At 38.5% G+C, this 72,089-nt stretch overlaps 3 protein-coding genes across 4 annotated transcripts; all 3 read left to right on the top strand.

Annotated features, from left to right (window-relative positions):
* The first annotated feature begins 10,326 nt into the window (after positions 1-10,326).
* rbbp8l (retinoblastoma binding protein 8-like) lies at positions 10,327-23,637 on the top strand. Its single transcript, XM_077617710.1, has 14 exons — positions 10,327-10,437; positions 13,133-13,228; positions 13,325-13,367; positions 14,602-14,697; positions 14,760-14,872; positions 16,533-16,608; positions 16,679-16,836; positions 16,915-16,964; positions 17,740-17,801; positions 18,248-18,974; positions 20,527-20,626; positions 20,802-20,866; positions 21,851-22,040; positions 23,462-23,637. Exons 2-14 carry the CDS (start codon positions 13,168-13,170, stop codon positions 23,521-23,523), a joined length of 1,803 nt encoding a protein of 600 aa, XP_077473836.1. The 5' UTR covers positions 10,327-10,437; positions 13,133-13,167; the 3' UTR covers positions 23,524-23,637.
* Positions 23,638-28,190: 4,553 nt separating this feature from the next.
* On the top strand, positions 28,191-49,599 carry hck (HCK proto-oncogene, Src family tyrosine kinase). 2 transcript variants are annotated; one of them, XM_077614288.1, is made up of 13 exons: positions 28,191-28,557; positions 29,718-29,846; positions 40,580-40,613; positions 42,828-42,921; positions 43,017-43,112; positions 43,871-43,974; positions 44,134-44,283; positions 45,049-45,201; positions 45,274-45,456; positions 46,130-46,206; positions 46,563-46,716; positions 46,825-46,956; positions 48,887-49,599. In XM_077614288.1, exons 2-13 carry the CDS (start codon positions 29,727-29,729, stop codon positions 49,087-49,089), a joined length of 1,500 nt encoding a protein of 499 aa, XP_077470414.1. In that variant the 5' UTR covers positions 28,191-28,557; positions 29,718-29,726; the 3' UTR covers positions 49,090-49,599. The 2 variants fall into 2 exon arrangements, with proteins under 2 accessions (XP_077470414.1, XP_077470424.1); XM_077614298.1 differs by having other exon boundaries at positions 29,715-29,846.
* A 425-nt stretch (positions 49,600-50,024) lies between these two features.
* Positions 50,025-64,550, top strand: tm9sf4 (transmembrane 9 superfamily protein member 4). The gene is made up of 18 exons (XM_077614273.1): positions 50,025-50,101; positions 51,394-51,504; positions 53,201-53,300; positions 53,372-53,528; positions 54,019-54,163; positions 55,767-55,890; positions 55,952-56,073; positions 56,962-57,073; positions 58,012-58,082; positions 58,801-58,933; positions 59,045-59,126; positions 59,210-59,285; positions 59,873-59,956; positions 61,069-61,244; positions 61,340-61,403; positions 61,482-61,601; positions 62,428-62,517; positions 63,548-64,550. The coding sequence occupies exons 1-18, from the start codon at positions 50,084-50,086 to the stop codon at positions 63,695-63,697; spliced, it is 1,935 nt and encodes a 644-aa protein (XP_077470399.1). The 5' UTR covers positions 50,025-50,083; the 3' UTR covers positions 63,698-64,550.
* Positions 64,551-72,089: the final 7,539 nt, after the last annotated feature.

Here is a 72,089-nt window from a genome sequence, read left to right as displayed (position 1 = left end):
TACGAGCAGACAGCGGACATGAGACGCTGCTCATTTTTTCTCGTTAGTCAATGCGAATGGCGGAGCGATCGCTAATACGAGAGGAGTATATACTACTTCTCGTTGGCAAGTGGTCGTGCGTTATCCTATTGTGAGGACATTTGTGAGCATCATTTTGGGAATATTTTGAAGGGAAGACAAAAGCAAACAACCCTCGATAGCTTGCATCTGAAAGTCAGGGTGGAGGCGGAGCCAATAGAGCCAACCCGGGAGAAGAAAGGGATAAAAATGTAAAACAAAATTAGAATTAAGTTTAGTGTAAGGTTAGATTAAATTTATTTTTGAGTGTGTCTGCATCATAATCCAAGTTCATTTCAATTTGTTTATGTTATGTTACAAGCGTGTTGCCATGCAAAAAGTTTCTCCCTCCCCTCCACGAAATCCGTCTAATTTTAGTACTATTAAACACATTTCAGTACTATTAAACCACTAGTTATTTGTTACTTTGTTAATAGATGGCGAATTAGAACAAATAAAACATTTTTTCCAATCCAACGTCCTGTTTGGGTGTTTTTTTCAGAGGGTTGGAACGAATTAATTTGTTTTTAGTTCATCTCTATGGGAGACGTTCATTTGAGTTACGAGTAAATCGACATACGAGCTCAGTCCCGGAACGAATTAAGCTCTTATCTCGAGGTACCACTGTACAGGAAAAATGTATAAGTTGCCAGATATGAGACAGAAACATGACGGGGATGCGGCGAACTCTCGAAAAAGTACCTAACATTGACCATCATAAAGTCATTTATTAGGAGCTAGCCTTTAGCTCATCAGTTAGGATAGCCAGAAAGCAGCGTACTCCTCCCAGGGGTCATCCTTCCATCTCTATTACCTGAAATGAAGATGGATGCCGACATTCTATACCCCCACCGGCCATCCATTTCACAGGGTTTCCTCACTGAAAGGGTGTAACTTAAAAAAAAGATCAAGTAAGGGGGGAAAAAAAAGCAACATAGTATGCCCCAAAACACATTGGTTTTTATCAGCAGTTGCACATTACAGTAGTCCCAAGCAGGACGTCCTGGTGGCGGAGGCACGCAGGAAACAGACTGAAATAGGCAGGAAGCCAACGGGACTCGCGCAACGACGTAGGCAACTTATTCATGATCGCGGACTGCTGATAAACAAACAAATCACCCCAAAGGGTGACGGTGTGTCTGGACTGTGTGCGTACATGAGGAAAAATAGGGACTGACTGGTTAAGGTATTGTGAAAATACAGTGGCACCTCCACTTACAAAAATGGCCTCATTTGGAAGAAAAATTACTCCGGATACAAAAGCGAATCAACTTACAAATCGCAAGATCTAAATAAAAAAATCAAACTTCTGCCAAAACGTCATTACACTTCTGGTATTTCAGTGGTGTGCCGTTAGGGCCTTCAAGGCCTTCACTGCTGGCCTAAGAAATATCTGAATCACAGACTGCTGTTAATTATATTTTGTCCATGAATACTTATTAAATAATTCCAAATTGTCTGTTAGCTTCCTTTCATTGCCTTTCCCACTGGTTGCACTGCTTCCAGATGTGTGTTTTCATATTGAAGCATTTAACCAATCACATTTCAGCCATTATTTGTTGCCAGGGTCAGAAATCTGCCTCAAGGCCTTCACAATCAGTTCTGCAGGCTTTGCTGCATTAAACAAGCGTCCATAAGACTGTTGCATTAACCAATCAGAATTCGATTTGGTGACACCAAGGCCTTTTCGCAGGCGTAGGGATACGTCATTGCCTTCTCGCAGGCGTAGGGATACGTCATTGCCTTCTCGCAGGCGAAGGGATACGTCTTTGCCTTCTCGCAGGCGTAGGGATACGTCATCGCTTTCACCAACTATGATTGGCTAGTGATAGAGTGGACTAGCCAGAGCTAGCAAGCTGTATCTGTAGCAAGCTGCACAAGCAAATATATTGTTGTGTTGATTTAATAGTGGTTTTGTCAACCCGTAATGGCTGAAGGAGGAGAAAAAATGGATTTGTTTGCAGATTTACTGTCAAAGCCATTTTCAAGACGGACTTTCCAAGAAAAAAAAGATGGACACCATTAAGAAGGGTCGGACAACTCCAAAGGAAGCAAGCCTGTCACAACCGGGAACGAACATTTTTAGCACTAAATTGAATAAAAACGTATGCCAGAAATACGACAGGGCAGGCTCGACTTTTAGCATTAGCTTCGATGGCGATAGAAAAGAAGGAGGAAAGAAAGGAGGATGGATATTGTGTACTGGCAAAAATGATTTTTGGTGAGTAAAATATGGCTATATTCCTAAATAATATTTCAATTGTATGAGGTTATTATTGATTATTTTTTATGTGTCGCAGTTGTAGCTGCAGTAGAGGTTTTATAGCCATAAAATAATTTTGCTGAAGGCGTTACCAGAAAATGCATGGACCACCACTGTGGTATTTTATATTGAAATTGGCATAATTGAGTTGCTCTCCCGTTGGCTGGCTGTTGTATATTTGTCTGGCCTAATATATAATTGTATTACCTTTTGTCTCCTGGAACAGATTTAGGCTTTTATATATAAAACACGTCTCTACTTACGAAAAATTCAAGTTACGAAACCAGTTCTAAAACCAATTAATTTCGCAAATAGAGGCACCACAGTATAACTATTTTACCAGTTTTGGTAGATGCGGGGATGCTTAGATGATCATTGTTCTTTTACAGTAAAATACCTCAATTCACATCCACAGCTGTGCACACAGAAACTGCAGCCAAGTTGACTTTCTTCCGCTTTTTGAATAACCCTCCTCACCAAACCAAGCAGCGTAAGAGGAACAAAACAAATGGAATCAGATATCCCCTAATCCAAATGTAGATTTTAGAGATTTTTCAGATACCTGCCACCAATGTTCCCTCTAAACTGCGCGCGTGCGCAATTGCGCACTACTCTCGTCTTCTCCGCGCACAGCAAATCATATGGAGCGCACAAAATAAAATCCAACTTTTTTTGTTTTTTTTTAAGATAAAAAACGTAGAAGTTGACATGCATGCAAAGAGCCAAAAATTTTAAACCAAAATTTAAAATGATCAAAAACGTACAATTTATGGGGTGAAAAAAAACGTATAAGTTGATATGCATGCAAAGAGCCAACAATTTTAAACTGAAATTTTAAACCAAAATTTAAAATGATCAAAAACGTATAATTTATGGGGCAAAAAACGTAGAAGTTGACATGCATGCAAAGAGCCAAAAAAAAATTAATCAAAAAATTAAAAATGATCAAAAACGTATAATTTATGGGGAAAAAACGTAGACGTTGACATGCATGCAAAGAGCCAAAAATTTTAAACCAAAATTTAAAATGATCAAAAACGTACAATTTATGGGGTGAAAAAAAACGTATAAGTTGATATGCATGCAAAGAGCCAACAATTTTAAACTGAAATTTTAAACCAAAATTTAAAATGATCAAAAACGTATAATTTATGGGGCAAAAAACGTAGAAGTTGACATGCATGCAAAGAGCCAAAAAAAAATTAATCAAAAAATTAAAAATGATCAAAAACGTATAATTTATGGGGAAAAAACGTAGACGTTGACATGCATGCAAAAAGCCAAAAAATTTAAAACAAATAATTTAAAACGATCAAAAATGTATAATTTATGTGGCAAAAACTGAGAAGTTGACATGCATGCAAACAGCCACAAAAAATTTAATCAAAAAAATAAAAATGATCAAAAACGTATAATTTATGGGGCAAAAATGTAGACGTTGACATGCATGCAAAGACACAAAAAATGTAAAACAAAATAATTTAAAACGATCAAAAACGTATAATTTATGGGTAAAAAAATGAAGTTGACATGCATGCAAAGAGCTAAAAATTTTAAAACAAAAATATTAAAATGATCCAAAACTTATAATTTATGGGGCAAAAAAATTAGAAGTTGACATGCATGCAAAGAGCTAAACAAATTTAAACAAAACATTTAAAATGATCAAAAATGTATAATTTATGGGGCGAAAAAGAACATATAAGTTGACATACATGCAAAGAGCCAAAAATTTTAAACTGAATTTTTAAACCTTATGTCAGAAGCAATCAAAAACATCCAATCTGCCAAATCTTTGAAATATAATTTATTATTAGTTTTTAATGGGCCCGGATGAATTTGAGTGTGTTATAAGACAGACTAAAAATAAGAGAAACTTGAAACGAGGTAAAAAGCCACAGTAGATACAAAATATGATCAGTATTAAGTGAATTCATTTTGCTTGCGAGCCGCGTGTGGCTCGAGAGCAATGTTTTCGCCACCCCTGTACTAGAGCATCACCTAATTTGGGTAAAATGGGTCATTTACCATGAAGAAAAATGAATTCCCCTTTGGTTGGTTACCTTGCCGTCAAGGCTAAATGTGTTAGTTGTCATGATATTTAAACCTAGTTTAGACATAGTGCTTTATAACAGAAACAATGGAATCTCATTGGCTGCTTTTTCCATACCCAAAACGTATTGCTTGACTTAGTGGCTCTCACGTCTCGTTTGTCCAACGTGGCATTGGCGTCCAAGCCGGCAGGCCTTTCTAAGCAGAAGAGATTTAAAGCCACGACGGCGGCCCCCCGAGCCCAAACGCAAACGTCCGATTGGGGGCCGTTAATTTGCCAAGTGTGTGTTTTTTTCATGCTCTCCTCCCTCGAGTGCCTGACATGCTTAAAGCTACATAAACATTTACGCAGCAGTAATTTTTAAAGGCCCTCAGTGGTGTCTTGTAAATCTGCACCACGCTTTGATGCCTTATCTGGTGTGTGCTCGTGTAGGTGTGTGTGTGTGTGTGTGTGTGTGTGTGTGTGTGTGTGTGTGTGTGTTTGTGTGTGTGTGTTGTCATTCTTACAATTGGCATTTATTAAAAAATGTAATTTAAATTAAAAAACGGGAGAGCAACTCAATTATGCCAGGTCAATAGTATAGTACTTTTTCCGTCCTTTTTTGCATTTGATGCCACTTTATTGATTTTATTTCCTTCATTTTCTGAACTGGTTACCCTCACAAGGGTCGCGGGGGTGCTGGAGCTATCCCAGCTAACTACTGAATCCGAGGCCAAGAGACGGACAAGCATTTACACTCAGAGCTATGGACAATTTAGCATACAATTATTGAATTTATTTCATTCATTTTCTGAACAGGTTGCCCTCACAAGGGTCGCGGGGGTGCTGGAGCTATCCCAGCTAACTACTGAATCCGAGGCCAAGAGACGGACTAGCATTTAGACTCAAAGCTATGGACAATTTGGCATACAATTATTGATTTTATTTCCTTCATTTTCTTAACTGGTTACTATCACAAGGGTCGCGGGGGGTGCTGGAGCCTATCCCAGCTAACTACTGAATCCGAGGCCAAGAGACGGACTAGCATTTAGACTCAAAGCTATGGGCAATTTAGCAAACAATTATTGCTTTTATTTCATTCATTTTCTTAACAGGTTGCCCTCACAAGGGTCGCGGGGGGTGCTGGAGCTATCCCAGCGAACTACTGAATCCGTGGCTAGGAGACGGAAAAGCATTTAGACTCAAACCTAAGGACAATTTAGCATACAATTAGCCTAGCGTGCATCTTTTTGGCATATGGGAGGCAACCGGAGTACCCGGGACAAACCCACGCAAGCCCGGGAAGAACATGCAAACAGCACACTGTAACGACCGACCTGGGTTCGAACCCTCGCTCCAGAAGTGTCCGTCCGACACGCTAACCACTTAACCACCGAGCCGACACGATAACCACTCATCCACCGGGCCGACACACTTTATTGTAATATTGAAATTGTGTTCATAAGACACATCGTATCTCGCGTATCGAACCAGAAATCAGCGAATACTTTGGAAAAGACGTTATTTTGGTATTTCCAGAAAATGAAATGCTAATGTCTTTTTGATGAGAGCCCTCACACAAGCGTGCAGGCCGCTCAATAGATGTGTTAAATGTTGTTTGTGTAAGCACGAGGGCGAGAGGGAAGGACGGCAGCTGATTTACGAGCATGTGCGGCCGCTGCGGGTCAAGGTAATGATCATAAATAAGAGGCGCAAAAGAGGAGGGGGGCAAAGAGAGGCTGCGCCAACATCATAACAAGTGTACAAGTTCAAATTCCTTCGGCCATTCCGTGTCGTAACTTACAAGCGGTTGTGTGCGGCCATTGCGTGTCTCACTGATCTCTCGCTCATCATTTTTTTTCTTGACGTAGTTTATGACATATAAACTCCCATCTAAATAATACATCTTAAAATTTAAGACCGGTTGAGGCCCATTGATTGATTACACTTGAACAAACTTTCTAATAGCACATTTGCCATTAGTTAGTGTGAATAGAATAGCTTTCATTTCATCCATTCATTCCAGAGATGCCATTTTATCTATATTACAATGTTGTTGTTGTTTTTTTCAAAATCCTTTAGAGATCAATATTATCATATAAGTAGAAAAATAATATTGACAACTGCAATAGTAAAATGAAAAACAGCATCAAACATGTAATGTATGGTAAATAATGAAAAGGCTGAAACTAAACAGACTAACTAATGATAACAACACAAAATGAAGTCTTCCATTTTTACGTAGCACGTTAACCTTTGACACAGTAGTAGTAGTAGTAGTAGTGGTGGTAGTAGTAGTGGTGGTAGTAGTAGTAGTGGTGGTAGTAGTAGTAGTAGTAGTAGTAGTAGTAGTAGTGGTAGTAGTAGTAGTAGTAGTAGCAGTAGTGGTAGTAGTAGCAGTAGTAGCAGTAGTAGCGGTAGTGGTAGTAGTAGCAGTAGTATTAGTAGTAGTAGTGTTTGTAGTTGTAGTAGTAGTGTTTGTAGTTGTAGTAGTAGTGGTGGTGGTAGCAGTAGTATTAGTAGTGTTTGTAGTTGTAGTAGTAGTAGTAGTAGTAGTGGTGGTAGTAGTAGCAGTAGTATTAGTAGTAGTAGTGGTGGTAGTAGCAGTAGTAGTAGTATTAGTAGTATTAGTGTTTGTAGTTGTAGTAGTAGTGGTGGTAGTAGCAGTACTATTAGTAGTAGTGTTTGTAGTTGTAGTAGTAGTAGTGGTGGTAGTAGCAGTACTATTAGTAGTAGTGTTTGTAGTTGTAGTAGTAGTAGTGGTGGTAGTAGTAGCAGTAGTAGTAGTAGTAGTAGCAGTAGTATTAGTAGTAGTAGTGTTTGTAGTTTTAGTAGTAGTAGTAGTGGTGGTAGTAGTAGCAGTAGTAGCAGTATTAGCAGTAGTAGCAGTAGTAGCAGTAGTAGTACTAGTAGTAGTAGTAGTAGTAGTGTTTGTAGTTGTAGTAGTAGTAGTAGTGGTGGTAGTAGTAGTAGTAGCAGTAGTAGCAGTAGGAGCAGTAGTAGCAGTAGTAGTAGCAATAGTAGTAGCAATAGTAGTACTAGTAGTAGTAGGGTATTGGGTTATACATCCACTAGATGGAGCTGTAGTAGTAGTAACTGTTGTTGTTGTATTGGTTAGAATGATATATATATATATGAACTAGATAGGAATTTCATACAATGATTAACCAATATTGATCAATATATAGGGCACAATGCCGTTTTTTTAGTTGCGCCTTATTGTGCGGCAAATACCCTAATAACAAAAAATGTCCTACACATAGAGAAGCAAAATAAAAGCAAAATCTCAGTTTAGGCGGCAGGAAGGAAGTTTGGGAATCATTGTGGAAAAGTTCACAACCTAATCGCTTGGGCGTCAGCCTGCACATGCCCAAGTCGGTGTTTTCACCCACACTTTCACCAAAACAAAAGATTAACAAGGAGAGAAAAAAAAAGAAATATTCAGTTTACCTTTAAAGATGGAGCCTCCCACATTTGCAATGTATTTGAGCTCTCTAGTGGAAAGAATGGGTCATCACAAAATAGGATCCAGAAATGCTTGCCATTGGAGACACTGACATCTCGAGGTAGATTACGGTAATTAAATTCACTGTGAAGTGAAAACTCCATTTTCTGTACTGAGCTCGTATGTCAATTTACTCGTAACCCAAATGAACGTTTCCCATAGGAATGAACTAAAAACTAATTAATTCGTTCCAACCCTCTGAAAAAAAACACCAAAAACAGGATATTGGAAAGGAAAAACATTTTTATTTGTTCTAATTCGCCATCTATTGACAAAGTAACAAATAACTAGTGGTTTATTAGTACTAAAATGTGTTTAATAGTATTAAAATTAGACAGATTTCGCAGAGGGGAGAGAGAACGTTTTTGCACGGTAACACGCTCGTAACATAACATAATTAAATTTAATTGGACTTCGATTACGATGCAGACACACTCAAAAATCAGTTTAATCTAACCTTACACTAAACTTAATTCAATTTTTTTTGACATTTTGATACCTTTCTTCTCCCGGGTTGGCTCTATTGGCCCCGCCTCCACCCTGACTTTCAGATGCAACCTATCGAGGGTTGTTAGCTTTTGTTTTCCCTTCAAAATATTCCCAAAATGATGCACACAAATGTCCCGACAATAGGATAACGCACGACTACTTGCCAACTGTTGATCTGAGTTTGCAATGAAGATCTGTGAGGGACTCTTAAATTGCTTTGACTTGGATTCCGGCAGATGGCGATAATCGAATCAACTTCCGTAAAATACTTGCATATTTTATAAAAATACTGTCGCTCGGTTTACCTTATATGGAATTATTATGCTTACTTGTGCAAATTCTTACGCAATTGTTTTGGTTTCCGATCCGCTCAGGTCACCTTGTATGCTTACTTGTGCAAATTCTTACGCAGGTGTTTTTGGGTTCCGATCTGATATGCGATTGTTGTGGCAGTTGTTTTTTTGACCTTAATGGTGTTATTCGGTTAGCTTATGCAATTGTTTGAATCAGATTACCTTAAGTGTTTTGATTACGCGCGACTAAATGGACAGTTTCTTCAGAATGTCACGGGGACGAGGACGAGCCAGGACTGATTCTGGCTTGCAAGTTTCAACGCTGGAATATGTCAACGATGTCTCTCTGTTTTTATTAAAGTATATCTATTAATAAACCTATCAGAAAACGAGCAAAGCTCCGCCCAGTGCTCGTAAAGACATTACACATATCAAAATGGGTCTCGTATCTCAAGATAAATATTTACCCGAAATTTTACTCATATCTCAAATTGCTCGTATGTCGGGGCACTCGTATGTCGAGGTACCACTGTATAACATTTTAAGAGTCTTTTTGTTTCTTCTTATTAGGTAAAAAATAAATAAAAGTGTCCTAAAAATGTAATTCTTGTTAAATATCAACGTTTATCTCATCCAACAAAAGGAATCTATGTCACTTTGTCAACTGGTTCCGTCAAAATGTATCTCGTATCTCAAGAAAATTTATACCCGAAATTTTACTTGTATCTCAAATTGCTCATATGTCGGGGCACTCGTATGTCAAGGTACCACTGTATAACATTTTAATTATTATTAGTAGTGTTTGTAGTTGTAGTAGTGGTGGTGGTAGTAGCAGTAGTATTAGTATTAGTAGTAGTAGTAGTAGTAGCAGTAGTATTAGTAGCAGTAGTAGTAGTAGTAGTAGTAGTAGCAGTAGTATTAGTAGTAGTAGTGTTTGTAGTTGTAGTAGTAGTGGTGGTAGTAGCAGCAGCAGTAGCAGTAGTATTAGTAGTAGTATTAGTGTTTGTAGTTGTAGTAGTAGTGGTGGTAGTAGCAGTAGTAGCAGTAGTAGTAGTAGTGTTTGTAGTTGTAGTAGTGGTGGTGGTAGTAGCAGTAGTAGTAGTAGTATTAGTGTTTGTAGTTGTAGTAGTAGTGGTGGTAGTAGCAGTAGTAGCAGTAGTAGTAGTATTAGTAGTATTAGTGTTTGTGTTTGTAGTAGTAGTGGTGGTAATAGCAGTAGTATTAGTAGTAGTGTTTGTAGTTGTAGTAGTAGTGGTGGTAGTAGCAGTAATATTAGTAGTAGTGTTTGTAGTAGTAGTAGTGGTGGTAGTAGTAGCAGCAGTAGTAGTAGTAGTAGTAATAGTAGCAGTGGTATTAGTAGTAGTAGTAGTGTTTGTAGTTGTAGTAGTGGTGGGGTTTTAAGAGTCTTTTTGCTTCTTCTTATTAGGTAAAAAAAAATAAAAGTGTATCTTAAAAATGCCTTTTCTTGTTAAATATCAACATTTATCTCATCCAACAAAAGGGATCGACGTCACTTTGTCAACTGGTTCCGTCCCACCATCCCCAGCAGGCTTTTATGAGACCGGTTTAGCCCGTTATGTGAGATTTCAGCAGAACTGGAATATCAAGGGAGAACTTGCCCAGGCCTCCGTGTTTGTGTTCCTCAACACAAACCACTCGGACCGGTTTTCTAGGGTGGGGAGGCGAAGGATGGGAGGGTGTAAGACAATCTCATTCGCCATAATTTCTCAATGTGACCGTATAATTCGGCGCCGGGGGAAATCCGAGGGGAGCCCAGAGATTGGTCCCGCTGAACCAGGTGAGTTTTTTTTAGAGGGCTCGGGTCTTTGACTTTACTGGAAGACCTGGCCAAAAGGTTTTTAGGACTTGAGACTAGATCTGTTCCACTACAACGTGGGATTGAAAAACTCTCACGGGCTTTAAAGAATGCTTGATTTTTTTGGGTGTGAAGTTGCGTCTTCTTGGGTTTTGGCCAAGGTTGTCGTTGATGGGTCGTTTGGGTGATTTCCGTGACATCGTTTGTTAGGTGGATTGTGGTTTTTATTTTGCTTTGAGAATTGATCATCAAAGTTTTTGTTGACATGGGATTATATTAATTTGGAGGGTGTAATGCTATATGCTATATGCTAATGCTTTGGTTGTAGGGTGGTTATAGTGAGGGTGTGCAAGTTGGTGTGCGTCAGTTGATCGGAAAGGGACAGGTCTTTTCTTGCAATTGGCCTTTGCTTGACGTATCCCGACTTGTCGGGAAGGCATCGTGACGTGGGATGAACTGACTACAAAGTCATATTTATTTATTGTATGCGAACAGTACTTTGTAGCGTATTTAACGGCATGTTTTTGGAGCAAAAATTCCTTGCTCGATGGCATTTTGACGCTGGGTGGCTGGAGATAGGAATCAAACCGCGGACAATTCAGTCGCCGGGCAACTCGGATTTGGAGATTTATGGCTTGTAAATGATTATGATTTGTTGGTGTGTGATTGTTTGACTCGGTCAACATGTTCTTCCTCATAAAAACTGGACATGGACGTAATCTGGCAGTCAAAATCGTCATGCAAATTTAATATGGTGGGAAAAAAAATTACAAAATTTAAAGGAGACAGAGAATGACTTACTTGAAATATTTTTTCAATATTTTTCTTCCATCAGAATTCATGTGGAATTTGACACCATATTTGGATACTCAAAATTGCTCATAGGTGAGCATCTGGTTGTGATTTTTTTAATTGAATCAAATGCTTTTATTGTCAATATAAAAGTACAATGAGATGTAAAGCCTCAACGCAAAGTGCACAATAACAACAACAAACAGACAAATAAATTATCCCAAAAATAATAGCAATAACTAATAAATAAATAATCCCCAAAATAATAGCAATAACTAATAAATAAATAATCCAAAAAATAATAGCAATAACTAATTAATAAATAATCCAAAAAAATAATAGCAATAACTAAAAAATAAATAATCCAAAAAATAATAACAATAACTAATAAATAAATAATCCAAAAAATAATAGCAATAACTAATAAATAAATAATCCCCAAAATAATAGCAATAACTAATAAATAAATAATCCAAAAAATAATAGCAATAACTAATTAATAAATAATCCAAAAAAATAATAGCAATAACTAATAAATACATAATTCAAAAAATAATAGCAATAACTAATAGATAAATAATCCACAAAATAATAGCAATAACTAATAAATAAATAATCCCAAAAATAATAGCAATAACTAATAAATAAATAATCCAAAAAATAATAGCAATAACTAATTAATAAATAATCCAAAAAATAATAGCAATAACTAATAAATAATCCAAAAAATAATAGCAATAACTAATAAATAAATATCCCAAAAATAATTAATTAATTAATTAATAGTCCACATAATAGGTTGTCAGCAATATAAATAAGTAGGAAAGTGCACAAATAACAACAGCAGACAAACAAATGAATAGATAAATAATCAATAAATAAATATGCATAGCTATATACAAAAAATGTTGGTTGAATGGATGTTTTAATTGGGATTTGTCCATGTTAATAGCTGTTAGGAATATACAGTAGATTTATTGACTTGGACTTTTCTGCACTATTTTGACCAAACTGTCATTCAATAATTCATTTTATATATATATATATATATATATATATATATATATATATATATATATATATAATTTATTTATATATGTATTTTATTATTTATTATTTTTGTAATTATTTTTTATTTATTTATTTATTACCTATTTATTTATGTCTAAAATATATTTTCCTGTGTCGGTATTCTCACCCTCATGCTACTGTGACAATGAAATTTCCCAAATACAGGATGAATAACGTTATCTAATCTAATCTAATCTAATTTTCTGAACCTCTTATCCTCACATTGAGGGTGCTGGACCTAATTCCAGCTAACTACAGCCACCAGGTGCGAGACACCCTGGTGGCCAACCAATCGTAGGGCACAAGTAGACAAACAACCAATCGCTCGTAGCTCAGGGCAATTAGCCAACAATTATCTTAAAATGCATGTAGTACCTGGAGAAAACCCACACAAGCCTGGGGAGAACATGCAAACTCCACGCAGTGGGATCGAACCCTCGACATAAATTAAGATCTTACAAAAAATGAAAAAAAAATTCTACTGGCACATTCACGGGTGGAAAAATATGAGTTTTGTGTATTTGACACCGAGTAGACGCTCACTGGTAAAACCGGCCCTGCTAGTTGTCATCGTCGTCAATATGACAACCAAAATTGGCAACGAAAACGGGTTGCATAAATACATGCTTGCATGAAAAGTGCCATTCAATCATTTCACTTTAAAGCACAAAGTACGTTTTGACGGCTGAGGGCGAATAAACGAATGGGATTGCGGTTAGAAAATTGAGCAAAGCAAAAATATGGAAGAAAAACAAATAATGCAGCATATAGGTAGCAGTTTTTTTTTTAAATATTGATGTATTTGTGCCTCCAGACTCCTGTTGAATGTCCAATCTGTGAAGATAGACGATGGAGAGCTTCAACGAGCTGCTTCTGAAACTCAAGGAAGTCCACGAGCGAGAGCTTGAGGGTGACAAATTCACCTATTAAGACTTTATTGGTCATTTCATTTCTTTAAATCCTACATTTTTTAATCAGTTGATGGTGCCATGTGTTTTTGTTTCAGCTTGGCAGATGAAGGTGCAAGAATTATCCAACAAGAAGGGCTGGTGAGTGGAGGCAAAATGTTGTTTTGGGGGTGGTTAGTTAGTTGGCTTCACAGTCCTGGGGATTTGGGTTCGATCCCAGGTGTGGAGTTTGCATGTTGGCACCGGGGTTGCGTGGGTTTTCTCTGGGTACTCCGGTTTCGTCCTAAATCCTAAAAATGATAAGCTAGCTGGTTAAACACTCTAAATTGGCCCTAGCTACAAGTGATTGGTAGTGGGTTTTCTCCGGGTACTCCGGTTTCATCCTAAATCTTAAAAATTACAAGCTAGCTGGTTAAACACTCTAAATTGGCCCTAGCTACAAGTTATTGGTAGTGGGTTTTCTCCAGGTACTCCGGTTTCGTCCTAAAACCTAACAATGCTAAACTAGATGGCTAAACACTCAAAATTGGCCCTAGCTACAAGTGATTGGTAGTGGGTTTTCTCCGGGTACTCCGGTTTCGTCCTAAATCCTAAAAATGCTAAGCTAGCTGGCTAAACACTCAAAATTGGCCCTACGACATGTGATTGGTTGTGGGTTTTCTCTGCGTACTCCGGTTTCCTCCAACATGCCAAAAACATTCATGCTAAGCTAGCTGGTTAAACACCCTAAATTGGCTCTAGCTCCAAGTCATTGGTTGTGGGTTTTCTCCGGGTACTCTGGTTTCCTCCGACATCCCAAAAAATACATGCTAAGCTAGCTAGTTGAACACTCTAAATTGGCCCTACTACATGTGATTATTTGTGGGTTTTCTCTGGGTGCTCTGATTTCCTCCCACCCCAAAAAAGCATGCATGCTAAGCTAGCTGGTTAAACACCCTAATTTGGCTCTATTTACAAGTCATTGGTTGTGGGTTTTCTTCGGGTACTCCGGTTTCCTTCCCCATCCCAACAACATGCATGCTAAGCTAGCTAGTTGAACACTCTAAATTGCCCCTAGCTACAAGTCATTGGTTGTCCTATGTCTCCTTGTGCCTTGCGATTGCCTTGCCCTCGATTCGGGGTTTCAGAGATATCCTAAGGTAGGCTCCAGCACCCCCTGGGTTCCTTGTGAACCACTCAAAATGATCAATAAATGAGTCGGGCCACTGCAAGTGATATTTGTCCTCCACCTGTTACATCTTGTCATGCTCAACTCTTACGGTGACTCATGTTTGAACACGTCCCAAAACATGTTTTGTTTTTCTTAGAAGTTATGAAAGAAAGCTTAGATGCAGCTTTGTTTTGATTTTGCACGTGTGTGTGTGTGTGTGCTCAGTGATACCAAACGAATGGAGGAGCTGTTCACAAGGAACCAGCAGATGAAGGAGCAGCAGCGGTTGCTCACTGAAAACATCAAGACACTTGAAAACAGGTACACACAGTTGAATTTTTAATATAAAAAGCATGCAAAAATTGCTCCTCTATGCTTGTCAGGTTGAGAGCAGGCCTCTGTGACAGATGTACAGTCACTCAGGAGGTGGCCAAAAGAAGACAACAGGAATTTGAAGTCTCCCAGATGCAGACCATCCAACATATGACGCTTCTAGGTAGTCCCGTTCGCATACCTGGCAACCTCGGCCAATCGCTCGCCTGATTAATGATTGCAATTCCCCTTAATAAGTGATAATAAACCGTACAAATGCAACGCAGCACGTATTTACTCACATAGGGCGCACTTAAAAGTCAACAAAAAAAAATTAGAAGAAAAAAAACGTACTTTTTTAAAAGTTTTTTTTCCTGTACAAAAGTTGTTATACGGCGTACACCAGTGGTGTCAGACTCGGGTTGGTTCGCGGGCCGATTTCTCGATTTCATGTGGGCCAGACCATTTTAGATATAATATTTAGATTATTTTAGATAAATGGATTAAAAGAGCTTTTTTTAAAATATATTTTTAGATTTTACAAAATGATTTTTGAACTAAAAACACAGAAAAAATGGATTAAAAAATTAGAATTATTGATTTAAAAGGGGGAAAATCAGGAAATTTAATATCCATCTATACTCTTCATTTTAATTTGATCCTAAAACAGAAAGTCGGCACTCCTGATTTACTTTCCCGGGCCACACAAAATTATGCGGCGGGCCAGATTTGGCCCCCGGGCCGCCACTTTGACACATGCGGCGTAGACAATTTGAAATTCGGAGTGGTTAGCGCGTCGGATTCACGGTTGTCCGTCTCCTTCTGCCCTGCGATTGGCTGGCCTCGTGCTCGAAGTCAGCTGGGATGGGCTTCAGCACCCCCTGCGACCCTTGTTAGGATAACCGGTCAAAAAAATGAATTAATAATTGAAATATTATATTTTTGCGCATATAAGCCCCATTTGTAACAACAAAAAAATGATGACAGAATCGAGGGTACGGCTTATATGCGCACAAAACTTGCTATACTCTTTTTCACCAGTAGATATGGGCAAAGCAACATTTACTATTTTTTGGTTATTTTCTGTTTTGCAGTAAGAAATCAACCATTACTGGATGAATTAATTCCTTATGATATTGACCCTAATAATGTGCTTTTGATTCATGCAGTATCTCAGAAATACCACGTGCAATGATTTTTCTCAAGATTTTCCCTTCAAAGTAACACATTTGTACTCCCTATTAAAACCATGAATATGGAGGCGAATTTATGAATCATGGAGCGGCTTATACGCGAGAAATTGTACAGTTCAAAGATTTTAAGGTCATTTTAAGAGTGTAGCTTATGCGCGATGGCGGCCTTTATTGGATTGGATTGGATAACTTTATTCACCCCGTATTCGGGAAATTTCATTGTGGCAGTAGCAAGAGGATGATTAGACAGAACAACAAAGCAAAAGCACAAAGTACAAAGCAAAGTAAAGTAAAATGGCATCATTGAGAATCACCAAATCAAATCATTAAGACAGAAAAGCAGCAAAAACACAAAACGAGCAAGAGTGGACGGAGCTACCGCCACCGGCTGCCACTTGAACGGCGCCATCTTGGTTGCGGTAGCTAAAACGGATACAGACTCAAAAAGACATTGTAAAGTTGGACAAAAACTGGAACCACACACATGAAGTCTTCCACATGCGAGTAACTATGATAGTTTTAAGGCAGCCCACCAACAGTGTGGTAAGTGAATGGTTTGCCAGCCAATCACAGACCAGCGGAACACCCCGTGCATTTGACATATTGACACACGGTCAAAAGTGTCCCTTACCAAATGTTGTTGTGCCGCAGTTGGAGAGACCAACACCCTGAAAAAAGAAAACAAGAAACTGCGAGACGAACTGGACAATTTAAGAGAAGCGCTAAAGTGAGTATACAACAATGGCTCTTATTTTGGAGGGGTGCAACAGACGTTCTCGTCATCCCTTGCCTCGCAGGAGCTCAGCTTTGGAGGCCAATCCAAAGACTTCCCCGGAAATTTCACCTTCCCCGGGATCGGTGTCTCTTATTGCCATGGCAACCGGCAGGACCGCCTCTAACCAGTCTGAAGATGGAAATGTTGGAGTAAAGCAAGAGACAAAACAAAGAGTTGAGGGTAAGATTGTAAATGACAGTTTTTCTGTTTTATTAAAGGCTTTTTTTAAATTTTCACCGATTTTTCTTCAACCAACAGAATCTCATTCTGAATTTAAACGTTTGCAACCAGCGAGCAAGAGCCACTTTGTGAGTTTGATTTTAATGTTTTCCTTAAACATTGGGCACACATTCCATATTTTTGTCATTGATTATACATCCATTCAGCTTAATTGTTGATCAAATATATAAGCTAATAGACACCCTGTCTTCAGCATTTCAAAAATATGTCTTTATTATCCCAAATCGTGGAATTTTTATAACTATCATTTAACTAAAAACAATAAATAATATTTAATCAGATATGTATTCATTATTAAACATGCCAAATATGTGTTTATCAATAGAAATTAATGTCATATTTTCCAGAGACAATTCATAGTGCATTCTGGGAAAATAAATTATATGGAGATTTCTGTCAAAAGCAGAGCAAATCCATCAAAAAATATTCATAACACCTGAATTGAGAAAAAATCATGACATTGCATTGTATTTGTATTCCAATGTTAATAAAATAATAATAATAATCACAATTTGCATGTAGTTCACTTCTCATGCGTCAGGAGGCGCTAAAATCCCAGGTATTATTCTCCAAAATGTTATTATTAAAGTAAAGATGCCGATTTATGAATAAACAAATAACTCAAGTTACACAAAATGCAATAGAATACATTATATTAAAAATGAAGCAAAAACAATACTAGCTTCATTGTGGACAAAGGCCGACATATACTAAATATATCATGAAATATATACATTACCATCATTAATAATAATAATAATAATAGCAGGGCTATGTAACATTACTTAGACAAACACACATATTATGCGGTATTGTGAATGTGGATTTTATTTTATTTTGAAGGCTGTATCAAATTTTACTTCACCACCCTGGAAGACGGAGAACGTGTCACATGGAGAGCGGAGGTAAATCCAATTCCAGAGTTCATTCATCTATTTTTTTTTTTTTTTTTTTTTTATATTGGGCGGCACGGTGTCTGAGTGGTTAGCATGTCTGCCTCGCAGTTCTGGTATCAAGGTTTCAATCCTGCGCTCCCACCTTTTTGTTTAACTGCCATTGACCGTAGGTATAAAAGAAAATCTTAAGAAATATTACAAATGTCATAAAAAAAAGATAGAAAAGCTGTAAAAACAAAGACACGCGTAAGAGCCGACGGAGCTACTGCCATTCGAGCGGCGCCATTTTGGCTCCAGTAGAACAGATACAGACACAGGAAAAGACATTGTAGAGCTAGATAAAACCCGAACCACATACAGGAACTTTTCCACAAGTTCATTGAGACCTTTGAGCTCCGGTCACAAAAATAAAATCATTCTTGTTAAAAAAATATATTTTGAATATTTTGCCTCAGATCTCACATGATGGGACCTCTGGACCAATCACTCCCAATCCCCACTCAAGCTCTTTTGATGAAGACCTCTTCCCCCTTGCTTCATGCCAATGGGGGTCCAACAAGACATGCACTGAAGGCTCCTGTCCTCTTCCGCCCTCAGCCAATCAAGAGCAGCCCCGTATCATTTCCTTGGGCTCTTCCAGAATCTTCTGCGTGGACATCCATGTCCACTCCAGGAGGAGTCACCCAAACGAGGCACTCTTTCTCCAAATCAAATCTTACCCGATTCCCCAATTTGGTCCCGACGAGCCAACACGCCGGCCTTTCCTGCCTTCCCGATCATGGTTATGGACCTCACTGGCAGAAGCATAGCGTCTTCCCAGGATCCGTGAAAGAACCCACTTTGATACTCCGGGTGAATAATGTAGCAGAGCACAGGGAGTGCCTGGTTAAGTCACCGGAGAAAAAATACATGCCGCCGCCTAGCTACGAAAGCGATTCCGGGGAAGGAGTCAAAGATCCATGCGATGGTCCTCTCGATCTGTCGGATAGTGGGAAGACCAAACCCAGCCAAACACCAAAACATGAGATGTCAGAAGGGGGAGAGAGTGCAAAGCTAAAAATTGACGAGGAACTGATGAGGAATTTTCTCACGCATTCTAAAGAAGGATCGCCTCCTACTTCTCCATCCATCCCACGACCTTTACTCGAGGTTTCGCAAGACATCATGCAACCAAAATTCAAGGTACCTTGACCAGCTCGCGAACGATGAGGGGAAAATATTTGGATATCAAAGACACAAAGAGCAAAAACTGTGAGAAGTCAAAGAGCCACACCACCAAAACAGACAGACACGCACACAAAAACACACCATTAAAACCATATTCACCACAACATTTTCTTGACGGTGAAGGGAAAATAGCTGGACATCAAAGACACAAAGAGCATAAACTGTGAGAAGTCAAAGAGCCACACCACCAAAACAGACAGACTCGCCCACAAAAACACAATTAAAACCATATTATTCACTACAACATTTTCTTGACGATCATGGGAAAAATCTGGACATCAAAGACACAAAAAGCAAAAACTGTGAGAAGTCAAAGAGCCACACCACCAAAACAGACATGCACACAAAAACACACAATTAAAACCTTATTATTCACCGCATTTTCTTGAGGATGAAGGGATAATACCTGGACATCAAAGACACAAAGAGCAAAAACTGAGAAGTCAAAGCGCCACACCACCAAAACAGACAGACGCACACAAAAACACACCATTAAAACCATATTATTCACCACAACATTTTCTTGACGGTGAAGGGAAAATAGCTGGGCATCAAAGACACAAAGAGCAAAAACCGTGAGAAGTCAAAGAGCCACACCACCAAAACAGAAAGACACACACAAAACACACCATTAAAACCATATTATTCACCACAACATTTTCTTGACGATGAATGGATAATAGCTGGACATCAAAGACAAAAAGAGCAAAAATTGTGAGAAGCCAAAGAGCCACACCACCAAAACAGAAAGACGCACACAAAAACACACCATTAAAACCATATTCACCATAACATTTTCTTGACGGTGAAGGGAAAATAGCTGGGCATCAAAGACACAAAGAGCAAAAACCGTGAGAAGTCAAAGAGCCACACCACCAAAACAGAAAGACACACACAAAACACACCATTAAAACCATATTATTCACCACAACATTTTCTTGACGATGAAGGGATAATAGCTGGACATCAAAGACACAAAGAGCAAAAACTGTTAGAAGTCAAAGAGCCACACCACCAAAACAGACAAACACAAAAAAACACAGTTAAAACCATATTATGCACCACGACACTTTCTTGACGATAAAGGGAAAATAGCTGGACATCAAAGACACAAAAACCAAAAATTGTGAGAAACCAAAGACCCACACCACCAAAACGAAGAGACACATACATATTTTTCAACATAACACTTTCTTCCAATCTGTCATATTTTTTTCAATATATAATTTATTATTTAGGGCGGCCCGTCGGCATAGTGGTTAGCACGTCGGCCTCACAGTTCTGGCGTCCTGGGTTCAAATCCAGGTCAATCCACCTGTGTGGAGTTTGCATGTTCTCCCCGGGCTTGTGTGGGCTTTCTCCGGGTACTCCGGTTTCCTCCCACATTCCAAAAACATGCATGTTAGGCTTGTTGGACACTCTAAATTGCCACTAAATTTTGGCCGGGATCCGCATGCGGCTCGAAAGCCACGTGTTCGCCACCCTTGATCTGTAGTTGTTCTTACAGATGGCAAAAGAGTATGTGGAACAGACAAAGGAGACCAATGGAAAGACCGAGGAAAGCAATGGAAAGAAGGTCCCGGCCCTCACCATCTCATTACGACCAGGTAACCACTAACACTGTATAAATATAGCGCGTCAGCAAGCAATGTACCCAGACAGTCAAGCTGTCAGCGTCAAACAGTGACATCTAGTGTCCAGTGTGAATGTAGCCAAGTGTGCCAGAATACATGCATTCACTTAATTAGCTTCAACTAATTTTGCGTTTTGTTTTTGGAACAGTAGTCGTGCTGGAGACTATGAATTCTACTCTACAAAATCACGACAATTTATCAAGAAAAGGAGAGGTGAGATTATGTTCAGAATCAACAGGGGTATTATGTCAAAACTACTGTCTAATTTTAGGGCTCCCATTTCAGTAATTTGTTGGATGCGGATGATGTAGCGATGTTATTTGCAAGCCATATCTGTTCAATTTGGTGTCAAACATGATAATTATATCAAGTCCAGAGTCAGTGCCTTATGTAGCCATCTTGGAAATGGTGACAAGGGCTACTTTTAAAGTGACATTTGTAGCTGGCGGCCATCTTGGAGAGGGCAAATGTGAAACAAAATATCAAAGAGTACATGTTGTGTAATATGAATGTGCTATTTCTTAGTACTAGCTAACAATTCCATATTTTTGAAGGTATATGCATTTTAGTACTTAATTACTGCATACTCAGTTAAATGCAAAAACTAAATGCTATGATTGCTAGGTTATTGAATGAATTCCTCTAAAACTCGAGTCAAAATGTCTTTTTTATATATTTCTTTAAATATCTGTTCAATTTGGTATCAAACTTGATACTCATTAAGTCCAGAGTCAGTGTCATGTCGCCATCTTGGAAATGGTGACAAGGTCTATGTACTTTTAAAGCAATATATTTGTAGCTGGCGGCCATCTTGGAGAGGGCAAATTGTGTTGGGAAACGAAATATCAAAGAGTACATGTTATGTCTTAGTAGTAGTTACCGATTCTGGTATTTTAATACTGCATTGGAGGCCCTTCCAAGACTACTAGTGTTCATGCAAGACTAGTTAAAACCACAATTTCTGAAAAGGTCTGGATTAAAACTAGCAATTCTATCATAGGTTCACATACAGTATTCTTATATAAAAATCTAGATGAGTCAAAGTTGCTCAAAATGTGGGTGACTTTTCAGCTGACGAACAACAATAACAAAATCACGTTGTTCTGATGCTAGCAATGCTTTATATTTTGGCGAAAAACTGCAGATTTTTTTTAAACGATACTTCAATGCAAAATTAATATAGCCGTCTCATCGCAGTCGTTGCCACCAGCAGTTAAGACGGGATGCTCAGAGGAACAGATGGACGAAGGGGAGAAAAAGGAGGCTGAAGACCAGGATGAAGAAGGCCAGGAGGATGATCAGGTCTCAGGACCGGAGAACAACCACGGCTACAAGAGGAAGAATTTATTTGCCAAAATGGAATTGGACCAAGATTCGGACGCAGATGGTAATTTGCTTGTTTAATCCTTTCATTGATGAATTATGATGATTTTTTTTAAGCCTTAGAGCAGGGGTGTCAGACTCGGGTTGGTTCGTGGCCCGCTTTAACGTCAATGGCCGGACCATTTTAGATACGTATAATATTTAGATTTTTTTTTAAATAAATGGATTAAAAGAACTGGATTAAAATCCCTGAATATTCAGTTTTTTTAAAGATCTAAAACAATGTTTATTTTAGCTTTTTTAAATATATTTTTAGATATTACAAAATTATTTTTGAACTAAAAACAAAGAAAATATGGATTAAAAAATAGCAATTCTCGTTTTAAAAGGCGGAAAATCAGGAAATTTAATACACATCTATACTCTTCATTTTAATTTGATCCTAAAACAGAAAGTTGGCACTCATGATTTACTTTCCCGGGCCACACAAAATGATGCGGCGGGCCAGATTTGGCCCCCGAGCCGCCACTTTGACACCTGTGCCCTAGAGGGTAGTCATTGGCTCCCATTCAATGTCAGTGGCTCCTCCCAGTCAAAATGCTGTCATTGGCACTGAAACATGAGCATTCACATTGAGATAAATACTATGAGAAAAAAACTTTAGTGTTAACCTGTCTCTATTTCCGTTTGTAATCATTTTAATTTGATTCATTTCGTTTGATTAATATTGTATTTATTTATAAATACATATATAATGACAAAAAATAAAATAAGGTCATGAATAATAATTTCAAATATATAATTACAACCGAACAACACAATTAAGGTCAAAAAACAACTGCAACAACAATTGCATATCAGGTCGGACCACAAAAACAACTGCGTAAGAATTTGCACAAGTAAGCATAACAATTTCCATAAAAGAAACGAGCGACACTATTTTAAAACAATACGCGAGTATTTTCGGAAGTTGATTCGATTATCGCCATCTGCCGGAATCCAAGTCAAAGCAATTTAAGAGTCCTTCACAGATCTTCATTGCGAACTCAGATCAACAGTCCTCGGCCCGGGACTGGGTGATCTGTCAGGTCAATAGTCCTCAAAACAATTAAATGTCCTCGGGGCTAGCTGCAGGCGGAAGTGTCCTTGGTAACGTTATACTGAGCGATTAATGTTTCACATATACATATAATGATTAATATTCCACACATACATATAATGATTAATGCGCACATATATAATAATATCCCAGAATAACACCAACAATATATATATATATATATATATATATATATATATATATATATATATATATATATATATAGCACTTTCCCTTAGAGAGTTATATTTGCCAACAGCATGATAATGATGTGATGTATAATAATAATCTTGAGTTTGATTGAATGCTTTTATTGCCATTATACAAGTATAATGATATAATATCATTAAGTGTCCTTTTGACATTTTCTCCTCCTTTCTCCACAGTCACGGCAATAGCAAAGAAAATGAAGACCACTGTAAAATCTCTAAAGAAACCATCCAGCTGATCCAGAGATTTTAACCGTAATCACGATGAGGGAAAAAAATCTCATGGGATGGAAAAAAATACATGTTTTAGAACTCCTATACACAAACTAATACAGTATATAATTATTTCATCATGGCAGATTTAGAAAACAAAAGAGCCTTTTTTTAAAAGCGCAAAGCCGTTGCAATGAGGAACACCCTTCCATTGTACTTTGCATTTGTAAGTAATATATAATATTTTAGGCACTGAAAGTGATGTCATAATTGACCTTTGACCTTTTTGTTTGAGCTAAAAGTTACTTACAGTTTCAATTTGGACAGCATCAGGAGATGATGATGTCATAGCTAGCTATATATTTTATTTTCTGCGATAGTTGCAAATAATAAGATCTTTTTTTGGCTTTTAAACTCCCCAAATGTTCATTTTTCAGGAAAAATATTCATAATAAATAGCTGAATTATCTCAGAAAGCTAATATTAGCATGTTTAAAGCTAATATTAGCATGTTTAAAGCTGATATTGGCATGTTTAAAGCTAATATTAGCATGTTTAAAGCTGATATTGGCATGTTTAAAGCTAATATTAGCATGTTTAAAGCTGATATTGGCATGTTTAAAGCTAATATTGGCATTTTTGAATGGGAAAATGATGCAAAAAAGGAAATATAACTTGTGTGTATTGTAAGGAAATGCAATTTCAATCCCCCTAGCATGGAGCAGCCGAAAGTTTAAAGATTTTTATGAAACTTGTTGGTATTTTACTGGACTTTTTCACCTTTTAACTCCAAAAATGTTCATTTTTCAAGTAAAAAAAAAATCATAATAAGCCAAATTATCTCAGAAAGCTAATATTAGCATGTTTAAAGCTAATATTGGCATGATCGGATGGGAAAATGGTGCAAAAATATAATATAAATATAACTTGTATGTATTATAAGTGAAATGCAATTTCAATCCTCCACGCATGGAGCAGCCAAAGGGTTAACCATTTTTATGAAACTTGTTGCTATTTCACTTTCCTGGCCTCTTATGTTTACCACAAATTCCCCTCCTCTCGCCCTTCGTGTCTTTAGTGGCCTAACGAATGGAAACCAAAAAAAGCAAGAGAACTTCCTCTTCCTCATTTTCAAAATGCACATATTTTGCAAGCACTAACTTTCCACTTACAGCTGTGACAGCATCTGTTCACACAAAGGGGTGCGTCTGATAAATCGACAGTTAAAATAGCGGGTTAATAATAGACTGCCTCAAAGTCATCCTGGCCACATAAACACCGTTCATTCGAATCGCTGAGTCATTTTCAATACCGTTATTTTTGTTTTCTCTTCGTTGTACGTTTGCACATTTTTATTTTTTTTAAATACTTCTGTGTACTGCATTTGAACTTTTATGTGACCCTCCATGCTGTGATATCATCGTGACAAAGGACATTATTATCAATAATAATGACAAGTTGTCAATCCTTTTTTTTACTGGATATTTCAGTCCAATAAAGCAGTACTACAGACATTGTTTATATAATTTGATTTATTTAATAGGGGACAGCATATGTTTATATTCATGTTATCTCATCTCACCTCATCTCATTTTTTGAACTGCTTTATCCTCGCTAGGGTTGCGGGGGGTGCCGGAGCAACAAACATTCACGCTCACGCTCATACCTAGGGGCTATTTTTAACGTCCAATCAGCCTACCGTGCATCTCTTTGGAATGTCGGAGGAAACCGGAGTACCCGGAGAAAACCCACGCAGGCCCCGGGAGAACATGCAAACTCCACACAGGTGGACCGACCTGGTGGCAAAGTTTTAGACGACGTTGTGACAGCAATTTTGTTTGCTTTAAGATGATTGGCCAAGAGGTTCAGAGACAGGAGTTCACATATGCTAATTGGTAGCATTGAGTTCTAGCAGTGGTGGGCCGTCAGGGCCTTCAAGGCCTTCTCTGCTGGCCTAAGAAATATCTGAATCATATATTATATTTTGTCCATCAATATTTATTAAATAATTCCAAATTGTCTGTTAGCTTCCTTTCATTGCTTTTCCCCCTGGTTGCACTGCTTCCAGATGTGTGCTAACATATTGAAGCATTTAACCAATCACATTTCAGCCATTATTTGTTGCCAGGGTCAGAAATCTGCCTCAAGCCCTTCACAATCAGTTCTGCGGGCTCTGCTGCATTAAACAAGCGTCGATAAGACTGTTGCTTTAACCAATCAGATTTCGAGTTGGCAACATCACAATGCCTTGTCGCAGGCGTAGGGATACGTCATTGCCTTCTCGCTGGCGTAGGTATACGTCATCGCTTTCACCAACTTTGATTGGCTGGTGATAGAGTAGGCGGGCCAAAGCTACCAAAGTGTATCTGGAGCGAGCTGCACAAGCAAATATATTGTTGTGTTGATTTAAAGCTATTTTCAAGACGGACTTTTCAAGAGAAAAAAGCTGGACATCATTAAGAAAGGTCGGACAACTCCAAAGCAAGCAAATGTGTCACAACCGGCAACGAACATTTTCAGCACTAAATTGAATAAAAACGTATGCCAGAAATACGACAGGACAGGCTCGACTTTCAGCATTAGCTTCGATGGCGATAGAAAAGAAGGAAGAAAGAAAGGAGGATGGATATTGTGTACAGTTAAAAAGGATTTTTGGTGAGTAAAATATGGCTACAGTCCTAAATAATGTTTTAATTGTATGAGGTTATTATTGATTATTTTTTATGTGTCGCAGCTGTATATGCAGTAGAGGTTTTATAACCATAAAATAGTTTTTGAGGGTTGGATTGAAGGTGCCGCTAGAAAATGCACGGACCGCCGCTGGCTAATTGGTAGCATTGAGTTCTAGGTATATGAGGCACGGCTAAATGCATTCTTTTTGAAGGGAAATACACAGTCACTTCTAGAGCCAGCCATTTTTAATGTGTTGGATTTTTTTTGTCTAAAATCTTGCAGTGGGGGAGGAGCTTGTTGATGGAAGATTTTGTAAACTAAGGTGGCATCGGCATATTTAACAGTATTGTCCCAGTTCAGGCGTTTGTGTGTTTTTTTTAAATATCTGATTACATCACATTTGGGTCGAGGGAATATGAGGTCATCAGCAGTGCTTAACAGATGCAAGGCCACCATTTTCTTTTATCCCTTGACTCATCAACTATGGTCTTTCCACAATTTCAAAACGCTTAACATTCTATCTTTCCCTTTGACTCATTTAATTTCATTTATAGACTCATCCGTCTTTCACCCAAACAATCTCCATCCTCCCCCTCTCGCTGTTTTTCAGGGGAACTTTTAATCCTTGCTGTTGATTAAGGATTATGCTTGTGATCTGGTGGTTTTCTCTCGTCAACCACGGCAACACCCACATGCAACATCCTCCTCCTCCGTTTGACCCGTACAATAGCCGTCAAGGCAACATTTGGAAATAACAAATGTAGTTAAGTATACACAAAATATCCAAGTAGCATAAAATACCAACCTATACCTTACACACTTGACAAAACTGACTTTTTTCCAGATGTAATTATAATTTATTTGTAATCATTTAATTTTGTTAATCATTATCCACAGTTATAAATAGTAGAAAATGGTTTCTGACTGTTTAACCTGTTCACCTGATTTACAGAATTTGGTTTGGAATAAATCTAAATTTAAATTAAATAGGAAAATAAATCAGTCAGATGCATGAAGTTTGTGTCGAAAATCCCCACTTAAAATGTCATTTTTTTTAAAATGATTTAAATGGTAAAAAAAAATCGATGAAATTATATTAAAATGATGATTCATCTTATAAAAAATACTTAACATAATACTAATACTCCGGGGATTGAGAGGTTAGCGTGTCGGCCTCACAGTTCTTGGCTCGAAAGTTCAATCCCAGGGCCTGCGTGGGTTTTCTTTGGGTACTTTGGTTTCCTCCCACAGCCCAAAAACAGGCATTCTAGGCTAGCTGATTGAACACTCTAAATTTTGAGTGTGAGCATGAATGGTTGTCCATCCAAAAATTCAGGGTGTCCCCTGGCTGATGCCCAGAGTTAGCTGGGATAGGCTCCAGCACCCCCGGCGACCCTTGTGAGGATAGGTGGTTCGGAAATCAATGAATGAAGGAATGTCCACTATATTGACCAGTGGTGTGCCGTCAGGGCCTTCAAGGCCTTCTCTGCTGGCCTAAGAAATATCTGAATCACAGACTGATGTTGCCTGTCACAACTGGGAACGAACATTTTCAGCACTAAATCCAATAAAAACGTATGCCAGAAATATGACAGGACAGGCTCAACTTTCAGCATTAGCTTAGATGGCGATAGAAAAGAAGGAGGATGGATATTGTGTACAGTTAAAAAGGATTTTTGGTGAGTAAAATATGGCTATATTCCCAAATAATATTTCAATTGTATGAGGTTATTATTGATGATTTTATGTGTCACAGCTGTAGCTGCAGTAGAGGTTTTATAGCCATGAAATAGTTTTTGACGGTTGGATTGATTCCGATAGCTGAAGGCGTGACTATAAAATTCACGGACCGCCACTGATATTGACTAATCTTTTCGAAAGTTACATTTTTTTAAAGAACAATTATTTTTTTAATTTCTTGTATTATGGGAACTTTACATTAATTCCACGTAAGCGAAACACATGAAGTCGACGCCAATGATTTCTAACGAAGCTGCGGGCCGGATAGAGCGGGAAGGCGTCCTAAGACTTGCCGAAAAAGAAGGGGGGGACCTTCCGCCGACGAAACAATTAAAACCCCAAAATGAAACTCCAAAATGGACGTTAAACGTGCAGTCTGTGCTTTAAATACACGACAAAAGTAAACTAGGGTGGGAAGGAAGATTCGCATAGCCGCTTCCCCTTTTTGACGGCTCGGTCAAGCTTGACAGCACCCCCACCCAACTTCCTTGTCCAAGTCGTAATTGCACCGCTTCTCATCACATCTTCAAGCACCCGCGGAAATAATGGACGCGTCCAGAACGAAATGAGGACTATTTACCGCCACGGGGCAACAACTATTTACTATCTTGGTAAAGTCGTCGGCGGAGTGATCGATTGAAACGGCGGTGAGTCATTCTTCCACCGAGCGTGACGTCATTGTCCGAGTCATTGGAAATGCTGGGCAAACCCAAAAAAATGTGCTTAAGTAGTCATAAATTACGAGTATTCTTGGATTATTGGTTTTGGTTGATACATTTAGGAAGGAACTATCGATTTCAATTGCGTGGTGTTTTATTTAAATGATTAAATGACCGTTTTTACCCTTTCCGTGGACATTCATTCAAAAGTTATTAGTTTAACTCGATCAGTGCCAGCCCAGATCATAATATGTGTGGTAGTAGTTATCAAAAGAGGAAAAATTGAGATTTTAAACACATATTAACGGCAATAGAAGTCCAATTCATCTGAATCAGGAGAGGCTGGAAGTGATCTTTTGATTATTTCCAATCGTTCTCAGTTAAAATGGATTGAATGTCCATTGCTGTCAAGGGCAGCCAAACAGTTAAGGTATGCCAAGAGATTTAGATATTATGAATAAGAGTAAAAATACACATGGGGAACAATTATTGGAATATGTCGTTATTCTATTTTTCAAGTTTTATCTGTTTATCTTTTCTGTAATTTGAAATAAATGACCGTATCGGCTGCATCTTGCGTCATGGCGTCATCGCGTCATAGCGCCATGGCGTTATGGTTTTTCTTCTTTGCCACCTTGCAGTTTCGTGCATTTCAAGTTTAATTTGTGCGCGTATAAGCCGTACCCTTGATTCAGTCATCATTTTTTTGTCTGACAAATGCGGCTTATATGCGAGTGAATACGGTAAATTAAAAAAACATGCATATCTAACACAGAGATAAATAGGACGAGAGCAAAGTTTGGTCGGAGTACTTTTTAAACCAATGAATATTGGTTGCTTTGATCTCTTCCTGTGGTCTACTTCAGAACTAAATTCTCACAAATTGTGTGTATCACAATGCCAAAGCAATATAGAAATCATATTAACACAAAAAAATCATTTATTGTCCAGTCTATCCTCACAAAAGTCGTAGGGGTGCTGGAGCTTATCCCAGCCAGCTTTTGGTAGTCGGCAGAGGACACTCTGAATTGGTTGCCAGACAACGGCAGGGCGCAGTGAGATGATGTCATGAAATATTTTAATGAGCACTGCTCTTAGTTTTGATGGCATGTAAAAATGAGGTCCTTTCTGCTCTCCTCTTTCAGCAGGAGAGCAACATGGGCTGCGTGGGATCAAAGAAGGATCGAGATCCTCTTCGGAAAGGGAACAGCGAGGTGCACAACAGTGGGCCGTCGACCCACTATGTCAAAGATCCCACAACAGGAAATTCTAAAGCTGTAAGCAATCTGTGTGCGGAAAATATATCAGTTGTCAAATCATAAAATGATCTACTTGCAAGATTGTTTTTTTTTTAATTTCTACTCACAAAGCAGGTGGCTCAAACTACATATCGCATTTTCCATACTATATGGTGCACCTTCAATGATACTAGGCCTATCTTAAAATTTGTTTTGTATATAAGGTGCACCTGAGATGCAGTAGTAGTATTGGTGGTGGTGGTAGTGGTAGTGGTAGTTGTAGTAGTGCTAGTAGTAGTGGTGGTAGTAATAATAGTTGTAGTGGTGGTAGTAGTAGTAGTAGTGGTGGTTGTAGTAGTAGTAGTAATAGTAGTGGTGGTGGTGGTACTAGTAGTAGGAGTTGTCGGAGTAGTGGTAGTAGTGGTACTAGTCGTCGGAGTTGTAGGAGTAGTGGTACTAGTAGTAGTGGTACTAGTCGTCGGAGTTGTAGGAGTAGTGGTACTAGTAGTAGTGTTAGTAGTAGGAGTTGTAGTAGTGGTACTAGTAGTAGTATTAGTAGTAGGAGTTGTCGTAGTAGTGGTACTAGTAGTAGTGTTAGTAGTAGCAGTTGTAGTGGTAATAGTAGGAGTTGTCGTAGTAGTTGTAGTGGTAATAGTAGGAGTTGTCGTAGTAGTTGTAGTGGTAATAGTAGCAGTTGTCATATATGTAGTAGTAGTTGTAGTGGGAATAGTAGCATTAGTCATAGGTGTAGTAGTAGTTGTTGTGGTAGTAGTAGCAGTTGTCATATATGTAGTAGTAGTTGTAGTGGTAACAGTAGCAGTTGTCATATATATCGTAGTAGTTGTAGTAGTAATTGTAGCAGTTGTCATATATGTAGTAGTAGTTGTAGTGGCAACAGTAGCAGTTGTCATATATGTAGTAGTAGTTGTAGTGGTAATAGTAGCAGTAGTCATAGGTGTAGTAGTAGTTGTAGTGGTGGCAGTAGTTGCAGTAGTCATAGGTGTAGTAGTAGTTGTAGTGGTGGCAGTAGTTGCAGTAGTCGTAGGTGTAGTGGTAGGAGTAGCAGTAGTCATAGTTGTAGCAGTAGTCATAGTTGTAGTAGTAGTAGTTGTAGTCTTAGTAGTAGCAGTAGTCATAGTTGTAGTAGTCATAGTTGTAGTAGTAGTAGTTGTAGACTTAGTAGTAGCAGTAGTCATAGTTGTAGTAGTAGTTGTAGTCTTAGTAGTAGCAGTAGTCATAGTTGTAGTAGTCATAGTTGTAGTAGTAGTAGTTGTAGACTTAGTAGTAGCAGTAGTCATAGTTGTAGTAGTAGTTGTAGTCTTAGTAGTAGCAGTAGTCGTAGTTGTTGTGATAGTAGTAGGGGGTTGTGTTATACATCCACTAGATGGAACTGTAGTAGTAGGTGTAGTGCTAGTAGTCGTAGTAGTAGGGGGTTATGTGCCCTCTTATTTGAAGAAAGTGACTCTACTTTTGCAAAGACATGAAATTTGACTCACAGTTTGTCCGGATAAATTTGTTGTGGTCCTGAAAAGTGATCATGGTGAGGAAATTTCAAAATGGACGGACTTTGATGTGCGTCATCATGGGTAGCAGCGAGCAGCGGCAGGCCGCTATCTAACAAGTGTAGTTCCTCAGGCCGTTCCTTCCTGTCGCTCACCCAAAGTGAAGAAAGAAGAAGTGACGAAAGCAGAAGCAAAGTGTCAAGAAGGCTGGAGATGCGTGATTAAAACCTCACGATTAAGCAACATCTAACAGCAGTCAAACTGAAAACACAGACAGCTTGGTAGCAAACACAGCTACTTTTACTTCCTGGTTGCTTATTCTATATTTGGCAAGTGTAAAAAAAAAAACGGCTTGAAAGACACTTATATTTGAAGTCCATAGCAAAGTGACAAATAATTCCTTGTGCTTGCAAAATGTTTGCCTTACATGTTGTACTTAAACAAGTGCTACTCAGTTTTTTTCTTTTAAGCCAGGAAGAAATGGTGGTTTGAATTTATGAACTGTTGGAATAACGATTCAAACCTTTTAAATCATTATTAGTAATATTTAATTAAAAAAGGAAAAACATCTTTCAACAAACTCTGCCTACAACTTGCAAGGAAAATGCGCTGTGACGTCGTCTTAGTCCCCAGTGCATTCTGAATTGCAGTAACTGAATCATTGTATTTAATCGCGACACTCGAAAAACATGGTTATGTAATCAGTACAATAACACCCTCGCTGGTTAGAAAAACAAGTGTGAGGAATGCTTTCAAGGTAAACAAAGCAAAGCCGTATTTTCAAACAATAATGCGATTATCGCCATCTTCTGCTGGAGTCCCGTCAAAACAGTCCCGTTGTGTTCTGCCGAAAAGCGTGTGTGAAAACAATGTGTCCTCGAGCTGTGGGGCCTTGAGGAGACGATGTGGAGGAAAAGTGTCCATGGTTCATGACTTGATTTATAGCTTTACTACTTATTGAAAAATGCTTACAACACATATAGAATATTCCATAATAATTCTAACATTCCCTCCTTTTACTATATGTTTGTTATTCATTTTATGACAATTTCAAAATAACAGGGATATCACCGTTGGCTGTTTTAATTTTACCCGCTTAGGCTCTACTCGTTCGGCAGGTCTGAAAAACAGAAAATAAGATCATTTTCGTCCAATCCATCCTCGTAATTACCATGCTCCTGGAATTCACTGTTAGTGTCAGCACGTCTCAGTAGGGGATATAATTCATGCAATTTGGAATTTGTAGGGGCAATCGCAGTGGTTATAAGTCGGCTTATCAAAGATCTTAAGCAGGGAATAATACAACACCCACACAATGTCAAAATCGTAGCAAAAAGGGCTACGGAAACTGCAACGGATTGAGCCAAATTCCGATATTCTCCAAACATATCCCGCCACCAGCGCTGCCAGACGGATTCACTGACTCCAGAATGCTTCTTCATATTGCGGTTGAGGGTCTGCAGGCCATCAATGGCGTCGGTGAGGGACCCCTCGGGTGACGTGTTGTTCGGTATGTAAGTGCAACACTCATCTCCGAACATTGCACACACGCCCCCTTTCTCCGCGAGCAGCATATCCACTGCTATGCGATTCTGGAACGTCATTAGGCTGGTGGCTGCTAGTTGTTCCTTTATCGCCACAAATCCCTGTTCAGTATAATTTCCAAGTTTTTGGACATTGTAATGCAGGTAATTTATCCAATCAACATTTTTGTTTGGAGTAATTAAAAGAAAAATATACTCCCAACCTGCTGCGATCTGATTAGCCAACTTATACTCATCCTCGTGGATGCCAATCGCATCAATGTATCACCCTCTCTCCATGCGACGCCGTCGCGAGGGGCCCGCCATCATACCGGATTTCTGTGCAGCCAATTGTATCTCCTCTACTGTAGATGGAAAAACAGACACTGGTAATAGCAGTGAGACCAAGGCACAAAGTCCTGCTGTCATTTTGGCAGGAGTCGTATAATTTGTTTTGACCCCACCACCACCATAGGTCAGAACGTGGAATCAGGGGTGTAGTCTGTTTTAGGACGTGGGCACACCACGTCACATTTATCGCTCCCAGTGCCGGTCCGTGCCCTGTGAGGACTAAGCAGGTAAAATGATTAAACGCGACATGTGTTGAAAAGTTAGGCTTGTCCTTTGCTGCCGTTGTAACTGGGTAGACATTATTCCATTTCATACATTTTGGGCTTACATCTTTTGTCAATATCAATTCTTTGAAAAACGATACAGTATGTACAGATATTACAGTCTGGCAAAATTCGATTCAATCCAAGATCAATATATGAGTACAGTTCAATGAGCCTTTATGCCACAATAATTGGTATAAATTATTGTAATAAATATTGGTATAATTCTAATTATAAATTATTTCCTCTTTTGTGTAACACTTCTAAACAGAACTTGTAGTATGAGACCTTTATATAACACTAAAAATTTTGCATTATCTCCTTTACACAATCAGGGGTAATTTGCGCGGGTACTACTCTTAAGAGAGGTCGGCCCCCCATACATGTTATACAGGTTTGATACAGGTTTGATACAGGTTTGATTTATAATAGCTGCATTTTCCATCAACAATAACCAATTATTTCTTACCGCCTCCCGTTTGGGAACTCCCCGTTGCAGAAATGAATTCTCTGGTCATCTCAGATTTTAATTTTACTATGGCGGATCCGGGTGGTGTTTCCATCTCCGACGACCTTCTTACCCATGGACTTAGGAAAAACGTCAGACAAAGATTCACAAGTTAATTTGTCAGTCTGAATTATGATTTGTAATGCCCCACCGTATGGGTTAATTTTATCGAAGGCCTGATGGTTTTTTGCACACGTGTGTCATCCAAGCATGCCAATCTAGACCAGTTTCTGCAACAAGGTTTCCCCAATCTGTTTTAGGATTATGTACCACACATATTCCATGTGTATCCCTTGAAATGGATACGTAGCTTTTGTAGCTTGACATAAGGGGGAATCGCCCGTGTTTTTGCCATATATCTGCATATAGATTGAATATATAACCTCCCCCTTTTTTGAGGCATGAAATTTACCATGACTCAAAATGGCAGCCCTCCCAGATAAGTCTTTTGTTTTTGTTTAGTCCCCCAGGTTCCCAAAATTTCCCATTGCAGAAATCAAAAAATTTCATTTTGCGAAATTCTTTTCTTTTTGTTTCTGTCCTACTCTGCCACCGCCGTCCTTGAAAGGCTTATCAGCGATTTCAGAAATATTCCACCTTGATATTAGAATATTGATATATCTTGGTGGCTAGCCAATTAAAACACAAAAGACAGACACTCATCCACGCTCGCACTCATAATCAAGGAATTTGCCTTGAGTGCTCCCCCAATCATCCACAATTTTGGTTTGTTGGAGTAAAACTGGAGTACCCAGAGAAAACCTACGAATTCTTGAGGACACCAGGAATACTCCACACTCCGGAAGGTCTGGATCCACTCCGCATTAGTAGATCCTCGAACCGCAAGATCGCTGCCTGAAGAAACTAGATAATTAATGTATTAGTTTCACATGCCACATATCTAAAAATAGAAATTTGTTCAATTGCCACCGCCCCTTATCCCAGTCAGTTAGCATGTGGACTGCCCTGCGAGTGGCTGTGATTAACCAACTATTCGCCAATAATGTAATAACGGAAAAGTTGTGACACATTGAAACACACACACACCCCCTTTTTGTATTTTAACCGTTTGTAAAAACTTTATCTCACCCCCTTTCAATGTTATCGAATTTTGCCCATTCTAATCAACCCATCTACTTAAAGCATTTCCCCAAGGTTGATATTTTATAATTTGGAGATGTTATTTTTAAAACATAGACATTATTTCATCACTTGTTTCACACCATGGAAGGCCCTACCTGAATTTAGATTTTTTTGTTTGTTTGTAGATATTCCCCTTTATCTAAGCTTGTTATTGCCCATCGTTATCACCGTAACATTCAGTTGTATTAACCCCATAATTGCAATGCAGTAAGTTTTGGCTAAATTCTTAATTTGTATGCCCCTAAAGCAATAGACAGTAATAACGTCCCAATAGTCATCAATATGACCTACCAAAGCATACGCCCCCTTCAGGTCAAACAAGGAAAGTCTTTTGTGCACCTAAAGACGCTCCATGTTTCTTCTAGGGAAACTATGCCTATCCTTAACCAATTATCTTATCTACCCCAGCCAGGTTCAATTTACCTAACAATTTGGACGAATGCCATGAAATTTCTCATTTCCGCATTGTTAATTTCATGTCTGATTTCTTAAACAACCAAATAACCCTTAATACCTAAGACATAAATTGCACCCCATATTATGTTTACTTAAGATAAGAGCCATTTCTTATAGCTCCCTGTTACCACAAGAAAAATCTACAATAATTAAATTAGTGAAATCCACCTTTTACTAGGCATTTCCTAATTACAATTTTCAATGCTTAATAAAGGACCCACAAATTGTAACCAATATGCCATAATATTGTAAAAAAATCCATTCATTTTTCTTTAACCAGCCAATCTCCTATATTAAAGTAAAAAGAAACCAATAATAATAGTATTATTCCTAATTCCAAAGCTTTTACCAAATCAATCTTTGCCAAACAGATTTTCTATCACCTCGAAAGACATTTCTGATTAAATCCCAAAAATAAATGCGAAGATAATCGCGGAACTCTGCATCCCTTGCAGACCATGTTTTGTTCTTATTCTGAAATGTTTAAACGGAAGCGCGCCCTTACCCGCTGACTGTGACCTTCACGCTCGCTGCAGAAGCAGCAGCCTTATCTTTTGTTTACAAATTCCAAAGTGCTCTCTTTTCTTTGTCCAAAGCTTCCCCTCTTGTGCCTCCTGTGAGCAATTATTTTTTAGAGAAGACTAAATTACAATATGCTGCAAGCACAACTATATCATAGCAAAACCCATTTCTGCCCTCAAGTTTGCTTCAGCACCCCCAAGGCCAATTATTGTAATATTCAGCCGCATCAAAACAGAGCGCTCCCCCCGCAATCAAAGCATTATTCGGCAAGTTTAGAGTCTGACCAAAACGCAGTTTTGGCAACCCCGCTAAACATTTAATTTGCTGTTTTGTATTTCTGTTAACCAAAATATTCCCGCTAGCAGACGGGGACGACACCAGGATAAGACACAATAAGCCATTTCATTCTTTGAAATAACCATTTTAATTGCCATTTTACAACTTTCAGCATCACACAAAAAAATCCAATTGAATTCATTCCCAAAGAATGTGATCTCTGGTTTAAAATTAGCTCAACATCCTCATGTTCAAAATCCTCATTCAAATCATTTTGAGCAGGCCTGCCTTGTTTTCAGAGACCTTTTTGTCCAGGCAATCACGCGATATATGTAATATATATAAGTATAATTTGAATGAGCATGCAACACATTTTTTAGCTGCTCCTGATAAATGCTGCCCACCGCGTGGTCTTCAGCGAGGCCGCTGTTGGCCTTAAAACAAGCCGTCATCCTGATTTGACATTCTGCAAAAGGCTCACCATCCCTCTGCTTAGCTCTGCTGATCACGGTATAATTAACTTTTGTTTTAAACTTCCCCGTAACCCGATCAATCAGTTCATGCACTCTCAAATTCAAATTACCACCGTCATGACACAACGGGCCACCATCAGCTTATGGATTCGAACATCCAAATTTATTAGGAGCCTGCTCCTTGCCCACATTAGTATTAGCAACTTCGATCATGGGATATTGTTCAATAAACACATCACTCATTGGCGGCGCCCCGGCCTGGGGAGATAGTGTTTTCTCCCCATGTCCCCCACGGGCCCTCCCGACCTGGTCATATTTGTCGGAGGGGGCCCTCCTTTTTAACAACAACATATTTCTTCCCCACCGGGCAAGTCTCCTCTTTTCTGTGGAATAACACAGCCTCTGTGTCTCCAGTCCCACCGCTATCAACTGATTTAACCCATGTATCATAAACCAATAATAGGTATCATTATATCCCTCCTGCTCCATTTTGTTAAGGTTTCCCCCATGTTTAGCACGTATTTCATCCTGTAGTATCAATATCTTATGCATATTAAGCTGGCCAGCAAATCCATATTTATTTATCCATAAGTTTAGGTGTTTAACCCTTGTAGCGCTTTGATTTTCAACAATCCAATCTGTACACGGCAGACGCATCTTAGGATCGTCAATAGCCGTTTTACTGTTTGCACCACCCATTTTTTTGGAGTGGATTTGTGTGCCACCGTAGTACCTTTTTTTTTTTGTACACGGCAGACGTTTATAGACCACACCGTGTCTACCTGCTAGTGACTAGTATCCACAGGGTTTTTTAAAATCGCTATCCCCAGGATGCGAGCCTTACTTCTCAAAATAAGGCCTTCGCGTGTGATGCCCTTCACGCACTCGGAACCCGTCAACAATATGCAGCCATCACATGCGGACTCGGCAGAAATGTCGAAAGATGCTTACCAAGAGGATAGTCGTCAACCGATTAGAAAACAGGCGCTGCTGAGAAATAGTCCAGCCTGGAAAAGGGATTCTCGCCGTGCACGGTCACTCCAGATATTAAACCGCAGCGTCTGGATTCCCTATCGGTTTGTTGACCCCGGCTACTCGAAGGACCAAATGTTGGAATAACGATTCAAACCTTTTAAATCATTATTAGTAATATTTAATTAAAAAAGGAAAAACATCTTTCAACAAACTCTGCCTACAACTTGCAAGGAAAATGCGCTGTGACGTCGTCTTAGTCCCCAGTGCATTCTGAATTGCAGTAACTGAATCATTGTATTTAATCGCGACACTCGAAAAACATGGTTATGTAATCAGTACAATAACACCCTCGCTGGTTAGAAAAACAAGTGTGAGGAATGCTTTCAAGGTAAACAAAGCAAAGCCGTATTTTCAAACAATAATGCGATTATCGCCATCTTCTGCTGGAGTCCCGTCAAAACAGTCCCGTTGTGTTCTGCCGAAAAGCGTGTGTGAAAACAATGTGTCCTCGAGCTGTGGGGCCTTGAGGAGACGATGTGGAGGAAAAGTGTCCATGGTTCATGACTTGATTTATAGCTTTACTACTTATTGAAAAATGCTTACAACACATATAGAATATTCCATAATAATTCTAACATGAACATTCATAATTTATTCATTTTCTGAACCGCTTAACCCAAGGGTGTCAAACTCGGGTTGGTTTGTGGGCCACATTAACGTCAACGCCATTTCATGTGGGCTGGACCATTTTAGATCTAATATTTAGATTAAAAAAAAAATTGGATTAAAAGAACTGTATCAAAAGCCCTAAATAGTCCGTTTTTATAGATCTAAAACAATGTTTATTTGAGCTTTTTTTTCTTATTAAGGGGAAATTTCTTTTAATCATCTTTTTCATTTCAAAAGGAAACAAAATACATTTTTAATTATGTTCAATAATATTGTGGAAAACGGAAAATATTTATATATTTATTTTTAGAATTTACAAAATGCTTTTTGAACTAAAAACCCAAAAGAAAAAAAATGGATGAAAAAAATTGCAGTATTTGATTTTAAAAAGGAAAATCAGGAAATGTAATTTACATTTATCATCATTTGAATTTAATCCTAAAACAGAAAGTCGGCACTCATGATTTACTTTCTCGGGCCGCACAAAATGATGCAGCGGGCCACATTTGGCCCCCGGGCCGACACTTTGACACCTGTGGCTTAACCTCACAAGGGCCGCAAGGGGTGCTGGAGCCTATACCAGCTAACTATGGGACCTGGCAGGGGACATCCTGAATTGGTGATCAGCCAATCACAGGGCTCAAGGAGACAAAAGACAACCAAACATACCTATGGGAAATTTAAAAAGTTCAACTAGCCTAGCATGCATGTTTTGGGATGTGGGAGGAAACCGGAGAACCCCGGAGAAAACACACGCAAGCCCGGGGAGAACGTGCAAACTCCATATAGTGAGGACCGACCTGGGGTCGAACCCAGAACTGTGAGGCCAACACGCTAAACACAAAAAAATAACACTTAAAGTGCATCTTTTCCTTTAGTATGTCACTTTATATGATAGCGCCGGTTTGTTTAGTACTTTAAATGACGTACTCATTATTGGGGTTTCATGTTGTCTGCTACATTGTTTGGAACTGTAAAAATACCGGTTTTTCTTCCTCTCTCACCGCAATAACAGTGAAGCCAATCGCTACATTCCCACCCTCATATTTCCTCCTTTTTTACTTTCGGCTGACTTATGTTTGACTTCTTTCCATCCCTGTAAAACACTTTCCCATGGTGTCGCTGACTCGCTAGATCAGGGGTGTCAGACTCGGGTTGGTTCGTGGGCCGCTTTAACGTCAACTTGATTTCACGTGGGCCGGATTATTTTAGATATAATATTTAGATTTTTTTTTAATGAATGGATTAAAATAACTGGATTAAAAGCCCTGAATATTCAGTTTTTTATAGATCTAAAACAATGTTTATTTTAGCTTTTTTTTAAATATATTTTTAGATTTTACAAAATGAATTTTGAACTAAAAACACAGAAAAAATGGTTTTAAAAATTACAATTATTGATTTAAAAGGGGTAAATCAGGAAATTTAATATACATTTATACTCTTCATTTTAATTTGATCCTAAAACAGAAAGTCGGCACTCATGATTTAGTTTTCCCGGGCCACACAAAATGATACGGTGGGCCAGATTTAGCCCCCGGGCCCCCACTTTGACACAGGTGCGCTAGATGGTTTGTTCTTCTTTGGTGCTGTACTTCCTTAGCGAACTCTGATAGTGAGCCAAATGACAGACTATGCAATGACACTTTATACGAGTCCAGCAAAAAAAATTGACTTCAACTAATGCTGAAATTGAATTGAATGCTTTTATTGTCATTATACAAGTATAACGAGATTTAAAGCTTTCACCCCATAGTCCACAAATAACAACACAGACAAATAAATAGTCAATAAATAAGAAATGAATAAATAAGTTGTCCAAATGAGGTCAGCAGAGTAAAGCGGGCTTGTTCCGCTTGAAGTCCAGTATGAGTTCCATGGTTTTTGTAGACCTTCAGCACCAATTCGCACTATTCGTCTATGGACGCAACAACAAACAAGCAAAGACACAGCAAATCAATATATAGTCATGATAAATACATAATAACTAAATAGTAATGATAAATAATCACGAAATAGTAGTACATACATAAGTGGTCAACATAAATAAGTAGTCTTGATTAGGTCCTAGGTGTACCCTTATATTTGTCTCTCTGATTTTCTGTCCACAGAACAAGACGCCATCCATTGGAAACATAATAGATGGTTAGTCGCAATCTCTTTTTACAAACTTGAATTGTTTTATTGTTATTCTTTGTTATGCTTGCATTTCCTGCAATGTTTCTCATCACCATAGCAAAGGCTAACATGGATAACAGCATTGGTCCCCTTATTAATTATTGCAATTCCCCTTATTAAGCGATAATAAACCGTACAAATGCGGACTTAAAAGTCTATAATTTTCTCCAAAGTGGACGGGGCGCCCAATCCGTTGGTGCGCCTTTTGTATGCACTAAATTCAAGATTCTCTAGATGTCGCTGTATGACGCTGACATCTTAACTGTCTGGGTACATTGCTTGCTGACACGCTATATTTATATAGTGAAAAGGCGGAATTGATTGACTGAGCATATCATTCTTAAAACATGGCAATATTAGCAGTTGACCATAACGTTTTCGTCCGCTACCAGTGACCGAGACGATCCGGATTAGAGCCGAAATAGGTAAAACGATATTGATTTTACAAAAAAACGTACGTAAAAGAAATCCTGAATATAAGTTGTTATACAGCGTACACAATTTGAAAAAAAAAAAAATGTAATTTATGGCAAAAACTTAGAAGTTGACAGGAATGACAATGTACGTAGCATAGCATCATAGGCTAGCACATATGAAAAAACGTTGAACAAACAAAGGAAGAGTGAATTTTGAGCTACTTGATTACATCTTATATCTTTGCCTAACAGACCTCAGCTCTAAAATAACTCTAAAACAAATTAGCCATGACAGACAGTGACAAGTTCCCAAAATAAATGCAGTGGAAGCACTAATGTTGAACATACCTAATTAAATAAAAATAAAAGGACGGTTACCGTGGATACGATTGGATCCAAATGTGACTCATCAATCCCAGTGTTTACATTTGCTGATAAAATGATGGAAAAGAAACATTTCTATAAGTCGTTTATTAATTCAAGTGGTAAATAACATGTATATTCGTCCAATAGGCCTGAAATAAAAGGGACTATTGACAATGAATGTACTCGAATATTCTGACAACTTAAGGTAGAACAAATGAGTTAACTTTTCGGATTAAAATGTTCGGGTTTATTGTCATGATGGATCCATAATAAGAAATTCAGTTGATTGATTGAGTTTGATTTATTTAATGAGGGACAGCACATATTAATGAACATATTCATAGTGGTGAAAGGGATATGTCTATTTTTATTGTTTACTTACGTTATGTAACTTCCCTTTTGAGTTCTCTTAACAAGCTAATTCAGATTTGGTTGTTGTTCCCTCCATTTTATTTAATCCAAAACAGAGGCCAAAAGGTGTGTTTTGACCTTTTTTAAGATTTTCATCTACGTGAGTTGATTGCCATCGGGTTCACAAATCAAACCACTCAGCAAACGAGTAGATTTCTAATGAAATGTAACTCTTTAGACCAAACAGGAAGTGAGCACTAAATTCAGTCAAAGATTCTGGTTCTCATTTTTTCAAATGTTGCCCGCAACCAAGTGGTTCCTTTTCTTTTAAATAGAGACACATTTTTAAAACGATACAGTAATACCTCAACATACAAGTGCACCGAGCAATTTGAGATAAGAGTAAAATTTCCGGCAAATATTTATCTTGAGATACGAGACAAATTTTGATATACGAGCAGATAGCGGACGCGAGAGGCTGTTCATAAGAACATCATGGCCACTGTCTTTCCCGTCGCAACTCCCTTGTGTAATGTCTCTACGAACACTGGGCGGAGCCTTGCATTTTTCTGTGTTTTTCCCCCCGTTAGTCAGTGCGAATGGCGGAGCGATCGCTAATACGAGAGGAGTATATACTACTTCTCGTTGGCAAGTGGTCGTGCGTTATCCTATTGTGATGACATTTGTGTGCATCATTTTGGGAATATTTTGAAGGGAAGACAAAAGCAAACAACCCTCGATAGTTTGCATCTGAAAGTCAAGGTGGAGGCGGGGCAAATAGAGCAAAAAAAGGTATCAAAATTGAAAACAAAATTACAATTAAGCTTAGTGTAAGGTTCGATTAAACTTATTCTTCAGTGTGTCTGCATCGTAATCCAAGTTCATTTCAATTTGTTTATGTTATGTTACGAGCGCATTGCCGTCCAAAAAGTCTGTATGTATCGACTCGTGGCGATATATCGCGTAATATGACCATTTTGACATATTGTCACATCCCTAATAAGCACATCAATTTTCACATTGAAACTCTTCCCTGGTGTTCATACAGGAGACAACATTGCTATCGCGTTGTACGACTATGACGCAATTCACGATGGGGACCTTGGCTTCAAGAAGGGAGAGAAACTTAAAATTCTGGAGGAGTAAGTGACGCGTACCAATTATATAACGCTGCTTTCTTGTCGGATTAGGTAATAAAAATGAGTATCGCAATAAAAATCTCTGTCACTCTTTATAGATCAGGGGAGTGGTGGCGAGCAATGTCGATAAGTTCGGGTCAAGAAGGCTTTATCCCGAGCAATTATGTCGCTAAGGACACCCTTGAGGCAGAGGAGTAAGTAGCCTCATACATGGTATGAGTCAAACAAGGTTATAAAAAAAGTGTATTTGTGATTTTGTGTTAAGATTATTTTTCATGAATGTATTTACCGTATTTTCTCACATATTGACCGCCTCTGCGTACAAGCCGTACCCTTAAAATTGCCTTAAAACCGTTGACTTTTACGATTTCTCTCATACAAGACGCCCCCTGATTCACAATTTTCACCTCCATATTCATGGTTTTAATAGGGAGTACAAATGTGTTACTTTAAAGGGAAAATCTTAAGAAAAATCATTGCACGTTGTATTTCTAAGATACTGTATGAATCGAAAGGATCGTCTGCTGGATTGCACATTCTGAAAGGGTGTTGCCTGCACGTAGAAATATTCATAAAGGAAGTCACGTGAGCAGTACAAGGACGAAGTGTGTCCGTAGCGGTCGAGTTTTCACCAAGTCTCTGGGTGCAATAATAGCATGAGATACACATTACGCGGGTATCAAGGCTGATATTTTAATGATCGACCGCAAGACCTTCGATCAGCCTCGTTTTTGTCACCTTGCAGTTTCGTGCATGTCTAATTTGTGCGCATATAAGCCGTACCCTTGACTCAGTCATCATTTTTTTAGTTACAAATACAGCGCATATGCGAGAAAATACGGTAATTAACAGCAGTGACGTGTATTGGAAGCATGTCACCGATTTTGAAGACCTTGTTTTGGACCACAGAGTGCGTTGTGGTTTTTGATCTTGTGTGTTTCCTGTTGTTGAGGTGGTTCTTCAAGGGAGTGAGCAGAAGAGATGCCGAAAGGCAGCTGCTGGCCCCAGGGAACAAAGTTGGATCGTTTATGATCCGAGACAGTGAGACCAACAAGGGTGAGTCACATCATTTCACTGTATATTCCAGACTTAAGAGATCCCAGACCCCCCACCAAAGCCAAACATTTGCTTTTGCTTTTTTTTGCCTAAATCTAAAATGACTTATCACACTATCCACTGATTCATTGTTTATCATTTCTCTCTCTTTGACAACAGGAAGCTTCTCTCTATCCGTCAGAGACAGCGACGGCCCGTCTGGGGACACTGTTAAACATTACAAGATCCGTATGCTGGACAATGGAGGATTCTACATTTCTCCTCGGATCACCTTCAACACCCTGCAGGAAATGGTCAAGCATTACAAGAGTAAGTATGAGGCCCTCAAGTTTCAGTTTTTAGAAACGACTCCCAGAGCACATTGACGATGGGAGCGTTGCTGCCATCTACTGTTTAACGTCTTCATGGCCGTCTTTCCGGACAAGAACATATTTGTTTTACAGTAATACCTCGAGATACGAGCTTAATGCGTTCCGGGACTGAGCTCGTATGTCAATTTTCTCGTATCTCAAATCAACTTTTCCCATATAAAAACTAAATACAAACTAATTCGTTCCCACGCTCTGAAAAACATTTAACTTAAATGAACTTAGATTACTATTCACCCTCTTAAAAATAAGTTTTAATCTTACGTTGGCGAACCAGTTCAGTCGTGTGTACAGCACTCTAATGTTTTTGTATTATTTCATGCTTAATATTGATTGTCATCATACACTTTTTCTTCTGACTATCGTTCATTGCTTTGGACCCATTGTTTTTTCACTTAATTCTGCACTGATTAACGCAAAAAATACATGTAAAAAATGCTAATGATGCTTTGAGATATCTTTATGCGAGGAGATGCGGTGAGAAAGACACAGCGATGCTGTTGTCATAAACAGCCTCTCGCATTGGGAACCGTCTCGTATGCTCGTATCTCAAATTTGTCTCATATCTCAGGCCAAAAATTTGCTCGGAATTTTCCTCGTATCTCAAATTTCTCGTATTTTGGGACACTCATATGTCAAGGTATTACTGTATAGGCCTATGAAAAGGCTCTCGGAGTTTTGCTTAACTTTAGCTATGACTTTTTAGAGCAGGGAGACGGCCTTTGCCAAACTCTGACCAACCCTTGCCTGAGTCCTAAACCGGAGAAGCCCTGGGAGAAAGATGCCTGGGAAATCCCGAGGTCGTCACTGAAACTGGAGAAGAAGCTCGGGGCTGGCCAATTTGGAGAAGTCTGGATGGGTACGACGCAGCCGAGCACCTTAGCCGATGGGAATTGAATGATTTCTTTTCAATCTTTTTTTCCTATTTCAGCTACATACAACAAACACACCAAGGTAGCAGTGAAGACCATGAAACCTGGAAGCATGTCGGTTGAAGCCTTCATGGCGGAAGCCAATCTAATGAAGACCTTACAACACGACAAACTGGTTCGACTCAATGCCGTGGTTTCCAAGGAGGAGCCCATTTATATTATCACCGAATTAATGGAAAAAGGTATGCATCCAAATTCGGAATAATCAAGCAGAACGTATGCGGTGTAACCTCAAAGTACACTGAACAAATAGGAAAGGGAAGCCTGGAGGGACACAAGAGGCGAAAAACCCAGCCAAGGGAAACACACACGCATACACACACACACACACACACCTCCACCAAAACCCGAGAAAATGTGACAAGTATGGAATTTGTGGGAATGGACTGTTTGTTAGTTAAAAAAAACACTGTCAACAAGAAGAAAAAATATACCGTATTTTCACAACTATAAGGCGCACCGCATTATAAGGCGCACCTTCAATGAATGACACATTTTAATTTATTTTCCATATATAAAGCACACTGGATTATAAGGCGCCCTGTCTATTTTGGAGAAAATTTAAGACTTTTAAGTGCGCCTTATAGTCGTGAAAATACGGTATTTGACTTTTTTTTTAACTTTTAATCTTCATTGAGATATCCTACACACCCAACAACACAGGGTAATAAAAATGTGAGAGTAGACTATTAGTTATTTCTATTTGAGTTAACATTTTAACAATTTATCTGGAGAAGAAAAAAAATGCCAATAAAATTTTCATTTCTACTGCTGAAAGTTTTTGGTTACAGGATGTATGTAGAGCATAGTTTAGATGAATTTCCCCTTGAAATATTTTTCTGTTTCTTCATGCAGGTAGTTTATTAGACTTCCTCAAGAGTGATGAAGGGAGTCACATCCCACTTCCAAAGCTCATCGACTTCTCTGCTCAGGTAAGAATCCCTGCGTCACATTTAAAGCTTCTAAACTTGTAATAAAGTATGAATAAATATAATTCCTGTAAATTTGATAAACCATAAAGAACAGTCTTCTTCTATAATCCTTATAAAACATGATTTATAGATGGATATGTTAAGATTCTCACGCTACGTTTGTCCAAACCGTGCGTGGTGGAAAGTTGAATTTTTTTTATGGTGGTCAGAAACGGCTGCCGGATCCTAATAGACGAGTGATTGAATATATTTGAACATTCCACTACTGCTTGGACTGGAATGAACCATTTTCCATTCTGATATTTTCTTCACACCTCCATTTTTTAACTCATTAACAGTGACTTTTGTATTTGTAGATTGCAGAGGGCATGGCCTACATTGAGCAGAGAAATTACATCCACCGAGACTTGAGGGCCGCCAACATCCTCGTCAATAAGTCTTTAGTCTGCAAAATTGCCGATTTTGGCCTTGCCCGCATCATTGAAGACAATGAATACACAGCAAGGGAAGGTTGGACATATTTGTTTTGATTTCATGTTGTCTTAACAACATTTTCTAAATGAGGAATTTTGAAATGCCTGGATTACAAACCTCAATAATACAATCATGATTGTTTAGGAGCACGATTCCCCATTAAGTGGACCTCCCCTGAAGCCATCAACTTCGGCAGTTTCACAATTAAATCAGACGTCTGGTCCTTTGGAATTTTACTTACCGAGATCATCAGCTACGGACGCACACCGTACCCAGGTACGACCTCCATTATTTCATAAACTTTTCACAGTAGGAACGAAATGGTAATGTTGCGAAAAAAGCGCAAGAGGTTGTCATACCTGTCAACCTCGGCCAATTGCTCCCCTCATTAATGATCACAATTCCCCTCATTAAGCGATAACGCTCCAAGATGGCGGCTCTTTGCTCTCCAGTTTGGTGCTTTGTTTACTCAGTCTTACTGTTATTTACGAAGATCTGCGAAGCAAACATTTTCTACAGTCGCCAGGATTTAGTAAGAAAGAAATATCTTAGATTGTGCAATATTTTAGAATTGTATAGAAATTGTATAGAATTGTATTTGTATATTACTTATTTATGTTTTCACTGGGAAAACGCACTTTGTGGAGTAGCACCACCAATTTAGTTATACGCAGCTGTGTATAATGACAATAAAGGCTTTTGATTTGATGATAAAAAAAATTACAAATGCAACGCAGCACATATTTAGGTTTTAAAAAAATTCCAAGGAGGACGGCGTTTCCAATCAGTATGCACTAAATCCAAGATTCTGTAGATATAGCTGTATGACGTTGACAGCTTGACTGTCTGGGTACATTGCTTGCTGACGCGCTATATTTATATAGTGAAAAGGCAGACCTTTAAAAGGGGAATGCGTGTGGGCATGACAATATTAGCAATCGAAGATGACGTTTTCTTCTGATACCAGTGACCGAGACAATCCGGATTAGAGCCGGAAATGGGTAAAACGAGATCAGCTTTACAACAAACGTACCGTATTTTCACGACTATAAAGCGCACATAAAAGTCTTAAATTTTCTCCAAAATAGACAGGGCGCCTTATAATCCAGTGCGCTTTATATATGGACCAATACTAAAATTGTTATCACGATAAAAGAAAATAAATCAGTCGATAGGGTACACCATCTCTCACAACTACGGCAAGCAGCCCCCGACTCTACTATTTTCCCCGTAGAAAAAGTACTGCGCAGTGACTGCTGGGATATGTAGTTCTTTTGTCAATACACCCAATGGATTGTGGCCTGTATACATCGACATCAGCACAGCTTGACGAAGGGTGGCAGGCAGCGCCGGGCTAGTTACGCTATCTACTAGCTAGCTACTATTTGCAAATGGATTGTGGCCTCGCGATCGGCATCAACACAGCCTTGCGAAGCACGGAACACAGCCCCGGAATAGTTACGCTAGCTACTAGCTAGCTACTATTTGCGAATGGATTGTGGCCGCCTGGACAAACGTATAAAACTCCGCGTTTTCGATGACTAACTTGGACAATTGTTCAATTCGGACACAGAAAATGAGGACTTTGATGGATTTGTGGGTGATGATGACATGAGTAAATTGTAAAATGGCTAAATAAACTACAACCGAACTCAGTTTTGCTTCCATTGCCTTTTTAAAAACGTGTTTTTAGCGTGTGGGTGTAGCGTGCAAGAACTATATATCCCAGCAGTCACTGCGCACCGGTAGCCAGCGCTATTGTGGTTCGATATTCATATATAATATATATGCGTCTAAAAAAACGGTGCGTCCTTTGTGTGTTTCAAATACAGAAATAGCACTCGTTACTGACACTGCGTCTAAAAAAACGGTGCGTCCTTTGTGTGTTTCAAATACAGAAATAGCACTCGTTACTGACACTGCGGCTAAAATTACGATGCGCCATATAGTCGTGAAAATACGGTACTTAAAAAAAATCCAGTGCAAAAGTTGGTATACAGCATACACAATTTAAAATGATCAAAAAAACTTATAAAATACGGGAAAAACGTATACGTTGACAGGTATGATATTATGACGTTTGTTTGTCTTGACAAAAAGCAGATAAGACACTAACAATATTCCCCATCTCTACAACATATATGTTGACACGATGGGTTGTTATTTACCAAATGGCACCGATTAACAGAAACGATTTCATTTGCAGGCATGACCAACCCAGAAGTGATTCGTTCCCTGGAGAAGGGCTACCGAATGCAGCGTCAGAATAGTTGTCCCAAGGAACTCTATGACATCATGCTGGAATGTTGGAAGAACAAACCAGATGATCGTCCAACCTTTGATTATCTTCAGAGTGTCTTGGAGGATTTCTATACAGCCACAGAGAGTCAATACCAGCAGCAACCTTGACTCATTTCTCTGCTATTTCCACATGTAGTATTTGTACAAAAACTTTATAGTATTTCCTGTGTCTTCTGTCGTTCCATGTATGGCCCTCAATGAATTGATGTCCCAGCAGGCTGTTGACACGATTTCTTTATATACACACAAACATGGGAAAAAACACTTTATATCTGTGATTTTCCCCCCTAAGATTATTTAAGGCAATGATGATTTAAGGCCAGTATTAAAGTATATGGCCCTTTTATTTTATTTTTTATTTACGAGCACTTATCCTTACCCAAACTTCACAAGGTGCAACAAAACTAAAATATTTTAAAAATTCCACCCAGAACAGAACAATGCAAATTGGTGCCTGCAATGACAAAATATTGCATTTTAAAATGTTTCCGGTTTATACAGGTGTAAAAGAGCCGTTCTATGAATCTTTTATCAGCACCATCAACAATGAGATGTGAGGGTTATTTATTGTTCAACTGTAAAAATGTGGTCAAGAATAAAGATTTCATAGCATTTCAACCATTTGTATATTTTTTGGTGCAGAAATTATCCACTGGAAAGCAAAGAAATTATAAAGTGCTTGTGTTTTTAACCATACAATTGTGCATTTTAGTAATACATTTTCAGTGTAACGTAAACTATGAAATTATATGAAAAAGTATGTTTTATATATATAATATATTTGGATTTACTGTCATCATTTTTAATGTAAAACAAAAACATACAATACTGCGTATTAACATCCAATAAATAGTCAATCTAATCTTCATAGAGCCTGATGGAACAGCCAATCATATTGCAGCAACGCGTACGCTTCGACAAGTTTAGAATGTAGGATTTAATTTTGTAAAAGACACATAAAACGTTTTTTTAGTTGTATTAATATATATTTTAAGTCACAACTGCGAATTTTAAAAATATATTTTTTACCAAAGTAATAAACCGGCAGGAGGTTGAACAAAGCTAGAAATGTGGTGACGTCACTAATGACACGTATTTCAAGATGGCGGCCGCGGCTATGGTGAGTGGCGAAACGACTACTTTTTCCTCCAACTCTACATTGCTTATCTGTTATAAGTCCAACTTTTAGGACAGGTGCAATGTTTTCATGGCGTAACTGTAATATATGGTAGATAATAGTTTGAAAATAATTGGCGGTTTGACTCTCCCTTGGTGTTGACGCGCTTGCTAACTTCCTGGTAGTTAGCTAACGTCATTTAGCTTTCATGATCTTACCTGCTAAGACGTCCTCGATTTATTTGCCAGGTCCATCGGACTGATCGGACAAAGTAGAGAAGCTCAATGGTGTCTTAGTTCAACTGGCAATAACTGATTAATATTTCCTGAAGAACTAGCCAGGTCGTTTTAGCATCCAATGCTACACAAGTTGCTGACGATGCATTATGTTGATCAAACCTGTTCCAAACCACAGAGCTGTAGTGCTCAGGGCTACAAGTCATCCTACATTTATGGATGATTTACATTACCAACCCTACCCGCTAAATGTCCAAAGCTAAGCTAAGTTACAATGATAATAAAACGAAATTCAGCAGGGTACACTCTCGTACCCCGCCCCCGAGATCATTCAATTAGAAATACGGATCAATACAAACAAGGTCCTCCCACATGCATTTTAATTCATTATGATAGCCAAATGTTTTGATGATCAACAGTACTAGTGTTTGGATCTCTCTATTTTAACCTCATTAGTCACAGCATTGTTTGAATGGGGGGTGTTCCAAATGATAGTGCCTAGATCAGTATCAGAAAGACAGTAAAAAAATACCATGAATAATGTTGTCACCTTTTGGAGTAAAGGAATACTTAAAGTTCATTTCATGAAGTTCTTAGTTCCCCCTTAGTCACATGCTGGAGTATTCTACAGTTATTCAGTGTATATGTCAAGAAAAAAGTGCAGACAGTTATTCATTCGTTCATTTTTCTGAACCGTTTTCTCCTCATTCGGGTCGTGGGGGGTGCTGGAGCCTACCCAGCTGACTGCGGGCCAGAGGCGGACACCCTGAATCGGTGGCCAGCAGATCGCAGGGCACAAGGAGAATTTAGAGAGTCCAATTAGCCCACCATGCATGTTTTTGGATTATGGGAGGAACCCGGGGTACCCGGAGAAAACCCACGCAGGCCCGGGGACAAGATGCAAACTCCACACTGGTGGACTGACCTGGCTTTGAACCCAGGACCCCAAAGTTGTGAGGCCGACACGCTAACCACTCAGCTGCCGGGCTGCTCCAGACAGTCAGAAGTATAAAAAAAACAATAACAAAAAATCACATCTTAAAAATATGTCTGTTTCAGGAGACGTGGTGGCCCTTGCTGCTATTATCCTTTTTGCCTGTGGTGCTGCCATTCTACGTTCCTGGTGTTGCTCCCCGGGACTTTCATGAAGGAGATATTGTAGATATTAAGGTAAGAACTAGTGACCGATCGGGATGATAATTGGGTGATCGATGGGGCAATTAGTTTAAAACTGGGTTATTTCGGCTCATGTAATAATAATCGGACATAGGCCCTGTCGTCATCATCACCAACAAAAACCTAATTGTCATCACACCCAGAAACTGCGTATGACGAAATTGATAGTAATAATAATAATAATCGGACATAGGCCCTGTCGTCATTATCACAACACAAAAGCCTACTTGTCATCACACGCAGAAACTGCGTGTGACGAAATTGATGGTGCTTCTCCATAAGCTACGTTTAATCGGCAAAAGACCTAATAAGTGTAAGTTACGGACTTGTAATTTGTCATTCCGCTGTTGAGGATACAGGTCGCTTACCTCTCGCTTACCCCTCACTGTCTTCCACTTACCTTTCCTCAGTCAGCTAGTAGGAGGCAGATCACCAACCAAACATCTGTTCATATACCGCAGAGGGGAATGTGTGTTATGTTAGCGCGAGTTTAGATTTCTGATGGATGTGGGGAAAAAACTGTCCTTAAGCCTATTTGTCCGTGCTTTGTGGGACCTATAGCGTCTGCCAGAGGGCAGCAGCTGGAACTGATTGTGACCAGGGTGGTAAGGGTCCCCTATGATGATGATGATGATGATGATGAGTGCTTCTCCATAAGCCTATTTGTCCGTACTTTGTGGGACCTATAGCGTCTGCCAGAGGGCAGCAGTTGGAACAGATTGTGACCAGGGTGGTATGGGTCCCCGATGATGTTCCTGGCTCTGCTGAGGTAATGAGGGCCGGCAATGTCTTCCAGTGAGGGCAGAGAGCAGCTGTCAATCTTCTGGGCAGTGTTAATCACTTTCTGCATGGCCTTTTTGTCTGCTGCCGTGCTTCCAGCGTACCACACTGTACCATATGCAGCCTCGCTAACATAAACGACCAGTCACAGCCCCTCGTTAATTCGAGGGCTTTGATGTTGTTTGTAAGAATGCTCAATAAATGTCTTTTATAAATATAGGGTTATTAGATTATTATTATTATTATTATTATTATTAATTGATTATTTTGTGTAACTTCTATGAAGTTCAGGGCTTGCATTGTTTTTTTGTTTTTTACACTAATATTGCAAATTAATATTGCCTCCAAATATAGATTATCGGCCTCTCTAACTACTAATAATTAGTATTGGTTTAATTTGATTGATTTGTTATTGGATTGGATAACTTTATTCATGCCGTATTCGGGAAATTTCATTGTCACAGTAGCAAGAGGGTGAGAATACAGACACAGAAAAATACATTTTAGATATAAATAGATAGGTAATAAGTAAGTTAATTAATACATAAATAAATAAATATAGAAGTAAATAAATAAATTATACATAATTAAATATATTTTTTATACATAATTGAATAAATAAAATAAATAAATTATACATAATAAAATAAATAAATTATACATAATAAAATAAATAAAATAAATTGAATAAATAAATTGAATAAAATAAATAAATTTAAATAAAATAAAAAAATATCACAATTATAACATGCATTCGGGTCACTAGACAGTGTACAACGTGCTCTGACTGACAGCTGCTCACATATTACAAATAATAATAATTATTGCAAAGTTTTTTTTGTCCTCACTGGAACATGGAAGCAATCATTGATTAATGACCTGCTTTTCCGTCATACGGTTTGTTTTGCAGGCTGTGAAGATGACAAGCTCTCATACGCAGCTTCCTTATGAATACTACTCATTGCCATATTGTAAGCCAAACTCTGTTGTTTACAAAGGAGAGAACTTGGGTAAGCACTGGCCATAATCTCCCCATTGCGGAATGCTTTTGCAACTCTTAAATCTTTTTTTTTTTTTAAAGGTGAGGTATTGCGTGGGGACCGCATTGTGAACACCCCATTTAATGTGGAAATGAACAAGGACAAGAAGTGTGAAGTGGTGTGCGACAAGAAAAAACTCAGCAAAGAAGAGAGCAAATTGTTTGCAGAAAGAATACAAGAGGAGTATTATGTTCATCTGTGAGTACTTTTATTGTGTATTACTTCAGCGCTAACTCCCAAGGCAAACAGAATGACTACCGTAATTTCCAAACTAGAAGTCGCACTCAAAAATGACTTTTGTGTTTTTTTTCTCTGGCCACCAAAAGCCTGTTATTTGGTTATTTTAGCCTTGGAAATATTGTTATGTTAACTGATGCCTTTTTAGCCTGTTGTTCTCCATTTTACTATTGTTACTTGAACCTATTTTTGTTCTCGGCTTCTGATTATAAGTAAAAATTGCCCTCGCAAAAATGCTAATTATAATCAGTACGATTTATATATTTATTTATATATTCTTAGTTGTTTATTCTTTGGCTGATTTATATATCTATAGTCTGGAGAATATGGTAATCTACTCCGTATTATCATAACTCCACAATGACATTTTCACCGAAACTGCCAAGTTGTCCTTTTTTGTAATAGTTCAGACAAATGGGAGGACTTTAAACTTTGACTTGTCCCCGTTTAGCATTGCAGATAATCTGCCAGTAGCAACCAGGTTGGAGGTGTATCTCAATCGGGAACCGGGAGCAGAAGACGAGCTAAAGAAAGAGCCAGTTAAAGATATCCAGTTTGAACATGGCTACAGGCTGGGCTTTGTTGATAACAACAAGGTAAGGTCAGAATTGGCATTTGAAATTGTTGTTAAAAAACAATATTGCTTGCATTTCTTAGGGATGAAATGGCATGAATTCCAGCACATTTATTATTTACACAGGCCATTATATTTTTATTTCCCGAAATGTACCTTACCCCATCACCATATTGAATGTTTAGCTGAATGCAGAACTAAATGTTCCCCAAAATGGACGAGATGCCCAATCAGTATGTAGTAAATTCAAGATTCTGTAGATGTCGCTGTATGGCGCTGACAACTTGACTGTCTGGGTACATTGCTTGCTGACGTGCTATATATAGATAGTGAAAAAGCGGGTGTGTGAAAGGGGAATGCGTGTTCGCATATAATCAAAGTCAAAAGCCTTTATTGTCATTATACAACAGCTGCATATAACTAAATTAGTGGTGCTTCTCCACAAAATGCGTGTTTCACACAAAAAAAAACCCATAAATAAGTACCGTATTTTCACGACTATAAGGCGCACTTAAAAGTCTTATATATTCTCCAAAATAGACAGGGCGCCTTATAATCCAGTGTGCTTTATATATGGACAAATACTAAAATTGTTATCACGATAAAATAAAATAAATCAGTCGATAGGGTACACCATCCTCTACAGCTCTCACAACTACGGCAAGCAGCCCCCGACTCTACTATTTTCCCCGTAGAAAAAGTACTGCGCAGTGACTGCTGGGATATATAGCTCTTTTGTCAATACACCCAGTATGACGGCGAGCACACTATAATTTGTTGCTAGCTAGCTACTATTTGCGAATGGATTGTGCCTGGACATCGACATCAACATAGCTTTACGAACAGTGGCAGGCAGCGTCGGGCTAGTTACGCTAGCTTCAATTTGGACACAGAAAATGAGGACTTTGATGGATTTGTGGGTGATGATGACGTGAGTATATTGTAAAATGGCTAAATAAAGTACAACCAAACTCAGTTTTGCTTCCATTGCCTTTTTAAAAACGTGTTTATAGCGTGTGTCCGTATGTTTAAGCAGGTGTATGTTTTGCCATGCCTGACTGCGTCTTTAAAAACGGTGCGTCCTGTGTGTGTCAAATACAGAAATAGCACTCGTTACTGACACTGTGGCTTAAAATGCGATGCGCCATATAGTCGTTAAAATACGGTAATTTAAAAAGTCACGCCCGGGGCAAGGTAATTCTAAAATATTGCACAATCTAAGATATTGCACATGGTTATTGTTTCATTTTTATCATTGTTTCATATTTCATTTTCATTCATTTCATATCTCATTCACATATTGTTTCAACATTATCATGCTTAAAGCATGACTATTAACAGTCGACGATGACGTTTTCGTCTGCTACCAGTGACCGAAACGATCCGGATTAGAGCTGAAATTGATAAAACAAGATCTTTTTTTTTTTTTTAACAAAAAAAAAAACACTTAAAAAATCACGTACAAAAGTTGTTATACGGCGTACACAATTTGAAATGATTATAAAAACGTATAAAATACGGGAATAACATATACGTTGACAGGTATGATGTTATGACATTTGTTTGTTTTGACAAAAAGCAGATAAGACACTAACAATATTCCCCATCTCTCTCTTTCCTTGCAGTATTATCTGCACAACCACCTTTCCTTCATCCTGTACTTCCACAAGGAAAAATTGGAAGAAGGGGACCAGCACAATTACAGAGTGGTGCGATTTGAGGTCGTCCCACAGAGTGTAAAAGTAGAAGGTAATTGTCGGTGCTCGTTCATTAGAATCCACACGGGCGTTTGACCAGTCGACGCTTTTAGATCTGAATGCTGTGGAAAAAGACAAGACGTGTACTTTGCCAGAGGCCAGCGGCTCTGCTGCGCAAGAAATCGACCCCACCAAGGAGAACCAGGTTCTCTTCACGTACTCCGTACACTGGGAGGTCAGTGATTGTTGTGAGATTTGTCCAAATCGGAACCGATTAATTAGCGCAGTACAGTGGTACCTCGAGATACGAGCTTAATGCGTTTCGGGACTGAGCTCGTATGTCGATTTTCTCTAGAAATGAACTAAAAACAAATTAATTTGTTCCAACCCTCTGAAAAAACACCCAAAACGGGATATTGGATTGGAAAAACATTTTTATTCGTTCTAATTCGCCAGCTATTAACGAAGTAACAAATAACTAGTGGTTTAACAGTACTAAAATGTGTTTAATAGTGTACTAAAATTAGACGGATTTTGCAGAGGTGAGAGAGAGGGAGCAGACTTTTTGCACGGCAACGCGCTCGTAACATAAACAAATTTAAATGAACTTGGATTACAATGCAGACACACTCAAAAATACGTTTAATCTAACCGTACATTAAACTTAATTCTAATTTTGTTTTAAATTTTGATACCTTTCTTCTCCCGGGTTGGCTCTATTTGCCCCGCCCCCACCCTGACTTTCAGATGTAACCTATCGAGGGTTGTTTGCTTTTGTATTCCCTTCAAAACATTCCCAAAATGATGCACATAAATGTCCTCACGATAGGATAACGCACGGCCACTTGCCAATGAGAAGTAGTATATACTCCTCTCGTATTAGCGATCGCTCCGCCATTCGCACTGACTAACGGGGAAAAAATGAGCAGAGTCTCATGTCTGCTCGTATATCAAAGTTTGTCTCATAACTCAAGATAAATATTGGCTCAAAATTTTACTCCTATCTCAAATTGCTCGTATGTCGGGGCACTCGTATGTCGGGGCACTCGTATGTCGAGGTACCACTGTAATACCCAGTGTAAAGACCACACAAATATATTTGAGTGCCCTGTGCCATGTGCAGGAGAGCGAGGTGAAATGGGCCTCCAGATGGGACACGTACCTGACCATGAGCGACGTGCAGATTCACTGGTTCTCCATTGTCAACTCTGTGGTGGTGGTCTTCTTCCTGTCTGGTATGGTTACCAAATCATACTCAAATGAGTGTTAGAGATGACATTTTTAAAGTGTTGCAGGTACCAACAATTGGTTAGCAAAGTCTCACGTGCGATTTGAGGAAGTTTAAAGGAACTGCAAAAAAAACCTATTAGGAAAGTATAAAACTAAATGCAATCAAACCTAGCTAGAAAATTTTGAATTAGTCGTTTCGTTTAGTACATTTTGTACTTTACAATAACTACGACAATTGTTTTCATTGAATGATATAGCGTTTTTATGTACAGTAATCCCTCGAATATCGCGGTTAATGTAGACCAAACATGGCCGTGAAAATTGAAAAAATTACAACTTTTTTTTCAGTGCTGAGTCATAGTAGCAAGAGTGGCTTCCACTTACAAGGTTTTTGCATGGATTTTCACAATTTTACAAACTTAAATAAAATTGAAATAATTAACAGCAGTAAGAAATTGAGTGAAGTGAATTCGCGGTCAGCGAAGTCGTGATAATCGAGGGAACACGACTGAGTTTTACTTGAATAATTTGAAGTATTTTTTCTATTTATATATTTTTTTCTACATTTAAGTGCTGTGTTAAATGTTCATACATTGCCTAATCACGTTAAACTGTTAGGTCATAATGTTAACTGTATTTTTAATATTTGTCAATGTGGTGGTCTTTTGTATGGGGAAGCAAAGGGGATTCCATTAATACATCTTTAAATAAATACTTATCATTTAAAATGGGAATTAAATGAATGAATTAAATAGTTAATTAAATCGTCAATCATTGTTATATTGTGATTTCAATATGTCATTGTTAAATTCTTTCCTATTTTATCCGCTATACATGTGAGCTGTAAATTGGTATATGCGTATGCTTTTGAGTAGAATTCCTATTGTGGGAAACCACGTCTAGCTCAGGTAATAAATATGTTATGTACTACTTTCTCTCTCAGGTATCCTTAGTATGATCATCATCCGAACCTTAAGGAAGGACATTGCTAATTACAACAGAGAAGACGACATAGTAAGTCTCTTTAAAGTAGTATTTCCCAAGCACCGTGCTGCGGCACCCTGGTGTGCTGTGAGCAATGGTCAGGTGTGCCGCGGGAAATTCATAGTCATATAAATGTAATATTCAGAGAGAAAAATTCATATGAATATAAAGAGATTAAAATTGAATTATTACAAGGTTAAAATGAAAATAGATTATATTATTACAAGATTCAAATTGGTAAACTTATTTTGTTGCTTATTTTTCTTTAATATGAACCAGAAGTTGTTTGATTTCTAGGGCATCAACTATTGACAGTGTAATGTCTGTGTAAGCACAATTTTTTTTTTGCATGATGTTAGGAGATTTAACTCATATTTGGAGAAAAATCATAGAATTATGCGATTAAAAACATTTATTATTATTTTTTTACATCACTCTAATTGGAAGTTGTTCAGGGTCCGCAGGCATCAACTTTTGGTAACATTAGGTCAGTGAAATATTAGATTTTGGAGCTTTATGTGATTCATGCTGATAAAACTTTGATAACAATGACTATTATTAATATAGGCGGCATAGTTTTAAATTAAAAGATTTTCAGATGGTGGTGTCCCTTAAAAAAATTTCAATGCAAAAAAGTGTGCCGCAGCTCAAAAAACGTTGGGAAACACTGCTTTAAAGTACGATTGTTTTACCTCGTTGACCCGGCGGATACGACCTCACTGGCTTTTTTTCCCCCTTGCACCTCCAGGAAGACACAATGGAAGAATCTGGATGGAAGAACGTCCACGGCGATGTCTTCAGGCCACCTCAGTATCCCATGATTCTCAGTTCACTTCTCGGTTCAGGGATCCAGCTCTTTTGCATGATCCTTATTGTTATATGTGAGTTTTATTTTTATTTTGAAAGTGTCAGTCATCTTAGTACTAAATGTCAATTTCGCCCCTGAAAAATTTGAATTTGTTATTGATTGTTAATCTCTTCTATTTGTGTAGTTGTCGCCATGTTGGGCATGTTGTCCCCGTCGAGTAGAGGAGCTTTGATGACCACTTCATGCTTCCTCTTCATGTTTATGGGGTGAGAAGCATTGGCTTTTTAAAGCTGACCATGGAGTGCCTGAGAAATTGTGTTTATTTTAGTGATCTTTTTTGGGTTTGTAGGGTATTTGGAGGCTATTTTGCAGGAAGATTGTACCGCACACTGAAAGGGCATCGGTGGAGGAAAGGAGCATTTTGTGTGAGTGCTTTTGTTAGCATGTTAGCATGTTATCACTGTGGATTTGAACTGAACATGACTTAACCTTGTTGGAGCTACCGAAGCCCACCAGTTTCATATGCACATTCACCGGACTCTACTTTAGTCTAATGTAAAATAAGAGTTTTTTTCAAATTCAAGATATTTAAATTCCTCGCGGCACTGATTGGCCAAGCAATGTCACGTGATCATCTGCAGCCAGTGATGGTCAAGCGAAGCAACTCAAGCTGCATATAGCAAAGTCAACAAAAGATTTCCACTACACCATTAGTGCTAAGATTTAAAAATAAAAATAAAATAAAAAACCTGTCAAATAGATGAAATTTTTACAACATTTGTAGATGTGGAAAAAAAACCTCTCCTACTTCTTGGGTTCATTTTTAATTGGCTCAATCATTTAGTCCGTGAGAATCTGGTCAATCTGATCTTATTACAGTTTCATATCTTTGTTAAACCTGCCAGTAATGGTGGATCATAATCGTTTTGATGTGAATAGTTTGTCACATTTTACGATAGATAATTGTCTCCCTTTTAACTTTATTATTGTCATTTTTTCCCCACCCATGTAGACTGCAACGTTGTACCCAGCTGTGGTATTTGGTATCTGTTTTGTCCTCAACTGTTTCATCTGGGGAGAACACTCCTCTGGGGCGGTAAGTGGCAAAATTGCATGTAAAATCAAATGATCAGCACATTCTAATAAATAGAATTATTAGCACGACCTCTCAAAGCTCAAAGATGTCGTTTACGTGTTGCTAGAATACGATCACAACAATCGCTAGCATGAAATAAACTTTGACAGCTATCATTCGTATTGCCTTCCGCGAGATTTTGAGTTGAAGTGAATGCTTTTATTGTCCTTATACAAGTAGAATGAGATTTAAAGCTTCACCACAAAGTGCACAAATAACAGCAAACAGACAAAAAAATAAGTAATACATTAATGAGTACCTTATTTTCTTGCATATATGCCATATTTGTCGCAAAAAAAAAAGAATGAATCAAGGGTACGGCTTATATGCGCACAAATTAGACTTGACATGGACGAAATGCCATAACGCAAGACGATGCGGCCGATACGGTCATTTATTTCAAAATAGAGGAAATATAAACAGATGAAACGCTAAACAAATTTTATTTTAACGTCTATTAATGAATTTCAAGATTTTTTTTTTACGTATCTTGCATAAACCGTGAAAAAACTCACTCGTACCTGCCATTGGTTACTCAGGGCGTTGCCATCTTACCCAGAGATGAGAAACGAGACCGCTACGGACACACTTCCTGGTTGTACTGCTCACATGACATCCTTTTTGAATTTGTCTACCCGCAGGCAACAACCTTTCGGAATGTGCAATCCAGCAATCGATTTATATAGAATCTCAGAAATAACACGTGCAATGATTTTCCCTTTAAAGTAACACATTTGTACTCCCTATTAAAAGCATGAAAATGGAGGTGAAAATTGTGAATCAGGGGGTGGCTTATACGCGAGAAATTGTAAAAATTTTAAGTCCATTTTAATGCAAGAAAATACTTTAGGTACAAAAGTGATTAGCTGCCTATGGAATGTTAGTCCAGTACTAGATAAGTCTTGATTAGGTCCTACTAGGTGCAGAACTTGAGTTGAGTATGATGACAGCTCTTAGAGGAAAAAAAACTGTCCTTGAGTCTGTTTGTCTTGGCTGTTATTGTCCTGTAGTGCCTGCCAGTCCACATTGTCCACATATCTACATGAGCTCATTCAGAATTATGACTTCTTCAGGTGCCTTTCACAACCATGCTGGCTCTGTTGTGCATGTGGTTTGGGATCTCCATGCCCTTGGTCTACCTGGGCTACTACTTTGGATTCCGTAAGCAGCCATACGACAACCCCGTGCGGACCAACCAAATCCCACGGCAGGTCCCAGAGCAGCGCTGGTACATGAACAAGTTTGTGGGGTGAGCATCGAAGCGGTCTCCCAATCTCAAAATCTCCTTTTAACTGATGTGTTCGAGGCCCGTCTGTTTATCCAAGATTTTATTCCCTCTTTTAGAATCCTGATGGCTGGGATTCTACCCTTCGGTGCCATGTTTATCGAGCTCTTCTTCATTTTCAGCGTACGTGTGGTCTCTCTTGATCCGTCTTTGTCGTGTAACTGCTTTGGAGTGTTTACTGTTGCTTCTTGACCATTTTAGGCAATCTGGGAGAATCAGTTCTATTATCTCTTCGGCTTCCTGTTTCTCGTCTTCATCATATTGGTGGTCTCCTGCTCTCAGATCAGCATCGTCATGGTTTATTTTCAGCTGTGTGCAGAGGTATGGATTTTTGCTCTATTCAAATAACACAAATATTATGTTCATAGTTGTAAGGAAATAAAAACGATCGTTGTATACAGTATTTTCTCGCATATAGGCCGTATTTGTCGCTAAAAAAATGATGACTGAAACGAGGGGACGGCTTATATGTGCACAAATTAGATTTGACATGCAACAAAACCGCAAAGTGACAAAGACGAAACGCCATAACCCAAGACAAGGCGGCCGATTCGGTCATTGATTTCAAAATAGAGAAAAGATAAACAGATAAATTGCTTAACAACATTTATTTTAACATCAATGAATAAAATGTGAAAAAAGAAAAAAATGGATCTTGCATAAAACGTGAAAAAACTCACTTGGCTGCCATCTTACCTAGGGATGACAAGCTAGACTGCTACGGACACACTTCCTGGTTGTACTGCTCACATGACTTCCTTTTTGAATTTGTCTACGTGCCTTTGAGAATGTGCAATCCAGCAGACGATCATTTGGATTCATAAAGTATCTCAGAAATGCCATTTGCGATGATTTTTCTTAAGATTTTCCCCTCAAAGAAACACATTTGTACTCCCTATTAAAATTGTGAATCAGGAAGTGGCTTATATGAGAGAAATTGTAAAGTTCAACAATTTTAAGGCAATCTTAAGGGTACGGATTTTACGCGGGGTGGCTAATTTGTGAGAAAATGTGGTCATTATTATTTCAGGTTTCATTTGTTTGTTTTAGGCATTTTTCTGGAATTCATGAATGGAGAATCTAGCTTTCGCCAAATGCAACTTGTAAAAGGTGTGTTTCGTTTGTGTCTGTTTCCATGTTCAAAAAGGACTATCGATGGTGGTGGAGAACCTTCCTGGTTTCAGGAGGGTCAGCGTTCTACGTCCTTGTGTACGCCATCTTCTACTTTGTCAACAAGGTAAAAGTTGACACACACACACATTACGAATGATTGCATCAGGCTCAATCATAGCTGCCACACTGGGTAATCGTCTTATCTCTTGACCTTTTATCCATCTAATCTTATTATTATTTTGTCAAAGCACTTACGTCACTTGGATCTGCCACTGCACTTTAGTTATGTTTTTGCTTCTTCATTTGATTGTTATATATTTATCTTATAATTCTTTTATTGGTCATTCACGAAGCCGATTTATATTTTACTGGTACTCGTTAGTTGTATTTACGTATTCTTATGTATAAATAGTTTTTCGACGCTTATGCTACTGCAACACCTCCACATTTAAAAGGAATGTCTGATTTTTTATTTTTTTTATTTAAAACAGGGTTGCTTTGTGGATTAAAAAGATAATTGGTGGATTGTATTCGGGTAAATAAATTATGCTTTTTTGACAATGTATTCATTAGTTTTAAACTCAAAAGATTGACTTCAATTGATGCCGATAGAAGTCCAATTCATTTTGACTTAAAATTTGAATGAAAAACAAAAAGGCTCCATTGATCATACTGGATTTTTTAAATTTAAAACAAAAAAATACTACAGTAATCCCTCGATTATCGCGAATTCACTACTACTTTTTTCCGCTATTAAATTTTTTAAAATTGGTTTTTAAGTTCATAAAAAAGTTAAAATCCACGCTGAAACTCGTAACCCGAAGCCACTCTTGCTACTAGTACTCATCACTGAAAAAAAAATAAGATAGTGTTAATAGAGTGACCCTACTTTGCGATTTTTCGATTATCAACCGCAATATTCGAGGGATTACTGTAAAAGTCCACACAATTTCCTCCATTGATTTGAACCCATTTTGACCCCTGAGCTAAGGAAGACATTCTGTTTAATTGGCTCCATCTAGTGTTCAAGATTAGTAGTGCAACTTTTTTTCCTCATTTGCTTTGGATGCCAAAAATGCTGATTTGAAATATCTTTTTTTATGCCATTGATTTATTCCTAAATTATTTTTTTTATGCTCTGGTTTCCTCCACAGCTGGACATTGTGGAATTCATTCCTTCGCTGTTATATTTTGGTTACACCGCCTTGATGGTTTTGTCCTTCTGGCTGCTAACGGGCACAATCGGCTTCTACGCCGCCTACATGTTCATCCGAAAAATTTACGCCGCAGTTAAGATCGACTGAGTCAGTTGCTGCTGTTGCTGTTGTCATTTTTTTTTTAATTTTCTTTATATATACATGTGTATATCTAAGTATTTTTATTGTCCTACAAGCACTGACTTGTGTGTCGAGACGGGGAAAAGCATCAAAACCTTTGCTTTTTTTTCCCCTTCTGTAAAAAAAAAAAACAGCTACACCTACTGGCGGGATCGAGTAGAACTTTTTTTTTTCTTTTTGGGGGAGGGACAAAGACCCTGGAGGACGTTACTCTGTTGGAACTGTTGTTGCCTTCAGCTGGTTCACCTTGCACATAACACAGTGGGCCAAACAATGGTTTTCTGCACATTTTTTTCCTTTTCTTTTCCATTTTTTCCTTTTCTTTTCCATTTTTCTTCTTCTACCGACTCTTATTTTGAAACAAATTCATCCCCGATCATCATCTAAGAAGACTTCTGGCCTCAAACTGGTTTCATCCAGTTTCTTCTAGTCAGTCTTTTTCAGAATGAAAAGGTGAACTGTGGTCGTGGCGTGTTCGTGTTCTGTGGAACTGAAATTCATTGTGACGCAGAATGCTTATATTAAATGCTCTCTTATTTTTTAAAGTGTGTTTCCATATTATTTTTTGGGGGGACCACCTAAATTTGACCTGTCTCAAAATTGCACAGTTCACTAATATGTATACTTTGCCCGACTTCAAATGTAAAGCAGTGGCCTGAGATTTATCATTAAATTGTATAAATATTCATCTGAAGCGGTTGTAACTTATCGGTTGTTTTTAATGCTTAGAAAATGATAGGTGTAGTATTTTTAATCCAGGAATCATTTTTTTTTCTCCCCGCAGTTTTGGGATCAAATAAAGATATGACTTTTTCAGACAGTTTGTGGCATTTAATCACATTTTTATTGGAGGTATACATCTTTCCATCTGTATTTTTCTGTATGAATGTATATATGTGCAGACTTAATGCATGTTTTTAGGACTTTGGTTTAAAAGTGTAGTGTTAAAAGAGTTATTAATGGCTGTTTTTATTAATATATGCATTTATTCCTTGATTTTTTTCAACCAATATATTAAGGTATTTGTTTTGTTTTTGCTTGAAGGGATTATTTTCTTTTAGTATCTGACACGGTTCATGTTTGCAAGCGTTTCTGGTCATCATGCAATGTATACCACCTACCACCAGGGGGCAATGTATGTCTTTCGTTTGAGGTGAGTTACATGCAAACAGATGGTATACGTATTAATAATCTCGTGTAATTAAACGCCACTATCTCATTTACGTTTGACATCATCAGAAAATTGATTTATTTATTCCATTACCCTGACATTTTATTTAACAACCCATTTAACGGCAGCTTTGCGCAGAACAAGAGAGAAGTGCACGCATGCCACATGTTTAGCGCACCTGTCATGGATAATATAATATTAGAAAATTATTAAACCGTTATATTTGGTCAGTTAAGAGTTCTTTTTCATTTACCTTTTCATTTTTTTAATTATCTTTTTTCAAAATAGCAGAATTTCCACATTAATCGTTTAAATAAATACGAAGAAGATCACTGACTTTGATTTGGGGTTGACTAGTCTCACTATCGCCACATTGAGGTGAGGCGGGAGAACTGCGGGCCTTACTCCGCAGCTGTGCACAGCAATTTAATCACGTTCAGAACAAAAACACGTTATACACGTACAGTTTTACAAGCAGGTTTCTGTTCTTTTATTCAAAAGGAGTGGTGCAAAAAAAGTTCATTTATAAGTGAAGGTAAGACGATGATAAGTTATTTTTCTATTATATTACAAATCTTATTCGTTCTATTTTTTCCTCAAATGATGAACAGGCTGTAGGTTCATTTATTTGTAAATCCGTCAACAGTATGTACGTGGGGCACTTGCTAATGATTATTGAAGGGAAATGATATTTAAAACTCGGTATTAATCTTTATCTCCATCTGTTTTAGGCCCATTCATGACAAACAGACTGCACTTTTTACTGGATGTATTTCAATATTTTCTTTTTCAATATTTCAGGGCGGCCTGGCGGATGAGTGGTTTGCACGTCGGCCTCACAGCTCTGGGGTATTGTGTTCAAATCCAGGTTGGTTCTCCTGTGTGGAGTTTGCATGTTCTCCCCGGGCCTGCTAACAATGACTTTCTCTGTTGGAATACATTTTAAACTGTTAAAAACATTTTTGCTGGGGCCCTCTCAGATTCCTATATGAATGCTTGTTTTCTTCTTAGTTTTTAGTCCGGGGTTCTCATAAGCGTGCAAAGTGACACTGACTTTTTATTCAGACATGACAGATTGGTGTTTGAACAATGGCATGAGATGGAGGCCGGATAATGGGTCTTTGGAGATGACTGAAAAGGCCGAGTGATCAATAGAGACATTAGTGATGCCAATCTTAGTTGTCCAAAGAGGGTCCCGCAAGAACACAACGACGGGGTCTCTTGCTTTGCGTGCTTTACAGTTACGACGCAGCCTGATTGGACGTTATCATTGAACTTTATCCACGTAGTGCACAAATCACTACAACAAACTGACAAAAAAATAATCATCTCATCTCATTTTCTGAACCGCTTTATCCTCATTAGGGTCGCAGGGGGTGCTGGAGCCTATCCCAGTTGACTCCGGGCTAGAGGCCGGGGATACCCTGAATCGGTGGCCAGCCAATTGCAGGGCACAAAGAGACATTCATTCCTAGGGGGCGAATTTAGAGTGTCCAATCAGCCTACCATGCATGTTTTTGGAATGTGGGAGGAAACCAGAGTACCTAGAGAAAACCCACGGTTGCACTACTACAACAAACAAACAAACACATAGATAATCAATACATAGTCATGATAAATAAATAATCAACACATAGTCTATAATCCTTTATGAAGCATGATCTATGCGTGGCTGAGTGTGTGTATGTTAAGATTCTCTCGCTACGTTTGTCCAAACCGTGCAACGTAGAGAGTTGAATTTTTTTTATGGTGGCCAGAAATGGCGGTCGGATCCTAAAAGACAACGATTGAATTTCTTGACCTTGTCTAAGTCTGCAAACTTAATCCTCAATTCTCAAAAAAGACATTTTTTGATAGCGCATCAACTGTCCTTTGGTTCCTTAACAAGCGGAGGGGGGCGGCTTTGATAAATAGGTGGTCAACATAATAAATTAGTAGTATTAGTACCAATAAGTCTTCATTAGGTCCTTGGTGCAGAACTCGAGTTGAGTATGGTGACAGCTCTTGGGAAGAAACTGTCCTTGAGTCTGTTTGTCTTGGCTGTTATGGCTCTGTAGCGCCTTCCAGAGGGCAGAAGGTTGAAGTGGAGGATTGTCTTTTATGATGCTCTCTGCCCTTCTAAGACGCCTCGATTTGTAGATGCTGGACAGGGTAGGTAGGGGGCAGTTGATAATATTTTTTTGGCTGTGTTGACCACCCTCTGTAGTCTTTTACTGTCGCCTTCTGAATAAATACACAGACAGGGTTGATGACAAATCATAAACACCTGGGTCACATAAGGGAAGGGAAGCCAGGAGGGACATATCACGCAAAAACACATACAAATCATGCAGACAGGACACACAAGGAAAAAAACACCCATTCACCAACCTCAAAGACACCCAAAGAGTGAGTTTCCTGACACGCATGTTCGATAACGACAAAGGAAGGTTGTACGAAGAAGATCGGTGGGCGTACGTCAACATTGATTGTTATTGCACACCGGTGGGAGGTTAGAATGTCCTTGTGACGCGGGAGTGCTGTGTTGCTTTATTGCTGTCTCTTAGTGTTATTGCAAAACAAGAGAAGCTGTTTTTCATTATGTCGTGAATACACACACATAATTGTAGCTTTTATCAAAATGCGCAATGTTGCCGTAGCACCGAACTATTGGGAATCGCGCTTCATCGCTGAAGATCAATTTCATCTGTTCATTCACGCCCAATGGGTCATTGCTTTTTAAAATGTGTTTTTAGCGTTTTTCAGAGATTTTTTTTAGTAATTTCTCAGAAATTAAACATCTAGATCAGGGGTATCAAACTCATTTTTTTGTTGCTGGCCACGTCGTAGTTTCCATTTCATTTGGAGGGCCGTTATGACTTCCAACAAGGGTGACAAAATTAATCAATGAATGAATTGACAGCTTTTCCGATCGTGCTGATTGATACATAATTTTTTCGACATTAAAATTAGTACAAATTTCCTCTTTGAGCTTCTTAATAGCAAATATTCTCTTGTAGGGGATCTTTTTACATAAGTTGTTTTTGAGAATGCACTTGGGTGTCCAAAATTGAGGGTTTTTAGCGATTCTTAGCTATGTGCATCCATTGACCTTGAAAAAAATAGGTTTAAAATATTTGCGTCTTCATGGTGCTCCAAAACAAAGCATTTTTTGTCTAAAAGTGTCGCATGTACCGAAAAAAATGAGCCCAAAGTTGCACTTTTTGACCTTAAAAATGCAACTCCCATTTAGAAAAAAACGATTATTTTGAAAAACTGCGACCCAAATTAAAAAATCAAGCGTGGTAACATCCTAGAGCCGTACATTTGCCATTTTTGGTACAATCGTAAGGCAAGGTATTATTGTACTGCAGAGCAAATAAGAATGAATTGAATTGCTACTTCTTAGCTACAGTCTTTTTAAATAACATCATGTTTTGCTATTATTGTCATCTGCTGCCCAAACCACTACATTCCTTGTCTAAGAGCTTTTTTTGTAGATATAGATACGGTACTCGGACGTTTCGTCGAAAGACGTTTGGTCCCCGGACGTTTGGTCGAACGGACGTTTGGTCGAACGGACGTTTGGTCGAACGGACGTTTGGTCGAACGGACGTTTGGTCGAACGGACGTTTGGTCGAACGGACGTTTGGTCGAACGGACGTTTGGTAGAACGGACGTTTGGTCGCCGGGTTGTTACTGTTGAAACCAGCTCTCCAAATTATAATCATGAGAGAGAGAGAGTTTAATATCTAAATATCTAATATCAAAATATCAACAGTAAACTATCATAATTTGACAGCGAGCGAACCTGGCATGCGTTCTACCAAACGTCCGGTCGACCAAACGTCCGGTCGACCAAACATCTTTCGTCGAAACGTCCGGTCACGTATAGATACAGTGGTACCTCGAAATACGAGTGGCCCGACATACGAGCAATTCGAGATACGAGTAAAATTTTGGGCAAATATTTACCTTGAGATACGAGACAAATTTTGATATACGAGCATACACTGTCTCTCTTCCCGCAACTCCCTCTTTCCCTCTGCGAGCACTGGGCGGAGCGTTGCATTTTTTCAGTGTTTTTTTCCCCGTTAATCAGTGCGAATGGCGGAGCGATCGCTAATACGAGAGGAGTATATACTACTTTTCGTTGGCAAGTGGTCGTGCATTATCCTATTATGAGGACATTTGTGTGCATCATTTTGGGAATATTTTGAAGGCAATACAAACTCAAACAACCCTCGATATTGACTGAAAGTCAGTGTGGAGGCGGGGCAAAAAGAGCCAACCCGGGAGAAGAATCCAATATCCTGTTTTTGGTGTTTTTTCAGAGGGTTGGAACTAATTAATTAGTTTTTAGTTCATTTCAATGGGAAACGTCCGTTTCAGTTTCGAGAAAATCGACATACGAGCTTAGTCCCGGAACGAATTAAGCTCATATCTCGAGGTACCACTGTACTTGATTATTAGTAGTGAGTCAGAAGTTACTAGCTTCACTTGTTTATGTTTCAAGGGAAGAAATAATGACTTTTTTTAGTCAATTTGCAGTTAAACGGCAACATTCGCAAGCGCTATTGACGTGAATCTTTTGAGTTGAGATCAGGTTTGACGGAAAGCACGCCGCTGAAAGCAAGGTGGGTGTTTGACATTGAACAAAATTCTCTTTGACTTCGCCAACCGACGACTTGGATAATAGACAAGGACGCTTCTCTTTCAGAAATAAAACGGCTCTCCGGGATCAAATAGAAAGCTCTTGGCGCGGTAAATTGATAAGTTCAACTTGTTTCTTCTTCTCAGCTACAAAAATGAAGCCCGAGGAAGCCGTCTCGGTTAATATGATGGAAATATTAAAGCTTCAAGATCATTTTTATGTTTTCTGAGCGTCCCTGGGTAAAATGCTTTCGTCTGTTTACAGCACAGGATTATATATATATATTTTTTTGATTGTAGTGTGTCGTATCAAAAGATCCAATTCAGACTGTTGCTTTGAATCAGGGTGAGAGAACCTGTGGCTCGGAGCCACATGTGGTTTTTTTGATGGGTGCGTATGGCTCCCTGCTAATTTGCGAGCTAAAATATGGAAACTGCTGTTAAGAGAGCCGTTGACATTATTTTCTAGCGCCGCTTTTTTCATATTTTTTACTTCATCTTCTTCATGCATACGCTCATTGCTTAGCAACAGTGTAACAATGGTCACAGATTTTTGTACTATAAATACAGTGAAATGACTAAAAAAGTACTCATTTTCATGTACCGTATTTTCTTGCGTGTTAGCCGCCTCTGCGTATAAGCCGCACCCTTAAAATTGCCTTCAAATTGTTGAATTTTATGATTTCTCTCGTATAAGCCGCCCCTGATTCACAGTTTTCACCTCCATACTCATGGTTTTAATAGGGAGTACAAATGTGTTATTTTGAAGGGGAAATTTTTCGAAGAATCACCGCACATGGTATTTCTGAGATACAGTGGTACCTTGATCTACGATCAGCTCGTGGTATGACGAAAATTTCGATCAAATAATTCGCCCTAGATACCATCAAACTTTCAAGATGCGACCAAGCCATGTGGTCATGACATGAGAGTCTGTTTATCATTGTAGCGCACTGTCTTTTTTGCCGCATCTCTTTCATCTAAACAGATATCTACGAGCACTGAATGATTTATTCAGACGAGTTTCGACCAGGAAACGCACAACGCGCATGCGCGGGCAAAAAGAGGGCTTTCTGGGTAATGAAGTATACTCGTGCACACAACACCGCCCAATTTTAGTTATATTAAACACACTTTATTACTATTAAACCACTGGTTATGTGTTACTTTGTTAATAGATGGCGGATTAGAAGAAATAAAACATTTTTTTCCAATCCAATATCCTGTTTTTGGTGATTTTTCAGAGGGTTGGAACGAATTAACGCTCCCACCCCTCTCTCTGTCCGTCTCTCTCTCCTCCCCCTTTGAAATATGTCTAATTTTACTTCTATTAAACACATTTTATTACTATTAAACCACTAGTTATGTGTTACTTTGTTAATAGATGGTGAATTAGAAGAAATAAAACATGTTTTCCAATCCAATATCCTGTTTTTGGTGTTTTTTCAGAGGGTTGGAATGAATTAATTTGTTTTATAGTTCATTTCAATGGGAAATGTCCGCTCGAGTTACGAAAAGCTCGACATACAATCTCAGTCCCGGAACGGATTAAGATCGTATGTCGAGGTACCACTGTACTGTATAAATCGAAAAGATCGTCTGCTGGATTGGACATTCCTAAAAGGCGTTGCCTGCATGTAGACAAATTCAAAAAGGAAGTCTTGTGAGCAGTACAACCAGGAAGTGCGTCCGTAGAGCTCTATTTTGTCATCCCTAGGTAAGATGGCGGCGCCCTGAGTGACCAATGGCAGGCACGAGTGAGTTTGTCCCACGTTTTATGCAAGATAGGGTTAATTTTTTTTTCTTGAATTTCATTAATAGACGTCAGAATAAATGTTGTTAAGCGTTTTATCTGTTTATCTTTTCTCTATTTTGAAATAAATGACCGTATCGGCCGCATTGTTTTGCATTATGGCGTTTCGTGTATGTCAAGTCTAATTTATGCGCATATAAGCCATAACCTTGATTCAGTCATCTTTTTTTTAGCGATTAATAGGGCTTATATGCTGCTTTTGAAATAGTTCAATTCCCAAATATATCAGGCTTATTGGAATGTCCACCAGACAAGAAAGGCAAAATAAGGCCATTTTTCTTTGGCCTAATCCTAAAACTGAATGATGACATAAAGCCCTTAAATCACAAGTCCTTTTTTCCCCCACAGGGCTTCATTTAAGTGGCAATGTTAAACCCAATTAAGGGTTTCTTTGCGGTTCCTCGCTATTGCTCGATAAATTCTACTCGGCAGCCGATAAGCAGTGTCAAATGTCTTCTGCACATGCGGTTTAAAATCCAAGCCCAAGAGTTCTTCCTTCAGGTCACCAAATGTGAACGGGAAGTCTTTTGGTCATAATTTGTTCAAACTTTATATGGGATTTCATTGCTCTTTCATTTCAGATAACCTTTTGGATCGTCAAAAGTATTATTTTATGGAAATTTCAGCTGTGAAATGATCTGTATTTGACTTCAAGCCTTTTTATCTACCCTTGTTTTAGCTACATTCATAGTAGGGGTCTCCAATGTGTGGCCCAGGGGCCAATGTGTGGCCCACGGGGCGAT

The sequence above is a fragment of the Stigmatopora argus genome, chromosome 1 (genome assembly GCF_051989625.1).
Source record: "Stigmatopora argus isolate UIUO_Sarg chromosome 1, RoL_Sarg_1.0, whole genome shotgun sequence".
Lineage (NCBI taxonomy): Eukaryota > Metazoa > Chordata > Actinopteri > Syngnathiformes > Syngnathidae > Stigmatopora > Stigmatopora argus.
This window is presented reverse-complemented; position numbering and strand designations above follow the sequence as displayed.

Excerpts from the sequence above, each read along its gene's own strand:
- rbbp8l (XM_077617710.1), top strand. The coding sequence starts at position 13,168 with ATGGAGAGCTTCAACGAGCTGCTTCTGAAACTCAAGGAAGTCCACGAG. Across the intron at positions 17,802-18,247 it reads GTGTCACATGGAGAGCGGAG|ATCTCACATGATGGGACCTC; the intron begins GTAAATCCAATT and ends ATTTTGCCTCAG. Across the intron at positions 20,627-20,801 it reads CACCATCTCATTACGACCAG|TAGTCGTGCTGGAGACTATG; the intron begins GTAACCACTAAC and ends TTTTTGGAACAG.
- hck (XM_077614288.1), top strand. The coding sequence starts at position 29,727 with ATGGGCTGCGTGGGATCAAAGAAGGATCGAGATCCTCTTCGGAAAGGG. Across the intron at positions 43,975-44,133 it reads AGACAGTGAGACCAACAAGG|GAAGCTTCTCTCTATCCGTC; the intron begins GTGAGTCACATC and ends CTTTGACAACAG. Across the intron at positions 45,202-45,273 it reads ATTTGGAGAAGTCTGGATGG|CTACATACAACAAACACACC; the intron begins GTACGACGCAGC and ends TTCCTATTTCAG.
- tm9sf4 (XM_077614273.1), top strand. Across the intron at positions 53,529-54,018 it reads GAGGAGTATTATGTTCATCT|CATTGCAGATAATCTGCCAG; the intron begins GTGAGTACTTTT and ends GTCCCCGTTTAG. Across the intron at positions 58,083-58,800 it reads ACAACAGAGAAGACGACATA|GAAGACACAATGGAAGAATC; the intron begins GTAAGTCTCTTT and ends TTGCACCTCCAG.